This window comes from Telopea speciosissima, chromosome 2 (assembly GCF_018873765.1).
Source record: "Telopea speciosissima isolate NSW1024214 ecotype Mountain lineage chromosome 2, Tspe_v1, whole genome shotgun sequence".
NCBI classification, from domain to species: domain Eukaryota; kingdom Viridiplantae; phylum Streptophyta; class Magnoliopsida; order Proteales; family Proteaceae; genus Telopea; species Telopea speciosissima.
Window position 1 is genome coordinate 7,755,894 of NC_057917.1, and position 72,089 is coordinate 7,827,982.

General features: G+C 37.8%; 4 protein-coding genes and 1 pseudogene across 4 annotated transcripts; 1 reads left to right on the top strand and 4 right to left on the bottom strand.

Moving 5' to 3' along the window:
- The first annotated feature begins 4,693 nt into the window (after positions 1-4,693).
- Positions 4,694-9,091, top strand: LOC122652193. The gene is made up of 5 exons (XM_043845871.1): positions 4,694-4,853; positions 6,591-8,030; positions 8,115-8,183; positions 8,281-8,479; positions 8,743-9,091. Exons 1-5 carry the CDS (start codon positions 4,851-4,853, stop codon positions 8,823-8,825), a joined length of 1,794 nt encoding a protein of 597 aa, XP_043701806.1. The 5' UTR covers positions 4,694-4,850; the 3' UTR covers positions 8,826-9,091.
- Positions 9,092-11,070: 1,979 nt separating this feature from the next.
- On the bottom strand, positions 11,071-13,721 carry LOC122650397 (WAT1-related protein At2g39510-like). Its single transcript, XM_043843815.1, has 7 exons — positions 13,373-13,721; positions 12,675-12,737; positions 12,434-12,550; positions 11,973-12,210; positions 11,658-11,819; positions 11,385-11,536; positions 11,071-11,296 (listed from the first exon to the last, which is right to left on the bottom strand). Exons 1-7 carry the CDS (start codon positions 13,588-13,590, stop codon positions 11,071-11,073), a joined length of 1,176 nt encoding a protein of 391 aa, XP_043699750.1. The 5' UTR covers positions 13,591-13,721.
- A 19,142-nt stretch (positions 13,722-32,863) lies between these two features.
- LOC122650398 lies at positions 32,864-35,363 on the bottom strand (annotated as a pseudogene).
- A 23,857-nt stretch (positions 35,364-59,220) lies between these two features.
- On the bottom strand, positions 59,221-61,817 carry LOC122650399 (WAT1-related protein At2g39510-like). Its single transcript, XM_043843816.1, has 7 exons — positions 61,597-61,817; positions 61,132-61,194; positions 60,842-60,958; positions 60,447-60,690; positions 59,993-60,154; positions 59,699-59,850; positions 59,221-59,473 (listed from the first exon to the last, which is right to left on the bottom strand). Exons 1-7 carry the CDS (start codon positions 61,815-61,817, stop codon positions 59,221-59,223), a joined length of 1,212 nt encoding a protein of 403 aa, XP_043699751.1.
- Positions 61,818-69,270: 7,453 nt separating this feature from the next.
- On the bottom strand, positions 69,271-71,805 carry LOC122650400 (WAT1-related protein At2g37460-like). Its single transcript, XM_043843817.1, has 7 exons — positions 71,588-71,805; positions 70,918-70,980; positions 70,677-70,793; positions 70,220-70,463; positions 69,981-70,142; positions 69,704-69,855; positions 69,271-69,615 (listed from the first exon to the last, which is right to left on the bottom strand). Exons 1-7 carry the CDS (start codon positions 71,803-71,805, stop codon positions 69,390-69,392), a joined length of 1,182 nt encoding a protein of 393 aa, XP_043699752.1. The 3' UTR covers positions 69,271-69,389.
- Between the last annotated feature and the right edge of the window lie 284 nt (positions 71,806-72,089).

Genomic DNA, 72,089 nt, shown 5'->3' on the forward strand with positions numbered 1-72,089 from the left:
AATCACCATAGATGGAGAGATTCTCTCTTCACCCAAGGTGAGGGAAAAAAACTTTCATCAAAAATACATGTTCAACCTTAGCACCCAAAAACAAAAGAGACAAATTGCTGATCTCTTTGTCTCTTTTGGGCCCATTTTGCATTTCCAACCTGTAATTTTATTAGATTCTTTTTGTTTTTCCAATCCCAAACGTATTATCCCAATTTAAGGTTCAATCTAGCGTTGTAGTTATATATAAGAGAAGTCTTTATTCTCAAAGCTCCCTTCAAACCTTGCTTAAGGTAAAAGGACGTAGAATAATTATTGAACAAAGTATTTTTTAGGTAGTCAATGTGTACATATGTAGAGGGTTCCTCACTCTGCTAGTGTGGGGGAAATCTCCCACGCCACACCAATAGTGGTGTGGGGGAATAGTACACCCATATGGGACTTACTTACATGGTTGAGAAGAAAACAATAAAAAAAAAAAAGAAGAAAATTTCATATCTAGAAGTGTGGCTTCTACATCAACAACCTTGCGTCTATCTTTTTCATCGTCACTATAAAATGATCTCTCTCCCCCTAAAAAGAATCCATATGAAAGGGTGTGCAATACATTGCTGCATGAAAAAACTTTTTACCATGTATTATATAGAAACATATGTACGTACATTAAAGTATAACTATATACATAGGGAATGAAAAGCTAGATCAAATTTTTTGAACAAAGGGACTGATATATTTGAAAATTTCATTTTTGTCGAGGTGGGGTCCACCGCCTTTTATTAGAGGCACTAGGGACCAGTACCGGGCAGAGAACCTGAGAGGATAATTTTCCCTTCAACGCATACTTATGAATGCTACTTATGAATGCTTAGTCATGATCAATGGTATTGGGGTGAGAAGATAGGCTATGGGTATGGTTAATTTAGAGGACATGGGTGGATTGAATGGCAATAATATGAAATACCAAATTGCCCCCATCAAGTGGGTGTGCCCATTATACCCTTCCCCTACTATTTGCTAAAAGGATAGAGAATCACCCCCACCTTTAAACCCTAGAGATGGTAAAGAACATAGTATTTGTGATGCAATACTCTAGTTCACACAACGTCAAGTAAGGAAGAGCTTGTATCTTGAGTTGGCACGTCTCCATCTTCTATCGTACCTACAAGAATACAATAGTTAATTTTATGTTTCTTAACTGCATTAATGTTCTACCCAAAAAAAAAAAAAACACTGCATTAATGGGATCAAAAAAGATTGATTGGCGACATCACAAGGGATATGTTAAAAGAAGCCGGAGTACTGTAATATTTCGCAAGGGAAAGTGTTCTTTGAGCCATGAGGAGAGGTTATGCTAGGTTGCTAGCGCCCTCTTTCTCTCTCTCCTCGTAATTTGAATGACCTTGTTGTCCTCCTATCTATGAAACCACTTGTAACTTGAATGACCCCGTTGCTTTCCTATCTACGAAACCATTCCGCTGCACCTCATTGGTTCACTGCTTTATGACGCTTGTTTAGAAAACCCTCTCCCATTATTTAATAAAGAAAAAACTAAATGAATGGGTCAAATGTAGGGTTGCAAGTTTGGTCCCATGAACTTGGACCCATCCTGAGCTCAAAAAGAGCTTGGGTTGGATTTTTCAACCCTGAGGGCAGGTTAGGGTTAGATTTTTCAAGCTCGAGGTTAGGACTGGACTAGGGTTGAGGTTGAACCCGCCCTGAGCCTAAACAGGATCTGGGCTGGATTATTCAACCCTGAGGTCGGGGCTAGGGTTGAATTTTCTAGGCCTAAGGCCAATCTAGGCCGGCCCAGGGTTTGAGGCTTCGGGCTAAACCCGGCCCAGCCTGGCCTTGAATGGCATGATGCAAATGGATTTGTGAATAATTATGTGCTTAAGCATGTTTCAAATATATTTCACATGAGGCAAATGGATTTGTGTATCTTATTCTCTATTAATAGTCGGGTGAATTGACTTGAGATAAAAATAATTCTAATTATAAATTAGGATAATTCTTAAAAGTATTAGGGTCAGCCAAAGTTAAAGCCAATCATAATGGCAAAATAAGGTCAAGGTCAAGGTCAATTAGGACCAACTTGACCCAACCGGGTCCGGTTGCAGCACAAGTCAAGTGGGAATGGGTTTGGATTTGGGGTCTCATGATTGACTTTTAAATGGATCAAGGGTCAGTCAATCCAAGCCTAATCAAAAAGAGCAATGCTAAGAGTATGCTAGGGCAACTATCTAGAAGTTCCCTTAACTACATTACACCACATAGAATCCCTTATTTCATTTTCTCCAAGGAATTTTCATTCCACAAGGCCCAGTCAAATTTAAAAGTCCTCTAGATAGCTGTCTTTAGGGTTGCCCAAAAACGTTTACCTAACCAAAACTACCCAGTTGCCAACCTTAGTTATAGACCCATTGGATGAGCTAAACATTCTTGTGGGTACATTGTAAGGCAGTTGGATTTTGACCATATTGATGCATATTGGGTCGGACTTGGGGCTCATGGGTTATATGTGAGTATTGGGTTGTTTTTAAGGGAAGGGAAGTGAAAATTTGAAACTAAAAAACTTTTGTAATCATTACCCCATGTGAATATATCATTAATTCCAAATTATATTATATTTGGTTATTAAATTTCACTTTACTTTGCATTCATTTTTCTTTGGTTTAAAAAGTAAAATAAAAAATACATGTGAAATGTATGATTACTAAATATAGCAAGAAATTTAAGTAATTTATACAATCACATGGGCTAATGATTACATAAGTTTCTTTTTTTGGTTTGAAAAATTTTCCTTCCCTTTCCTTTAGTATCCCTTCCAACCAAAAGTAGCATGAGAGGGAGATGAAATAAGGGATTGTTTCTAAGGTTGTAAAGTATCTCTTTAAGGCAAAAGTTGAGACTTATGAGAGGGAGATGGGTCTTTCATCTTTGCTTTCTAGGGTTGAGCATGGTTTTAGTGTGCATGGTGTCGGATTGGGTATCAGTATCTGATAACTTACATGCATGTCTAATTAAAATGACCTACTGATATTATCAATCATATCGGATGTTTTTATCCCCAAAGATACCTATATCATATCATATTTTTACAATTTCACTCTTTGTTCATTTCATTGCATTGATATGTTATCAGTCAAGTATCAATATCAGTATCAGCTGATCCAATACCGTTTCCCTAAGTTTGAGAGATGCAAGGAAGAGATGCTAATTTTCTTGTAACTCTCTCAAATAGTGGAAGAAGTGAAAACCTTCCATCTCATCCATGGAAGCTGGCAAGTTTGCTTTGTGTTATATGCATAGTTTCAGGAATCGAAAGTCCGGTCGAATTGGATGATTTCAATCTGATTCGTAAGGTTCAGGTTGATTCCAACCGATTCTTGGTCAATTCTAAACAATTTTGTCTGAATCAGAATTGTAATCCTTAGAGGCCAATTTTGTTGCCGATTCCTCTTACTTGAACCATAATTTTATGTATGAGTTATAGGTATTGATATCAATGACCATTACCGGTCACGTACTCACATTTGATACGGACGTCGAAACGATATGGAACAGGGCGTATCAGCCCGCATCATGTGTACATTAAAAAATGAACCACTTTTTTGCCAATATTTTCTATCGGTATCAGTATCGTATCGCTTTTGGTATCGGTTTCAATATCGGTATTGGTATCCAATAACTTACATGTGAGTCTGATTAAAATGATCTACCGATTCTATTTAGTTATTTGGTGGCCCATTTGAAGGGTCCTCTTCAAGCAAAAGATACGGATAAGAATGGCCCATAAATAGAAAAACAGATACGAAAGAGGCTCCAAGAGTCAACACAATCAATCACCATCCCAGGCCCACGGCCCATCCTTTCTGTTTCTTAGAAGATCCCATGAGTTTTGACGCCGAACACCGCTGGATTGGAATTTTTTCCTGCATGTGCATGTGCCAATGCTGTGAAGCTACAGGTCAAGCCCAAGGTGGGACCTTCTTCGTTAAAGGTCAAGATTCATTCACAAGTGATCAACGTGTACGGCTTATGATAAGACACCACGACTTAAAACCGTGCATCGGTACCATCAGATATCTTTCGCTCCAAACCAAAACCCCAAACCCAATTGCTCATTTAAAACTCTGATTCTTTGTCTCACTTTCTCTCTCTTTCTCTCTCTCTTAAACTTTTATCGTTCCAGAAGAAAGCGGCATTTCATCATTACAGCACGGCCGGAGAGAACTTCTCGATCTCCGCCGGTGAATTCTCCGTTCGATAGTTGACCGTCTGACACTATCGAAGGTATACAATGCTTCGTCGACAACTTCCCTTATTTATCGATTTAGGGTTAGGTCACTACAATTTTTAGATTGCTTTACAGAGATTCCATAATTCGGACCAAAAACTTTCTGTTGTGATTCTGATAAAGCCTTCGAATCGTAGACAGTTCTAAAGTGAAATCCTAAATCAATCCTTCGGTTTGAAGTTAAGCATGGCGGGACTAACATGCTAGGGTTTGGTTTCTGTAGGTGGAGGTTTGGATGAGAGCAGAGAATATCGCATGCATCTCGATCGAGTTCCTGAGTGTGACAATGATCTCGCCGACTACTATCGAGGATCGTGATCTTTGCTTAGTGTTGTAGTCTCTGATTAAAATACTCTTTGACGAAAGGTTGAGGGGCAGACCGTACTTGGGCATAGAAGCATACTAAGGAGACTTGCGACTGTTCAACTTCGAAGGTTCTGTGTTCGATTAACTTAGAGAACGGTATTACTTGCGCGAGAGCTTGGATTCGATCGTCCTTTCCCTTGGACCAGAGGAGGGAATAACTACCTCGGTTTTGCCCTTAAGAGTTTGACTTTGCACTAAAATGGTATGTATTTGTTAAAGCTTCCACCCCTCCCCCAATTCGCTGAAATGTAGTTTTGTAACTTCGGGATATGAATTAAGTGTTGGCTTGAACGAGTGTGCTGCGTACTGGGATGGTTTTTTTTCTTTAGCTTCCAATGATAGTTTTGCATGCAAATCATATAGGAATGATTAATCATAACATCCAATTGATATCTCGGTTTTATTGTATGAGTAGCACATTTGATGGGTTCCAGTTTTTTTGGGTGGATAAGATTGTGTTTTTCATCTGCATGCGTTGTTCAATTGAACTCTACTGTGGCTCGCAACCTTGAGAGCACAGCCATGGTGGAGAATCATTTAAGCTGGAATTTTCTTTTTTTGGGTGTCGTTGGGGGTGGGCTTATCAGTTGGGGGAATTAGCACATTCTTCTTGTTATTCAGTTTAGCGTTGAATAGCACTACGTGAAGTGTGTTGGGAGCTTGTCAACTGAAGAATTTCAGCATCTTGCCCTCTCATTCTTTAGGTTTTTCTTTTGAAATATTGTTGTTTACATGTTCCGGTGCTAGTACGAAAGTGATATGTTGTGTTTTGATAGCCCATGAATAATAGATATTATTTCTGCATTCTCATTTTCCAAATTGTGGCTAAAATTTATTTACACTTGATGGCAGTGCATTCAAGTTTTCATTTTTAACAAATTTTTATGGGTGCTAGTTTGCAACTATGCATTGTGTTGCAAATTGGGTTATAAATTTGATAAAATCCTCAAAGCTTGTGGGATGACATTTCTGTTCAGGTGTACCAGGAATGAATTTATGGAAAGCAAGTAAGCAACCATGTTTTGGACGATGTAGGAACCTGTAAAGGACATGAAGAAGTCGGAGAAAAATAGAAATGTATAGATTAAATAAGACAATAGACTTGTGATAGAGAAGAGAAAAAAAAAAAAAAAAAAACAGGATACAACTTGAATTGGATTAACCGGTCAATTTCCTTATATTTATAACTTTCCCTCCCTTTCCTTGTTGAATCTTGTACTTTTGGCGAATTTAGAGCTGGGTCAAAACCTGGTTTTAACTGAGCTTAAAAATTGGTTGCAGACATTCTGGAGTTCCTCTAAAGTCTCTTAACAACTTTTTTTTTGATGGTTTATGTTCTATTCCTGATGGAATATTTGAATGGTTCATAAGCATGCTGAAAATTGCCTTCATGCATGAGTGTTTATTAGCTGATTAGTTTGGAGTTATTCCTGTGGTTTTTTTCTGAGGAGAGAAGATTTCTTCACTGTAATGTAGTAATCACGGAGGTGTGTATTCTTTTGTTGTTAGCTAAATTTATTCAATGGAAGGGACGTTTTGAATAGAGCTGAGCTTGGATCCATAGTTTTTGGGGGGAGGGGGATTGGGGGATGCAGTTTCGTTATTTTAAATTTGCAGAGATATGTGTCTATCCATGCACACTAGGTTTGTTACTTGAGTATTATGATCAGTTGTGCAACATGCTTGGAGATGATTCTGAATCCATCTTGTGGATTTTATAGTGATGTGGTTAGTTGACTGTATGAGATATAATGATAATTGTACTATTCTTGACTATACAGTTCAATAAACATTTCTCGTTCTGGCCTATAAAAGAATTTCAATATGCTCATTTCTTTTCTTTATTCACTGTGTTTTACCATCAGATAAATTTTCCTATATTGATGGAACCCTTACTTTTTCTTTTGCATATTTGTTTCTCTGTAATTGTTTCTTTCAGTCTTTCCAGAGCAAAGGCTTTTGGATTGCAAAGGGTCCTGGTTGTTTAACAGATGGAGATATGGCTTATGATAACTTGTCCAGAATTGAACCAAAGCGTGCTCATCAATGGTTCATAGATGGTAGTGAACCAGAGTTATTTCCTAATAAGAAACAAGCAATAGAATCTTCAAATAGCAAGTCGATTTCAGGAATCGCAAATGTGGGTGTTTCTCCATGGGAAAATTCTTCAAGTTTCCAGTCAGTTTCAGGCCAGTTCAGTGACCGATTATTTGGATCTGAAACTGTAAGGACTATAAATTTTGGTGGTAGGAACATTTCGTCTGTAAATGCCGGAAATTTGAATATGGTAAGAAAGGGTGTTGAGGAACCTTTTGGAAATGACCCATCTGTTGGTTTATCTATATCTCATACAATGGAAGATCCTGGTTCATGTCTCAGTTATGGTGGCATCAGAAAAATTAAAATCAATCAGGTCAAAGATTCTGACAATGGCATGACTGTATCAATGGGACAATCATACAGTACAGGGGACAATGTTACCATGTCAATGGGTCACTCCTTTAACAAGAGAGATGACAACAGTATATCCATTGGTCACACCTATAATAGGGGGAATGAGAGTAACATATCAATAGGTCACACTTATGTTAGGGGTGAGGCAAGTACCATATCAATGGGCCACACCCATAACAAGGGGAATGATAATACCATATCAATGGGTCAGAGCTATAGTAGGGGGAGTGATAATACAATATCAATGGGTCAGACCTACAGGGGGGATGACAACTCCATATCAATTGGTCACACCTACACTAGGGGGGATGACAATACCATATCAATGGGTTCCCCCTATAATAGGGGGGATGAAAACATGTCAATGGGTCAGGCCTATGGTAAGGGGGATGGGAATACCATATCAATGGGTCACAACTATGATAAGGCTGAAGAACACACCATATCAATGGGTCACAACTTTAATAAAGGGGAAGGAAGTACAGTGTCAATGAGCCTTAGCTATAATAAGGGGGATAGCAACATCATTTCAATGGGTCACATCTACAACAAGGGAGATAATATCATTTCAATGGGTCATACTTTTGACAAGGTGGAGGGCACCACCATATCGTTTGGTGGCTATGATGAAGAACCAGAGATGAACCCATCAGGCATTAGCAGCTACAACTTGTTAATGAGTCAATCTTCTGTTCAGCCCTCAGAAGCGCTTGGTGGGAAGGAGCCAGTTGATTCAAATGCAAATCTTCTTGTAGGTGCTACTCTGCTGGCAGCATGTGGAAGTGAAACAGTTCCTAAGAATAAGATGGAGCTAAAAATGTCGAAAAAGGTAGCTCCCAACAATTTCCCTTCAAATGTCAAAAGCTTGTTATCAACTGGTATGCTTGATGGAGTAACTGTGAAGTATATATCCTGGTCGCGAGAGGTAAATTTTGGATATCCTATGTCCTTTTTCACCTTTTTTTTTTTTTTTTACCAAAGTGACTGTTTTATTTTGTATGCATATCAGAAGGAGCTTCGTGGGGTTATTAAAGGTTCTGGATATTTATGCAGCTGTCAGTCATGTAATTACTCTAAGGTGAGTAAGATTTAGTTTTGACTTCCAAGTGGTTCGACTATTGAAGTGTTATATTCTGAATATCTTGATCATCCTGATCAATCCATTGTTCGTTCAGCCACTAAATGCTTATGAGTTTGAGCGCCATGCTGGTTGCAAAACAAAGCACCCAAATAATCACATTTTCTTTGAGAACGGGAAGACTGTCTATGGGATTGTCCAAGAACTAAGGAGTACCCCTCAGAACTTGTTGTTTGAAGCAATTCAAACTGTGACAGGTTCGCAGATCAATCAGAAGGCCTTCCGTATTTGGAAAGGTAATGACTACTATTCGTTTAAGTTGCTGTCCTAGCCTTATAGGTTTAAGACACTTCTGTTGGATAATCTCAGATCTAGCAGAATTGTACTTAAGCCTCCATTTGTTGAGTTATTACATGTTGTAGGTACCTCACATTCTTTTAAGTGCGCATTGTAACCCTTCCTGTTTCAAACATAGAAACAAGAACTCAGTTATTCTCTTCTTTTTGATTCATTTTCAGCAGATAATGGCATATACATACTCACTTTTTCTCTCTTTCAGAATCGTTTGAAGCAGCCACCCGTGAACTTCAGCGTATATACGGCAAGGATGAAATACAACAACCAAAAAAGGAGCTTCCTTAAGTCTTCCTTCAAAACCTCTCTTTTGTGTAAGTAAGCATATGGCTTTTGGGTATTGATATTATTCTCTCATTGTAGATAAGAACCTGATATCCTTGTGGTTTTGTGACAAGGTCCTTTGGATAGAGCTATTATGGTTGTATTTTGAAACATACTGAATAGAAAAGGCTAGCATTCCTTTCTCTTCCAGCAGACATTTCATGTATATTTATTTACTTTCGGTAGTCCTGGACTTCTTCAGAGGTGAAAGTTGGTTAAACCTGTGATCATAGACCTATCTAATGCTATCTACCTCATGAAAAAATGAAGCATGTGTAAATCATAATTGTCTGAATTATCCAGTAAATTATAAGCAAGATCTTGAGCAAATGGGTTCCCCACCCCTTCCCCCCCCCCCCCCCATCTTGTTTGGTCAACTAATTGCGATGCACTTTGGCTTGAAATTTATTTATTGATTAAAAATATGAAAATGCAATCTTTGTAGAAGCAGAAAAACACTGTGTGTTGCCATAGTTCTGTCCAAGCTATTGATGCTTTTTTAGTCGTAGAACACATTGTGTTGCTATAGTTCGATGACTAGTTCTGAAATCATGAAAATCTTCCAATATGATCTTAAGTTCGATGCAAAATCAGGTAAAGAGTTAAAGGGAGAAGAAGACCCATCTTCTCCACTAAAAAAAATTGTCTAACCTTTCTATAGCAGGAGAAATTGTTGTCGCTTCAGCCCTTTCAGAGGCCATATAAATTTCCTTCTAGAGGCATGAGGCATTCAATTACCAGGAATTAAATTATTCAGTAAGCTGGGAATTGTTTCCACATGGTTATTAAGGCCTCCTTTGATAAGCTTGATTTGGTATGAAATTGAATCTGAACTTGCTATGTAGCTATGAGAAGTGGATAACTACCATCATCTGGAAATTTCATGGCTTCCAATTTCGTCAAATGTTTGGGAGGTAATGTGTAGGTATAGTAATACTTGAAATATGCTTTGTGGCTCCATCTTTTGAACCTTCGTCTCTGATCTTTGGCTTTAAGGGTGTCAATTGGTCGGATTGAATCAGTTTCGGTCTTGTATTAGGCCAGATCGAACCAAACTGTTAAGCTGAAGTATGGTTTTTATCTAGTTCGGTTTGGATTTTTCCTAGTCGGTGGTACGAGTGTGGATTCATACATATAGAGAACGGCAAGGTCATTTCATGCGAGAACAGTAGTAGAAGCATACCCTCTTTTGGCGGTTCTGAAACCTTTTCCCATTTAAAAAACAGTAGTAGAAGCTTTTTTTTTTTGGGGGGGGGGGGTTGGGGTTGGTTGTTCTCAATCGGTCTGGTTTTGGGTTCGATTCGGTTTAATTAGTCACTTGGTCCATGGTTTTAGGTATCAGGGGATCCGTACGGATAAGGGTACAGGGACCTTTATCCCCTGAGGATCGCTGACTGGTATGGTTGTGCGGTTCCTCTCATAGGGGGGCTAAAATGACCATTCCACCCCCTGATCGAACACTCTACTTGGGTGGGGTCCACTCCTTTTTATTAGAGGCACTAGGGAATTGTACCGGGCAGGGGAACCGCAGGTGATAAAAATTCAAGGGGACAGTATCAGTCGGTATCGAACATATCACAGTTTTATCTTCAAAGAGACAGATAACATAGGGTATTTTGACCATTTTACCCCATGTCTGTACCATGCGCTGATCAATATCAATATCGATGTTGATTGATACAGACAATCCAAGGCGGCTGATACTTAAAACCATGATTCGGTTTGGTTTGTTTTTTACTGCTCTCCAAAAACCCTAACACAAAAATGCCCAATAAGGGTTTGGTCCGGTTTTGTTAGGACGGTTCCAGGCTTCCAGCAATCCAATCGGTTCAGATTGGATTTTGACACCCCTACTTGACTTGAATCACTCTTGTTACGGACCTTTCAGTGAGAAAGGAGGGGAATTAGCAGTAGGTCTAAAGAAACCCAACTGAAACCTGCTGAGTGGGCTTAACACCCATGTTTGAGCATGATTGGGCCCAACTCACAATCTCTGGATCACTGGTGGGCTTGACAACCCTACAAAGAACAAATCATCCTCCAAATTTGCTTTATATTTATTCAATTGCAGTTTACATACCGGGAACAAGATTTGTGGTGCAACAACAATAATGTTGAAGGCTCCATGGACTAAATAGAACTTAAAAGATACCTACTTTCTGAGATTTCCAAACAAAATTTTAAACTGGGTACACAATCAAATTGACCTCTAGTGCTCAAAATCTCCTGTTGAAGAGGGTTTTTGGGTTGTTGTTGTCACTCCTGTTTTGGCCAAAACAATGATGGCTAATTCATTGTCATTATTCTTCTTCTCTTCATTACTGGCGATCGCCGTTGGCAGTTCAGTTAGTACTACTGGTGAAGACTTGTGATCTTTGCCCTTACCCCACACCACAAGATACAATCCAATGGCTATGACTATTGCCCCAATTATGCTGCAAATTTGTAATGTGATAAAAAGATCTTTAATTAGCTGGTATTTTAAAAAATGGTTATTCATGGTGAAAGGGTTTTGATTCATACCTTCCTAGACATAGCAGTTCTCCTAAAATGAAAGTACTCAGTACAGCAACAATAACCATGCTTAGGGGACTAAAGGATGTGATGAAAACTGGTCCTCTTTCCTTCATTATCACTCCTTGGATAGAATAAGCTATCCCAGAACACACTATTCCCTGCAAGCATTTGAGTGAATTCTCAACAATCAACATTAAGCTCCATAGGTTAAACCAAAGCAAACCCATAAAGAGAAGAATATTCTTGGCCTATTTTCTATGGCCTGAAGTCATGACTTACACTGTAGAGGACAGCCACAAGTTTCATGTCCCATTGAAGAGACCAGATAGCAGTGTTACTGTGTTCAATTGCTAGCGTAACCAAGGTGCCCTCGATCGTGCCCATCAAACATATCCAAACAGTGAGAGAGAGCTCAGCTGGATATGTCTTTAATGTGATTGCCTAGTACAGCACAAGAAGGAAAAAACTGAAACTTTTTTACCAGATTCTTTATCTTCAGTTCATCACTACTCATCCTAGCTATTAATTAGTTTAATTAAGACTAGTTATTGATGATCTATGTATGGGTGGTGTATTGTGGGAGATATTGCTTACCTGCAGGATGACAAATCCAGCCCAGCAGACGCAACCTGCTGTGATCATAAGAGCTCCTTTAAGAGGTTGTTGATGGACACTGGCTTCTGTTCCATCTTGGCTTCCTGTTCCTTTGGTCCATGGCAAATCTATGGAGGGACCTTTGATTAGGGTCATTAGCATTGCTCCCCCAACTGTCACTATAGTTCCAACCACCTTAGCTATGCTTCTTGGTCTCCTAATATTCACTTTCTCCATCCTTCAAATCACTCACCACCAACTCAAGTTAGCCACTTTCGACACTTCTCTCCACATATTTCACACTCAAAAACTCATTACCATGAACTAACCCATATGTATAAAGCATCAAACAGTGACCGAAAAACTCATGTATAGTATAATTATGCATGGAAGTTAGCCTTCTGAAGAGGTATGAGAAACAAATTAGGTGGAACAATAAAATACTGTAACAGAGGAATTACCTAAGTAGGAAAGCCATTACGAAGGTCAAGGCAGGAAGCATATTGGACATGGCTGTGGTGAATGTGGCTGAGGTATACTGCATTCCAGCATAGTATAAGTTCTGGTCAAGTACTGGTCTGTAGAGAATAAGTTAAGTAGTTTAGTTCCCAGTGTTAGCTAGATTGTTTTCTTTAGCTCACAAGAGAGACTATCTATCCAATAAGATTCCACTTAAGTCTATGTAATGGTTATAGTGATTACTCTAACAATCCGAGAAATGTGATCTTGGCGAAGATGGATACTGTCATCGGCGGCCTCACCTTCCTGATGAAACATGAAACAAAGTTAAGTCATGCTGCATTAATATTTGCCAAAATACTAATACAAATTATAAGTTTTTTGGATACTCAAAACCCAAGTTATTCAAGAGTGGATCAAATAGGCAATCCTATTGGTAATCTGTCTGATCTAGAGCCAATCAGCCTAACACCACAGAGAGGGGGAGAGAGGGAGAGAGGTTATCAATTAGTGGATGCTCTAGTTGACTCACCAAATTTTGAAACAGTTCCTCTGTTTTTCTAACATCTCTAATTTAGGAAGCCTCCAAGATGTTGAAACATAAGAAACTATATTCTTTACATTTAAATCTCAAAAATGCTAACCTCACAGAATCTGTGATCCTCATGAATCTTACAGCCAAATCTCCTGTCCTAAAGATAATTATAATTTCTTATCCCTCCTATTTTACAGGTTCCCTAAACCAGTATGCCATGGGACTTGTTTGGAACAGACAGTAAAAGAATTGTGAGGTTAGCAAACTCTTCAAGTCTGTCTATCTAATATAAGCTTAAAATCTAAGCCAACCAATACAAATTGAGAACAAAGAGAGTTAGTTCTTTACAAACAAAATCAACCACAGCTAAGAAAAACTGTTTCAAATAGTGGACACACACACAAACCTCTCTAAGATAATAGCAAAGGGGAAGATGACAGCAGTTGCAATGGCGTGGCGGTAGACAGCAAGGGTGTAATGGCTCATCCCCTCATCCATAGCAATCTTGACTATGATAGCCAGCCCTGCAATCCCAAACTGCAACAGTAACACAGCCAAGAATAGCTTTGCCTTATGGAACAGACGACACAAGTATTGACTTATCATCAATATTTGCCTTTCCATCTCAAACCAAAACTATATGAACTCAGCTTTTAATTAAAAACTTAAAACTAACAATGTCAAACACTTGTTTATGAAGTAGCCTTTGCTAGAAAAGAGAGAAATGTGAAAGAAATCCACCTGATCTACTGAATCAAATAGGAGAGGTGATGCCTTATTTATATACCAACCAGCCCAGCAGCCTCATGCATGGAAAAACAATCTCAACTAGTCTGGTAGTCAAGTCTAGGGGCTCCACTAAGTTAGGCATTTGGCATTAGAACTCAATGGCACCCTTGTGCATTCCAACATCCTTAATTAACAAAAGCTAAAAGCTGGATTAAACTTTGTAGATAAGAGATCCACTTTATTAGTTGTTGTTTTCTTGAAAAATAAAAAGAGTTAAAGAAAGGAATCCTTTGAGAAGACGCATCAATGCTAAATCAAGATCCACTAACTGGCAAGTATTTTAGACTGTTTTTGCCTTTTTCTTGTTAAGGGTTGCTTACTAGATAGATTGAACCTTGAACTGTATATATATATATGTAGTATATATGGATTGGATGAGTATCATAAGCATCCAATTAGTTTGCCTTAAACAGTTACAAAATGTGCATGTCAGATCATGAACTTTGTTAAGTGTACTATGTCACTAATCCGTGAATAGTTATAAAGATTGTATTATCTTTTCAAAAGATAAGTTTCTATAATCTTGCAAGTAGGTGCTCTTTTGGAAAGAGAAAAGAAATCCCACCTCATATTGAGTCCATGGAGGTAGAAAGAAAATAAATATCGGGAAAAGGTTCTCTTAGTTGGACCACGGAGGGATGGAGGGTACGTTAGCATACTCTCTTTATCGATCTTCTCCTCACATTAAATGAACTCCCTTACCCCCTTAGTTACGAAACCGTTCTATCCATCACGTATTAGTGCCCTCCTCTATGCCACTTGCTCGGAGAGCCCTCTCCCTTATACTGAAATCCCACTTCATATTGAGTCTGTGGAGGTAGAAAGAAAATAAGTACATGGAAAAGGTTCTCTTAGTTGGACCCACGGAGGTTACGTTGGCATCCTCTCTCTATCTCCTCCTCACATGAAATGTATACTCTACCCTTTATTTACAAAACCGTTCTATCGTCACATATTAGTAACCTTACTTTTTCGCTCTTTTAGTATAACATACAAACTTTTTTTCCAATGAAGGTAATATTGTCATTTCACATGTATGTATACTTGAAAAATGTGCATAATAATGACACATTCTGATAATAACATAATGATATACTACTTTCAAATTATTTTTGAAAATCCTTTTGTACTTTAACTTAAAAGAACTTTTAGCTGTCAAGTTTTAAATTTACATCAAAATTAAAATTTTTTCGTACTACCATTTGCATAATGTACATATAATGTATTGTTATACATAAAGAATACACGTAATTGATCAAGTGTAGGGACCAATAGTTGAGCCTAGTTAGGTGAATTTATTCCCCACCATGAGGCAGTTAGTAGCATTTGGCATCACTTCTATGGATTGATTTTGAAGGTTTTGATGCTATAGATGTGATACTAAATGGAACACGTTTAGTACAAATTCTATTCTTTGACATGATTAAAGAATTTTTTTGCACTATTTTATTCTTTGAAATGACAAATTGCAGAGATGATACATAGTATATATTATTCATAATCACTATAGAAATCACTAAGTCAAAATCAAAGAATCCTTTCTCGGAGGAATCACTTTAAACAATTGAAAGGGATATCAAGAAGATTTAGCACTCGAATTTTTCGACACAAATGTTTCCCTCTTATCACTATGTAGGTATCCATCCAAACAAAACAAAATTACCCACATGGAAAAATAAATAAAATTATTGCAACTTTCATTTAATAGAAAGAATTAGGATAATTGTCATAACAATGTAAGGTCTAATACATTCAAGTCATCATAAATTAAAGTTGTATTAGATATGTATTCTAGGTCAATTTCGCATTCTCAGATGATAAAAACAACTATTTTTTATCATTCGAGGGAATGCAAAATCGACTTAGAATGCATTCCAAGAATGCATACCAAATGCTGCCTAAAATTTATCATGAAAGTTGGTATTTGGTTAAATCAATTCACCAACAATCACCCTAGCAATCTTGGCTACATGTATACAAAGGAGGAGGGTTGGTAAGTCATGTCGGCAACCGGTACCGAAAGAAAACCCTAGAGCCAAACCCTTTTTATTTTTTATTTATTTATTATTTTTTTATGTATGATCTATGTAATTATGTGAAATATCACAATTAACATATTTATCTAACATGAGTGTGTGAATGAAATGATAGTTTTACAGCATCGAAATTTTACGACAACAGCCTACCGTAATGAGCAGCTAAGACACTATATCGTATTGTTACGATGTCATAATGCTAGCATTCCTCATATGATACTTTTTTTATTGTACATTTGGCTTAGTAGGCGGTTTTACTTCATCGTGGGCATTAATGGGGGTACGATAACGAGTGTCATAAATGAGAGAGAAGTATTATGAACCTTCAACTAGTAGTAAGAGTAATAATGACGATCAGATCGAGGGTTTCTCTTCTCCCACAGTTGAAGAAAACTTTCTCCTTTGATTTATGAAAATATATTATGCCCTAGTTTTGCTAAACATATTTATTAGTATAGACATGACAGATATGATTAATTAATCTCATTCAACACAAACAGAAAAACCATTTGATAGCAAATACATTAAACCCACCTAACTGAATTCTTAATTTGCAGGTTTAGGACTTTGTCTGCTTGGTGAGATCCAACATAGACATGACGAAGTTCATGCCCTCTTCTGATTGTGCAAGTTGATCTAATTACTTAACCAATAGAAAAGAGAGGAGATATCATATTGAAGCTTAATGAAACCAATTAGTTTCAATTAATAATTATTGTGTGCAATACCTTTAGTGAACCCTTTATTTATTACTCAATTACGTGTTACTTTGAATGTCTTAATCCCACAGCTTTGATTAATTAACCCAACACTGAAAAATGTCTCCCACTCTCCTCCTCTCCCACTCGCACCGCCGCATAATTAATCTTTTATTGAAATCTTGAAGGCAAGAACTTAATTGGTGCAATTTGAAAAGTCTCTAAAAGTGTTTCAAGTATTGTGTGTGTTTAGAAAGAGAGAGAGAGAGAGAGAGAGAGGAGCACTACATAATGCATGAAGGCTAACATCAAGTTTTTTTTTTTTTTTGGTAAACAAGGCTAACATCTTGATGATAGTGAAAGACAATATAAAAGAGAGTCTTATGTTTTCCTTTCTCTTCATATCCATTCCATTTGCTATTGCATAAAGCTCCAATGGCATATCATCCATGACTCATCTCCCACCTTAAGAGTCTTTTAGGATCTCTCTCTCTCTCTATCTCTCCTACCTAGAGCTAGGTGGATAGCAAAGAAGGATAAGAGTATTAATGGGGATCCAAGCAAGGTCCCTACTTAACCCAAAAAAAAAACAGACTTATGAAGCCATTCATTCATAAGGGTCTGTCAGTTCATCAATGTCAGAACAGGAGATCCTAATTTAGAATACTTTGTATATTGGTTCTCATTCTACAACTGTAGAGGAGAAAGCTAGAAAGAATATTTGTACAAGTGTAATGTTTGGTGACCAAAAAATATAGATAAGGAAACAAAGAGATAACAATGTAGCCTAATGAAGAAACCTAATATAACTCAATCTCCATGGAATATCCACATCCAATATGGCTCAATAATCAATACATGCACTGGACTTTTTCTTACCAGCCTTGTCATGTAATATATTTGGGCAGAGGTTTCACTAGACCCCACCAGAGTGGCAACCATATCAACGAGAGGGCAGGGAGATAGATTCGTCCAATAGAGAACCCACATTTTGTCTGAGGTGATATGTTAAAATTCTAATATCAAACTGAAGAGGGCAGAAAGACAGCCTGAGTCGAACGAGGTTGTTCTGTCCTTAAGACAGTATTTGCACCCTTCTACTGCATTGGGTTACAACCTATCTGTCTCCCAAGATAAATCAGACCTGGACTGATTACCGATTTGCAGAGACAGTAATCACTGAAACTATGAGAGTTGTTCTGTTAATTGCCAAAAGACTGAAATTCGTGGGCTATTTAGGCTTGCATATGGTTGTTCTGATGTGTCACAACCATTGGGCTCATATGCCTGTTCGGATATGGGGTACAACCTTTGGGCTCAAAGCTTTTTGGTTCTAATATCAATCCAATGGTTAGAATCAAACCATCGCACCAATCCAACGGTCAGATCCGAACCATCATATTGGTTCATTGACCGTCGATTCAGAAAAGGATAAGGCGCCTCATTGCGACGATGCGTAGTGCAAAGTGCGCCACATTGCTCCTCATGCACGCGCACACGTACGAATGGTTACCGTCCTTGCAAGTGCACCTTAGAAACTCTTTTAGACATTACATGTGATAAATGACCACTAACACATATAAGCCAAACAAACTCCTTCTTCACAGCCGATGTGGGACTTTAGTCCCACATCAATATTTTGAAAATTCCAACAAGATAGAGTGTCAATGTGGACCTCATGGCTTGTTATATGAGAGATTGTGTAAGATAGAATACCACTGTGGGCCTCATCACTTATTATGTGAGAGGCTGTGTGTATGAATCATACTGAATGCAAGTTACATATTAAGCAAAGTGATTATTTTACACTTAAGTCAAATGAACATTCACAAAAAGTTGGTTTATGTTTTTGGTGTATACTTGATACCTTGTCTATTCTCTATGGTGATAGGGTGGTAATAATAGAGAAAACAAGAAGATTAAAATGGTAAGCTCTATTGAGGAAGCTTGGCCTCTACTACTTAAGTAGTTGGATACTTGAATAGGGATAATAATCTGTTTCATTATCATATGGTGATTAAATTTAAGGATTACAAAGGAGTTGTAATTATTCCCACCTCTCTAACTCATACCACTACTTATGTCCAACTCCCCATTACTAATAGGTAACTACTACCAATTACATAAATAAAAAGTTTTCCGATAACTCTCCACTACTATCCTATGTATAAGCCTGTGCATTCCTTCTCAGCACGTAGGACAATCAATTTCCATGCAATAGTGCAAGCATATAACAATTTTTTAATAAAAAATAGAAAATAAAGTTAATTCAAAATTTAACAAAATAAATTTGGAAAATAAAAATGTCAAGGTCACGTATATTGATATATATGACTTTCAATGGACAATCTGTTGTTCAATAAACAATTTTTATTTTCTTAATCCCTCTCTACTTCATTGGTTTTGATGCTGAAAAATATTGTATGGCATATTTAAATTGAAAATCTAATCAACATGGCAAATCATTTTATTAAGTTATATTCATTTTTAGTCAAGGGTTTGGACTATATGAAGAATGATTTATGTAATAATTTTTTTTTATGAAATATAAAATTTTTCTTTGAAATTAGTTTACATTATTTAGAGTTTCAACAAAATGGAAATCGTAATATTTTTCATATTAAAAATGAAAATGCTAACCTCGTAGAAACTATTACATCATGGTCCAGCCATATTTCAAGTTAAATTATAGGAGGGGGGTTGCTGCCAGTTTGTGTGTGACCCTTGCACTAGCTCAATTGGGTGCATCTAATAGTGGTGGGATTTTTCATTTCTTGGGGGGCAAGACAGTCCATTTTGACCTTCCTATCTCTGGGCACAAGCCCCACACAACCCAACAGCCTTCTTTTTTTCCCTTGAATTATATTTATTTCCATCCCCTATTTTGCTAGATTTTCGATGCCCAAATCCCATGACATATTCAAGGAAGCCTAAGTAGCTATGAGATGTGGATAACTACCATCATTTGGAATTTTTTTTTTTTTTTTTTCTAATGAAAAGGAAAATATTATATTACTAAGAAGATGGCAAGTTAGTACATTGTTCATACATACAAGGTAGTTTCTGCCTAATAGCTAGATTAGCCTTGAGTTTTAACCAACTTAATATCCTATCATTTGTTATGTTTCAGAAAGTAATATCTTTAGACTTGTCCGAAATTTGCTAAAAATGTGTCAGGAGCTCATAGAGCCAAGGAGATTGGGATGGAGTTGGAAGAAGTCCAAGCAAAGAGTTGTCAAAATACCAATTTCTTTTAAGTCCATGTAGCTATGAGATGTGGATAACTACCATCATTTGGAATTTTCCTTTTTTATTTTTATTTTTAATGAAAAGAAAAATATTGTATTACTAAGAAGATGGCAAATTAGTATATTGTTCATACATACAAGGTAGTTTCTACCTAATAGCTAGATTGGCCTTGAGTTTTAACCAGCTTAATATCCTATCATTTGTTATATTTTAAAGGGTTTTTTACAATTACCACCCCAAAAACTTTACTATCTACCATTACCCCCCCAAAATCTTTGAAACAACTATTACCCCCCGTGCTGCAGACTAATAACCAACTGAACCCCACCGTTACAGACCTGTAACGGTGGGGGTTAGTCGTGATGGTTTGCCGTTTTCACGATTTTATTAGGACCAAAATACCCTTAGTAGTGAAATAAACCATTGTCACAGATTTGTTAGGACTAAAATGCCCTTACTAGTGGAATAAACCCTATTCTTCACTTTCTCTTCACCTCATCCTCTTCACTTCATCCTCTTCGTTTCAACTGTTGCGGCAAACCGGAGGAAGAAGGAGAAGCTCAGCTCAGTCCTCTTCTCAGGCCACGATTTCTTCCACCCTATAAAAGGATAGAGAGGTGCCGGTGCCACCGTTAAAGCTCTCGGAGCAAGACAGAAGGAAAAACGCAGATTGCTCTCTGAGAAGGGAAGAGAGAAGCGAGCAAGGGCACAAAGGTATATTTTTCGGTTCAAACTCGCTAAGAACTAAGGTTTTCGGCTCAAATTTGTATTCGTTGTGAATGTTTTGAAAAGATTTTCTGTCAATTTGTTGCTACCATAGATCTGTCGTTTATTGAACTATCTGTCTCTATTTTGTGTGAGATCTGTCCATTTTAGTGTGGGATTGTTCCTTTTGTGATTATGATAATGGTATTATTGGATCTGTCTCTGTTTTGTGTGAGATCTGTCCAATTTCTCTTTTTTAATGTTGCATTGAAGTGGGGGTGGTGGTGACGTTTGGGAAGATTATAGACCCCTTATCCAATGGTAAATGGCGTTCATGACATTGGCACACATCAACCCATTTTCCTTATTTCCTCCCATTTGCTTAGGATTCCCTTCTCTATTTCCTGTAAGGATCAGTACAGAAACCTTGTCACAGATAATTGTGCTTGAACATATAACCTGTCTTCTGATCTGGCGTATTTCCCTCATATTCACATTTGTCTTATTTGTCTTAACATTCTATTGTAAGAAATTCTAGTATTTTCCTTTCTTTTACTTGCTCATTTCTTTTGTAGTTTTGTCTTTAAGCTCTGTAGAAGAGCATATATATTACTAGCCTTAAATTGTACACCCTTGAAATCAAGCACAAGATGGTATAAAAGCTCACTGAGGTTCTGTAATGGTGTTGTTTGATTTATTGGCGGGGACTTCTTTGCAGTAAAATTGAACTATTTAGTACATAGCTGATAAACAAATGAGAGTGAATTCATGATATAAGCCAGAAAGTATAATGATGGCAGAGAAGAAGGAGGAAAGAGTTTATGAGAGAGACAAAGAGAGAGTGAAGTGGGGTGAGAGGGGTGGCCAGCTGGCCTGGTAAACCCCCTGTGCATTTCTGTATGGTCCTAATGGGGGCTGCCATTTTAGACATGCTAGGTGAATTGATTTTTAGGGAAGGTGCTCATGGTGAATAGAGAATCCGAGGCTGATCTTTCTAAATTACAAAATTAAATGTAAGTTTCTTCATGGCAAAAACTGTTCATACCATCTTCATAAACATGTTTGGCGTCTGTATCTGGTGTTCTATTTTTGCTTGAAAATAGAGAGATTTTCTATTTTTCTCTTCAAGATGCTACATAAAGAATGCATTCCTTGATCAATCTCTTGCCTGGTTACATGGGATTTAGCTAGTTAAGTAGTCAAATTTGTTGATTTTCTTCTATGTTGATACAAATGATGTTCATTCTATTTCAGTTCATTAACTAAGGAGGCAACTGCCCTCCCTTTAAACATAATCATAGTAAACCAGCAGTCATGGTTATTCTGCAAATGAAAGACCAATACAAAATGCATGGACCATAGCAAACAGACTATTCTCATAGATCCCACCAGAAATATGGACCATATTTCATCCAAGTCAACACTCATTGTCACTTGCATTTTGTTTTAATGTGACCCAACTTTGTTGTAGTTTGACTGTGTAAATTGCATTGCATTTTTCTTGTATGTGACCCAACTTCAATGGGGTGCTGCAAATTTGGTTCTAAAAATAGGCAAAGGTTCAGGCTTTTGCATGAATTTTTTTCCATTTAAAAGCCTTAACTTCTTTCCTTCTTGAAACTGAAATCCTCATTGTAATTGAGAAGTTTATCTAATGGATAATCTTGTATTTGTTTCTTTAGTTGAGAAGTTTATCTAATAATATTGATACTTGGATGTAATTTGTCAAACTTGAATTTTAATGACTGTTCTTGACTAATGTGATGCTTCTCCCACTTTTCTATAAATTCTATATACCATGTAGCCAAACAGTCTCTAATTTTTAAGATGACAACAACTGAAGTACAGTACCACTATCTTCAAGGCACATTTACAAAGATTATTGATGTTGAACGATATGGTTACCTAGATATGATATCTGACATATATAACTCACTTTTGAGTACTATTCCCAAAGGGAGATCTATGGACTTCAATGTCAAATATTTGACAGTTGACAAGATGAAAGATATGGTAGTGAAGACAGATAAAGATGTGATGGAAATGGTAGACATGCTTGGTACTCAGGTTGATTGTATCCACATGTATGTCTACAATGTCCAAGTTGGTAATAACACTGATAATGTTACCATCAATGGACACCATGTCAAGTTTGTGGGTGATACTGCAAGAAATAGACCAGAGATTGGAGCACCATATCCAGTTGTTCCCCTTACTGATATGTCTACAAGTACTAGGCCAAAAGCTAATAGAAGAAGGGGTGGCCTCAGTAATCCTCAAAGGGATGGTGGTAGAAATATTCAAAGGGATGGTGACATGAATGTTCAGAAGGGTGGTGCTATTGTGATGCATAATAGCAGTCAGACTGCTGTTCTTAGATCAAGTAATGCATCTCATAACCGAGTCACATTTGACAATAGGAGTTCTGCAGTTATGCATGATAGTGGGGTTGCTTTTACTGAAGTTGGTATGTCTAGTAGGTGTAGGAGTGCTAGTATTGTGAGATCTACTACAACTACTACTACCACTATAGATTTGGGAAGTAATGATGCAATCATTCCATCACCTGATCCAACCAATCCATCAACTAGCAGGGTACTTGAGGGTGAGGAATAAGAAGTGAACAATGACACATCAGATTCTGATTATGTAGCTAGAGAATCTGATGATTTAAGTGATAGTTCAGAGAGTTGTGATGAAGACTATGAAGAATTTGGAAGTGATGCAGAAGAGGAAGAGAACAGTAAAGAGGGATCAAATGGTGAGGAAGAGGATTATGACACTCAGAAGAACAAACCCACAACAATAATGGGTATGAGTCCTACTAATTATCAATGGGGTGTAAAACGTAATTAACTTGATTTGTTTAAAACAAACATTTAACATTTACTTAAGTATAGTTGGTCACTTGGAATTTGTTTCATGACTTGTAGGTATGGTGAGGTGATCTTGAGCTGAGGAGCCAACTTCAATGAGATGCTGCAACTATGTCTTTAGAAGTTACAAATATGTCTTGGGGTTGGGCTGGTATTAAGGTGCTGGGTCATAGGTTTTTTGTAACAATATTAAGTACAATGGGTCTTTGTAATTTCATTATGACTTTTTTAGAATTGTGGGCTCTTGCAGATTTGTCATTCTTTCAGAAATTTTTTAAAGAATTTTGAGCACCTCTAGATTTAAAACTAAATGTGATATTCTGGGCCATTCTCATTCATTGATTAGGAGCAGTTTTTTTTACCATTGGGGAAATAATGACAATGAGTCTCTCAGCACAGCAGTAAAAAATCTCAGGATTCTGTTAATCATGTACCTCTCTCTCTCTCTATTTGTTTATTTTTCTCCTTTCCTATTCCACACCATAAAATAAAAAACAAAAAGAACTTTGTTGGCACCTACAGTGTGGTCTCTAAAATATCCAACTTGTAAACCACCTTGTTGAGTGTTGACAGATGAGATGCTACTTTACTACAATATTCAACCATAAGTAACATGCATCATTACAACCCAAAACTAATAAACATCCATGATTACAACCCAAGAGTAACAAAAATAGACTTCAACAAAATGACTTTGAAATTCTCAGACTTAAATCACTACATTCCAAATACAGTATAATACAATCAAAGCTATTACTACTTGATTTGTGATCTTCATTATTGCTACAGTCTTCTCTACAGTATTCAATCTAATATTCAGACTACCGATCTCTTCACTTCTCTGCTGCTCTATTTCACCCTCATTGTTTGGTGCATCACTAGCATGCACAGATTGGCTTGTTTCACCAATGGGTACTGCCCATTTGAAGAATCTGCAACCACCATTGTCTCTGTTAAAACAAATATAATATAGCCTATCTGGGTTGTCCATTGACTCTAAAATCCTCAAAGCAGATCTCCTCCGGTAATAACATTCCATGTTTTGGAACCTCACCCACCTTGCACAGCCGGTATTCACACTCTCAGATGATATCTTACCTGCAAACATTCCAGGAGAACAAGCCATAGATTAATTAGCCTTTGTTTCCTTTTTAAACAAAGAAGTATTTGATGTTTTCATGAATTGTCAAACAAATACCCACTTCCATAATTTCTTTAGAAATTACTTGGCTTTTCATTCTCTAGAAACCCATTTGCAGCTGGGTGTTTGTATATGGGGATCTAAATGAGTTGACAAAAAAGATCGCTATCCACTTGTTCCCCAAGTCCTACAACCAAGCAAGAGACGTATTCATACTATTCCACATCCACACAAGTATAGTATCATCTTCACACGTCCACTCATAATCTTTAGAGTTGGCAAAGGGAGGTTTTGAAATCAAGTATTTCAATTTCCCTTTTGCATTGATTTATACATTCACAACCTGTGGCCACAGAAGATAGTTGAATGTTCCATTGTGTTTAGTAGTAGTAATTTGGACATTCATCAAGTCCACAGGGGATTTTGAATCACCCATTGAATTAAAGAATATATAATAGCAGCACCAAATCAGTCACAACAGCAGAACACAGAGCACAAACTAATAAAACAATAGCAAATATCCCCAACAAGCGAGAATCGTAGGGTGTTTGGAATCAGCAGGATAGGAGAAAAGTAATAACTTGAAATCAACATCCAGGATTAGGCCCAAACTGCGGTCGAGTATAGGGCTAGGTTGGGGCTTAAAACCTTCAAATTTTGATAATGATCCAATGGTTGGATAGGCTATTATAATGCTTACCTAGAAATAGTAACTTGAAAATTTCAAAATTTGGCAACTATCAAGATATACCAATTCAATGGTCTGATCAGGACCAAATCTAAATCAATGGTTATGTTTGATCAATAGATATGAACCCTAAAATATTTCAAGGAACAATGGTTAGATCTAGAGAAAAAGACAATATTCAGACAATATTCATGGTGAACGAGACGAAATAGAAGACCACAAATGAAATTTTCCATTGGAGTGTATAGAACACGAATGGGATTAAAAATGTAACTGGTGGAGGAGAAGAAAATAAACAATATCTAATGCAAGAGATCATCTACAACAAATATCAAAAGGGTACAACAACACATTGTGAAATTATGCCCTAATCGAAGAGAGAAAATAAGGAGAAGAAGACAACCTTAACTTCGTCGGAAATTGCAATGTCACCTGAGACGATGGAGATAGTTAAACCAGAAAGGGCTAAAATCGTGGCCTGAGAAGAGGGCTGAGATAAGTTCTTCTTCTTCCTCTGGTTTCACTTCTCTCTTCCCTTCTCAGAGAGCAATCAACTACATTTTTTCCTTTAACGGTGACACCTCTCTATACGGTGGAAGAAATCGTGGCCTGAGAAGAGGGCTGAGCTGAGCTTCTCCTTCTCCCTCCGGTTTGCTGCAACAGTTGAAACGAAGAGGATGAAGTGAAGAGAATGAGGTAAAGAGAAAGTGAAGAATAGGGTTTATTCCACTAGTAAGGGCATTTTAGTCCTAACAAATCTGTGACAATGGTTTATTTCACTACTAAGGGTATTTTGGTCCTAATAAAATCATGAAAACGGCAAACCATCACTACTAACCCCCACCGTTACAGTGTCCGAAGCGGGGTTGATTGGTTATTAGTCGCAGCATGGGGGGTACAGTTGTTTCAAAGATTTTGGGGGGGGGGGGGGGTAATGGTAGATAGTAAAATTTTTGGGGTGGTAATTGTAAAAAACCCTATTTTAAAAAGTAATATCTTTAGACTTGTCCGAAATTTGCTAAAAATGTGTTAGGAGCTCATAGAGCCAAGGAGATTGGGATGGAGTTGGAAGAAGTCCAAGTAAAGAGTCGTCAAAATACCAATCTTCTTTTAGCTTCACACCTCTCTTGGTTCTCAATCAGCTTTGGTTCCAAAACATGATGGTTCTTAGTCAAACCTGCACTGACCAAAATGAATTTGCCATTTAACAAAATGCCAAAGGTTCATCCAGAAGAATTTAGGTCTCTAGAATCAACCCATGCGCATAACAAAACAGAAAATTCTAAAATAGGTAAATCAGGCATGGAAGATATAAGCAAATCCTCCTCATTAGGGTAATTTACAAGAAGAAATGAAATTGGGGTTGGGGAGATATGAAGATCCTGCAACCAAATTGTAATCTTTTTCAAAAACATGAAAGGATTAGATTTAACAGACTTAAAACAACAATTGTTTCTAGTTTCCCAAATAAAGTAACAAGTTATAATAAACACAGAAAAAACCAGTTGAGAGTGGGTTTATCAAGCTTTCAAGTGAAGAAGGTGATTATGCAGAAATGTTCCATAGAAAGGTGGGTAAGAAACTTGGTTCTTAGACCTAGAGGACCAGCTGCCCAGACATGTTTAACCCAATCATAAGAGAAGAAGATATGCCAAAAGGTCTCATTACAAGTGCCACAGAGAGAACAAATGGAATCGACCTGAATCTATTTCGAAACAATATCCTTAACTGGAATCCCTGCATTTAATACACGCCAGAAAAATATTTTAAATTTAGGATGCAAATTAAGTTTCCAAAAAAAAATCCACCAAGTGAAATGAAATTGGGGTTGGGGAGATATGAAGATCCTGCAACCAAATTGTAATCTTTTTCAAAAACATGAAAGGATTAGATTTAACAGACTTAAAACAACAATTGTTTCTAGTTTCCCAAATAAAGTAACAAGTTATAATAAACACAGAAAAAACCAGTTGAGAGTGGGTTTATCAAGCTTTCAAGTGAAGAAGGTGATTATGCAGAAATGTTCCATAGAAAGGTGGGTAAGAAACTTGGTTCTTAGACCTAGAGGACCAGCTGCCCAGACATGTTTAACCCAATCATAAGAGAAGAAGATATGCCAAAAGGTCTCATTACAAGTGCCACAGAGAGAACAAATGGAATCGACCTGAATCTATTTCGAAACAATATCCTTAACTGGAATCCCTGCATTTAATACACGCCAGAAAAATATTTTAAACTTAGGATGCAAATTAAGTTTCCAAAAAAAAATCCACCAAGTGAAAGTAAAGAAATCACGATTAGTGGAATGAGTTGAGAAAGTTAGCCGCACGTTTAGTATTAAACCGGCCATCTTTAGCAAGGGTACACCAGCAAGAATCACATGATTTAGAAATGGGAATGAGGGGAATAACAGAAGCAAAGGCAGTGACAAGCTGTCTTAGCCGATCCAAATCCCAGGTGAGATTATGATTAAAAAACAAATGGACTTTTTCTGGGAAAAGTCTATGGGGAGTGTCAGGTTGGATTGTAAATCATTTGGAATTTTCTTGCCTTTCAAGTTCGTCATATTTCAAATGTTTGGAGGTAATGTGTAGGTATAATAAGAATTTGAGGAAATATCACTCCCCTTAGTGTCAATCGGTTCGGTTTCGGTCATTCGGTTTAGTTTCGATTCGGTTCCATGAAGTGATAGAGTGATCCAAATCCAAACCGAGATCCGCCTCGGTTCTAGAATTAAATCCAAATCCGAACTTGCTCGGTTTGGTTCGATTACGGTTCCAATTTGGTTATAGAATACAGTTCCAATTCGGGTCTTGATACGGTTTTAATTCGATTATATAACCCGGTTCCTATTCGGTTTGCTAAACGGTTCTACTATTTGGCTTTAAATTCCTAACAAATAAGGGTGTTAAACGGTCCGGTTTTAGTTAAACAGTTCGGTTTAGTCTGGTTTTAACTGTTTGAGGGTAGAAACCGTAACCAGACCGTTTAACTAAACGGTCTCATAATCAAAACCGTGACCGTTTGGTAAACGGTTTCGGTTAAATGGTTCTATATGGTTTTACACGGTTTTGGTTAGATGGTTTTATACACATTTTCTACTCTATTTGTTAATATTAGTTATTAGTTTAGTTATTACTAATTACTTACTAAGTTATGAGTTTTTCTTTTGGAAAAAAGAAATCATTAATGAAGAAACATGGCTGCTTACTAGTTATTATTTGCTAGGTTTTGACTTTTTGTTTATAAAGAAAATCTTTTTGTTAAGTTTTTAAGCGGTTGGACGGTTTGGTTATAATCGGTTTTAATTGGATTACACGGTTTGAAACCGTTGGATTAATCGGTCTAAATCGAATCAAACTGATTAAATAAACGGTGTCATTTCTAAAACCAGAACCGAACCATTTAACTAAACAGTCTACCGGTTTCAGTTTAAATGGTTCAGTTCGATTTCGATAAACGGTTTCGGTTTAGTTTTGACACCCTTACCAGCAACATCTGCTACTAAAAGTCACAAATGCCCATCTTGTATTTTTGGGTCTTACATTTTTAAATGCACAATTTAAAAATCCATTTAGTTCAAAAATTATAAAAGGTTGGAACTTGGAACTTTGGAAGGTAAAAAGTCTCCTGTGACAAATGAATGAAGGAATAAAGCATTTAAAGCCTAAAGGTCAACTGTCAAACATAAAATTGTAAAACTAAAAAAACTAGGGATTTAGGTTCGGTCATTCGGTTCAGTTTCAGTTAGAATCGATGGTTCTTACATCGATATCCGAATCTGAACCAAATTAATTTGGTTCAGTTCAATTAATTCGGCTCGATTTTGGATTCGGTATTTAGTTCGATTACATTTTGACACCCTTAATCAGAACACACCCTCAAGTTTTTGATAATACCCTCCCTTACTTTTGAATGGTTCTAGAGCAAATTACATGCACCCCTGCTATTTGAAACAATAACAAAACACCCCTTAGTTTCATTTTTTACGTGTAACACCTTGGATGATTGGGAGGCTTACAAATAAGCCTCTACCGTTAAGTTTGAACCGTTAAGTGTAGTTAAACATTTAAAAAATGACTATATTACCCTTCAATTTTTGCAATGGATAATTTTTCTCTTATAAAGACCATAGCCCAAACCCTATCCCTTTCTTCTCCGGCGAGTGCTGCTGCCATTAACGAGCAACCCCATCCCTGAACTACTACATCAGCTTAAAATAAACCTATAAGTAACTGAAAATCCATATTAAATTGGTTCAAACTAACCAAGAAATCATCTCTAATCCGTGGAAGATGGGGGATTGGGAACATCAGAACATTCCATATATGTAGAAAAAATAGGTTGCAGGACACCCAAACAGGTTCATCATCAGCAAGTTATGATTTCAAGTTTGTTTATCACCAACAATTTCAAAATCCCCAAACCCAGGATTCCCTTTCCCCTTTCTTTTCCAAGATCTATTTTCATCTCAGCCCAAAACAGCCGTGGAAATCTGCCTATACTTTGATCGAGTGCTCCCCTGCCCCATTGGAGAACTCGATCCAAGTTATAGCTGGTTCTGACCAGCCAAACCCTAGAAACCCCAATTTTCCCTCTTAAACCCTAACCCTAATCTAATATGTTTCTCTCCATTACTTGCTGCCGATTCTATTTAGACCTCACTGGTTTGCAGACTTCAGTTTAATATTATGACATGAAACAATGACAGCCATTGACATTAAAAAAATATATAAATTGGGCAGCCACAGGCCACCATGATCGGCAGCCTTGGCTGCCGTTTGAAGCACCATAGCAGGTATATATTAAGGCCCACAAATGCTATGCAGCCATGACCGAACGTAGCCGCAAGGGCTGTGCAGTCATGGCCGCCCAGCCAGCAAGGGGCAGTGTGCTCTCTGCTTAAGGGTACTTGAATCGGCCATTAAAAGAAGGGTTTTATTAGGAGTTTCAATCAGATTAAGGGTTTCCTATGGGCATTAGAACGACGATCGGACAGACATCAAGTCGTCGGAGTCACGTCGTCATTCGCCAGAATTATGGAGGCAGAATACTATTGGGATGAGTCGGAGTCGGAGTCGGCGGCTGAAAATCACAAAACCCCTTGCGTTTTCTGATTTTTTTTGTTTTAAGCGAAGGTTGAAGACGGAGATATCTCCGTCATTGCTGAATTTGTTTTTGGACCTCCCGTTTTACCCTTTAGAGGAGAACAATGGTAATAAGAGTCAAATGGTACTTAACATAAGTCACCAAACTAAAAGGATAAAATGGTCTTTTTATTTTAAAAACTAACAGTTCACTAATACCATGAGCCATTAGGAAGTCCTGCATTAAAATCGAAACTAAGGGGACGTGGGTGTTTCCAATTTTTCTAAAACCCCAGATTACCTTTAATATAATTTTATTTCAATTTTACCCACTTGAACCCCAAAAGGCCAAACCCCTTTTTCATCTTCTGCCCCCGAAAACCCCTTTTTCGTTTCTTCATCTTCTTCTTCTTCCTCGCACGCCCCACCCCTAGTGAGAGACTCAATCCTGTTATCATATCTTGTACTTTCTTCTATTTTCTATTTTTTTTTTTCAATTCCAATCAATTACGTGACTGTGATCTGCTGCAAATACCAACTCTGATCTATTGTTAATTTCTGCTACTACAACGTATTCAATTGTTATAAGGCCGTTGAGAAAGTATTGCTTGGATTGCTGATCGGAGGACCTGCAGAATAGTGCATGGGATCTGGTTCTAGGGGTTTTATTGCTGAAATCCTAGTTCAGTCGATATCCCCATCTGAGCATCAACTGCTGCTGATATTTTGGAGATCAAACTAGAAGGGCTACTCGATAGTAGTTGGAGGCTGGTCTGAGATTAGGTTTGGTCTTTGCTGATAAATCTCTACATCTTTTCCCTATATTAAGAATTGACATATCTTAGAATATATTGATCTGTTTAACTTGAAATTTTTAGAATTTATCCCTTGATATATTATCTCCACTCGGTGGGATTGTTAAGCTCTTCCAAGTCTCTTTGAGTGTGTTAAAGTAAATCTCTTGAATCTTGAGTTCAAATCCTAGTTCTGTCAAATTTAAATACTGATAGTACCAGCGGATGCTCTGTTTTTCTATCTATTTCAGCCTGGTTTGATTTGTTAATTAAACCTGATTTTGTAACCTGTTTAGCCCCAACTTTTGGGACATCAAAGAGCATCTCCTAGGTAACTTTCGACCTTAGTTTGGTGGGCATCAGATCAATATCTTGGTTTCTATCTGAAATCACCTTAAACCTGCAAATTTTGGAATCCAGAATTTTGGGTATCGTTTTTTGGGGTTTTGAAAAGGGAGTGGGTCACGGTGATGATAAATTTGGTTAATGAAAGGAAAAGAGAGATGGGTTTTGAAGTTCAGAGGAGAGATGGGTTCGGTTAGGGTGTTTGGAGAAGAAGAAGAAGAAGAAGGCGGCGGGAAGAAGATTGGAGATGGAGATGAGGGCTTGGGTTTCAGTTTCGTATGGAGAAAGAGATGGGTAATATCCAGTCCCAGAAGCTCCATTGCATCATGCTCCGCTGAATGATAAACGACTCAACACCGTTGCACCGATCCTCGTCCGTTCCCAAACAAAAACTCTACAGAAGAAGAAGAAGAAGAAGATGAAGAAGAAGAAAGAAGGGATAACACCGTTAGCCACTTAGGGTGCAGTTGATAGAATCTTTCAAAATTAGGGGAGGGCATGATCATTATTCAAAACTTGGGGTAGGGTTATTATGGATACTTAGAGGGGAGGGGGATGATATTTCCCCTAAGAATTTTGATACCACAAGGAAGAGACATCAATATGGGAAAGTAATGGACTAATACGCTTTGCTGGCTTCATCTTATGAACCTTCATCTCTGATCTTTGGCTTTAAGGGTGTCAAGTGGTCGGGTTGGATCAGTTTCGGGTTTGTATTGGGCCAAATTGAACCAAACTGTTAAGCTAAAGTATGGTTTTGATCTGGTTCGGTTTGGATCTGTGCTTGTGCTTCATTGCCCTTTATTGACCTGTTATATTTGTGCTCTCTGGCTTAAATCCATCCCAACCCATAACACCCCCTCCCCTCAAAATAATTGTTGTAGGGAGAGATCTACATGTTGTCTCTCTATTGTCATCATAGACGTCAAGCCAATAGAGTGAAGTAAAATAGTATATTTAATTAGGAGAGAGCATGTGAGAAAGAAGTACACATTAACAGTGTGTACTTCCTTTTCCTTTTCCCATAATTTTAATGAGTTTGACGATATCAACTATCCATTGTATAGGATGCAAGTGGGCTAGGATTGGGTTCGAAAATTGATAGTTAATTTTTGTCCAAATTGAGGTCAAGCCTAGCCTAGCCCAGCTCATTTTAGATCACAGGGTTTTAAGTATTAGTATTGGATCAGCTGTATCAGATAATTCGTATTGATATCGGCCATAACCGATATATCGGTATAGATATTAGTATCACTGGTAACCGATACCGAGAACTACACCCATGTTTGAGCGTGATTGGGCCCAACTTACAACCTCTGGATCACTGGTGCACACTACAAAGAGAGCAAGGGAGCATTTGTTGTAACAAGATTTGTGGTGCTTAACAAGAGTAATGTTGAAGGCTCCATGGACTAAATAGAACTTAAAATATACCTACTTTCTGAGATTTCCCAACAAAATTTTAAACTGGGTACAATCAAATTGACCTCTAGTGCTTAAAATCTCCTGTTGAAGAGGGTTCCTGGGTTGTTGTTGTCATTCCTGTTTTGGCCAAAACAATGATGGCAAATTCATTGTCATTATTCTTCTTCTCTCCGTTACTGGCGATCGCCGTTGGCGGTTCGGCTAGGACTACTGGTGGAGACTTGTGATCTTTGCCCGTACCCCACACCACAAGATACAATCCAATGGCTATGACTATTGCCCCAACTATGCTGCAAAATTGTAATGTGATAAAAAGATCTTGAATTAGCTGTTATTTTAAAAATGATTATTCATGGTGAAAGGGTTTTGATTCGTACCTTCCTACACATAGCAGTTCTCCTAAAATGAAAGTACTCAGTACAGCAACAATAACCATTCTTAGGGGACTGAAAGATGTGATGAAAACTGGTCCTCTTTCCATCATTATCATTCCGTGGATAGAATAAGCTATCCCAGAACACACTATTCCCTGCAAGCATTTGAGTGAATTCTCAACAATTTACAATAAGCTCCATAGGTTAAAACCAAATTAAAGAGAAGAATATTCTTGGCCTATTTTCTATGGACTGAAGTCATGACTTACACTGTAGAGGACAGCCACAAGTTTCATGTCCCAATGAAGAGACCAGATAGCAGTGTTACCGTGTTCAATTGCTAGAGTAACCAAGGTGCCCTCGATCGTGCCCATCAAACATATCCAAACAGTGAGAGAGAGCTCAGCTGGATATGTCTGTAATGTGATTGCCTAGTACAGCACAAGAAATTAAGACTAGTTATTGATTATCTATGCATGGATGGTGAATTGTGGGAGAGATTGCTTACCTGCAGAATGACAAATCCAGCCCAGCAGACGCAACCTGCTGTGATCATAAGAGCTCCTTTAAGAGGTTGTTGATGGTCACTGGCCTCTGTTCTATCTAACTGGCTTCCTGTTCTTCCTTTGGTCCATGGCAAATCTATGGAGGGACCTTTGATTAGGGTCATTAGCATTGCTCCCCCAATTGTCACTATAGTTCCAACCACCTTAGCTATGCTTCTTGATCTCCTAATATTCACTTTCTCCATCCTTTAAATCACTCACCACCAACTCAAGTTAGCCACTTTTGACACATATTTCACACTCAAAAGTCATTACCATGAACTAACCCATATGTATAAAGCATCAAACAGTGACTGAAAAACTCATGTATAGTATAATTATGCAGGGAAGTTAGCTTTCTGAAGAGGTATGAGAAACAAATTAAGTGGCAAAATAAAATACCATTAACAGAGGAATTACTAAGTAGGAAAGCCATTACAAAGATCAAGGCAGGAAGCATATTGGACATGGCTGTGGTGAATGTGACTGAGGTATACTGCATTCCAGCAAAGTATAAGTTCTGGTCAAGTACTGGTCTGTAGAGAATAAGTTAAATAGTTTAGTTCGCAGTGTTAGCTAGATTGTTTTCTTTAGCTCACAAGAGAGACTATCTATCCAATAAGATTCCACTCAAGTATATGTAATGGTTATAGTGATTACTCTAACAATCCGAGAAATGTGATCTTGGCGAAGATGGATACTGTCATCAGCAGCCTCACCTTCCTGATGAAACATGAAACAGAGTTCAAGTCATGCTGCTGCATTAATATTTGCCAAAATACTAATACAAGTTATAAGTTTTATGGATACTCAAAAGTCAAAACCCAATTTATTCAGGATTGGATCAAATAGGCAATCCTATTGCTAATCTGACTGGTCTAGAGCCAATCAGCCTAACACCAGAGAGAGAGAGAGAGAGAGAGAGGTTAAACAGTTCCTCTGTTTTGCTTACATCTCTAATTTAGGGAGCCTCCAAGATGTTGAAAACTGAAGAGAATAAATTCTTTACATTTAAATCTCAAAAATGCGAACTTCACAGAATCTGTGATCCTCATGAATCTTACAGCCAAATCTCCTGTCCAAAAGATAATTATAATTTCTTATATTCCTCCTATTTTACAGGTTCCCTAAACCAGTATGCCATGGGACTTGTTTGGAAAGGACAGTAAGAGAATTGTGAGGTTAGCAAAACTCTTTAAATCTATCTAATATAAGCTTAAAATCTAAGCCAACCAGTACAAATTGAGAACAAAGAGAATTATTAGTTCTTTACAAACAGAACCACAGCTAAGAAAACTGTTTCAAATAATGGACACACACACACACACACACACAAACCTCTCTAAGATGATAGCAAAGGGGAAGATGACAGCAGTTGCAATGGCGTGACGGTTGACAATGGCTCATCCCCTTATCCATAGCAATCTTGACAATGATAGCAAGCCCTGCAATTCCAAACTGCAACACTAACACAGCCAACAATAGCTTTGCCTTATGGAACAAACGACACAAGTATTGACTTATCATCAATATTTGCCTTTCCATCTCAAACCAAAACTATATGAAAGCTTTTAATTAAAAACTTAAAACTAACAATGTCAATCACTTGTTTATGAAGTAGCCTTTGCTAGAAAAGAGAGAAATGTAAAAGAAATCCACCTGATCTATTGAATCAAATAGGAGAGGTGATGCCTCATTTATATACCAACCAGCCCAGCAGCCTCGTGCATGGAAAAACAATCTCAACTAGTCTGGTAGTCAAGTCTAAGGGCTCCACTAAGTTAGGCCTTTGGCATTAGAACTCAATGGCACCCTTGTGCATTCCAACATCCTTAATTTTTTTTATTTATTTTTTATTTTTATATTTTTTTTGGTACTATCCTACTTAAGGGCCCATAGGCCAACTACAAGCTAAAGGGAAGGCTAAGACAAGCCCACAATCTACAACTAGGGGGGGAGGGGGGAGGGGGGAGGGGGAGAAAGGTGCCTTTTTTTTGGCACAATATGCAATCCAGGAGAATCTATCCCTTGACCTCTTGTGGGGCATGCACCAACTTGCAATGCAACCAACCAACATCCTTAATTAACAAAAGCTAAAAGCTGGACTAAACTTTGTAGATAAGAGATCCACTTTATTACTTCTTGTTTTCTTGAAAAATAAAAAGAGTTAAACATAGAATCCTTTGAGAAGACGGATCAATGCTTATTCAATATCCACTAATTTGGCAAAGTATGTTAGACTGTTTTGCCTTTTTCTTGTTAAGGTTGCAAAATGTTTATGTTAGCTCATGAACTTTGTTAAGTGTGATAGAGATCACCCTCCTTGATGTTATATGTAACTGATTGTCACGTGTCTCTACAAAGTGTACTATGTCAGTAATCCCTGAATAGTTATAAAGATGGTGTTATCTTTTAAATTACTATAATCTTGCAAGGAGGTGCACTTTTGGAAAGAAAAAAGAAATCCCACCTCATATTGAGTCCATGGAGGTAGAAAGAAAATAAATATAAGGAAAAGGTTCTTTTAGCTGGACCATGGACGTACGGAGGGTATGTTAGCATCCTTTCTTTATCGATCTCTTCCTCACATGCAATGAACTCTCTATCCCCTTATTTACGAAACCGTTCTATCATCACATATTAGTGCCCTCCTCTATGCCACTTGCTCAAAGAACCCTCTTCCTGATATTGAAATCCCACCTTATATTGAATCTATGGAGGTAAAAAGAAAATAAATATAAGGAAAAGGTTCTCTTAGCTGAACCAATGAGGGACGGACGATATGTTGGCGTCCTCTCTGTATCTCTTCCTCACATGAAATGAACTCTTTATCCCTTTATTTATGAAACCATTCTATCATCATGTATTAGTAACCTTACTTTTTTGCTCTTTTAGTATAACATACAATTTTTTTTTCTAATGAGGGTAAATATTGTCATTTCACGTGTATACTTGAAAAATGTGAATGATAATGACATCTTTTGATAATAACATAATGATATATCATTTTTAAATTATTTTTGAAAATCCTTTTGTACCTTAACTTAAAATAACTTTTAGGAATAAGACAAGGTCGATTAAAAGAAGGTGTCAAGTTTTAAATACATCAAAATTAAAAAATTTCCTTACCATTTTCATAAAGTACATATAATGTATTGTTACACATAAAGAATTGATCAAGTGTAGGGACCAATAGGTGAGCCTACTTAGGTGAATTTATTCCCCACCATGAGGCAGCTAGTAGCATTTGGTATCACTTCTATGGAGTGATTTTGAAGGTTTTGATGCTCAATGGAACACGTTTAGTACAAATTCTATTGTTTGACATGATTAAAGAACTTTTTGTACAATTTTATGCTTTAAAGTGACAAATTGCAGACATGATACACAGTGTATATTATTCATTCTCTGCAAAAATCACTAGTCAAAATCAAAGAATCCTTTCTCGGAGGAATCCCTTTAAACAAATGAAAGGGATACCAAAAAGATTTAGCACTCGAACTTATTGATACAAATGTTTCCCTCTATCACTTTGTAGGTTTCCATCCAAACAAAACAAAATGACCCACATGGCAAAATAAAGAAAAACTGATAAACCCAAAAGAAATTATTATATCCTCTATTCAAAGAGGAGAGCTGAGTCTGAACGTAATGCTGATTTAGAGGCATCTAACTTTTACAGAATTGATAAAAAGGGGGATGTTTATTATCGAACCGATTCGTCTGTCTATAAAATGGGATGGGAAATTTTTTATTTATCAAACCATAAGTATTTCATTAGTCTATAAAAGTAAACAACAAACTAATCAAAGATACCGAGAAAAAAGATATATTGATAAGAATGATTTTGATGGATAGATCGCAAGATATGAAAAAATGGTTGGGGGTGGGAGTGAAAATTACTATGATTTGCTTGTTCCTAAAACTATTTTATCGCCTAAACGTCAAATAATCTCTCATGGATTTATTGGTGTTGCACTGTTTTTCTTGGCAGGAATGAGTTACGATAGAATACGTCTTATTTATCTTGACGAAATGGGAGGAATAGCTGATTAGTTGATAATATTAGTTGAAATTTTTGTGAAAGATTCATGTGAAAGGTTTCATTAACGCCTAATCCATGTCGAGTAGACCTTGTTGTTGTGAGAGTTCTTAATTTATAAATTTAGGGAGTTATTAAATTTTTCGAACAAATCCCGAAATTCAAAGCTACCTATTATCCAATAAAGACCTAAGATTCCTAATAATAAACCAAAATCTATTATTTCAACTTTTATTTAAAAGAAAGAAGGGTAAGGGATCTCTACTTGGCCGCATGGTCTCTACACCATACGTCATCTCACAGTGCCTTGTGAGAGGGCGTAGGAAACACCACCAAGTAGAGATATTTTTTCCTAAAAAGAATGAGGATAGTTGCCATAACAATGTAAGTCAAATACATAGTAAGTCATCATAAATTAAATTTGATCATGAAAACTGGCATTTGGCTAATCCAAAGGATCATCAATCTTTCTAATCACTTAAATGGGTTAAATCAATTCATCAACAACCACCCTACCAATCTTGGCTACATGTATAAAAAAAAGGACAGTTGGTGCGTCAGGTTGGCAGTTGTCACTTAAAAAAACCCTAGTGCTGGACCCTTTTTTTTTATATGTGTGTTCTATATAGTTATTTGAAATGTCACAAATAATATATTTATTTAACATGAATGTGTGAATGAAATGATAGTTTTACGGCTTCAAAATTTTACGACAATAGCCTCCATATTGAGCAGCTAAGACATTATCGTATTGTTACGATGTCATAATGCTAGCATTACTCATATAATATTTTTTGTTGTACATTTGGCTTAGTAGGCGGTTTTACTTCATCGTGAGCATCAATGGGGGTTGTAAAAATGAGTGACATATATGAGAGAGAGGTATTATGAACCTTCAACTAGTATAAGAGTAATAATGACGATCAGATCGCGGGGTCCTCAAAAAATTTCTCCTTTGACTTATGAAAACATATTATGCCCTAGTTTTTTTCTGTATGACTAGTTGCTAAATATAATTATTAGTGATAGACATGACAGATATGATTAATCTCATTCAACACCAACAGAAAAAACCATTTGATAGCAAGTACATTTAACCCACCTACCTGGAATTCTTAATTTGCAGGGTTAGGACTTTGGCTGCTTGGTGAGATCTGAGATCAACATAGACATGATGAAGTTCATGCCCTCTTCTGATTGTGCAAGTTGATCTAATTACTTAACCAATAGAGATAGAGGAGATATCATATTGAAGCTTAATGAAACCAATTTATAAACATGAATAATATATATTTATTGTATGCAATACAAAAGGTATTTAAACCCTTTATTTATTACTTAATTACGTGTTACTTTGAATGTCTTAATCCCACAGGTTTGATTAATTTACCCAACACTAAAAGTGTCTCCCACTCTCTCCAACTCGCACTGCTGCATAATTAATCTTATTGAAATCTTGAAAAGATAATATAACTGAGTCTTATGTTTTCCTTTCTCTTCATTTTCATTCCATTTGCCACTGCACAAAGCTCCAATGGCATATCATCCCTGACTCATCTCCCACCTTAGAGTCTTTAGGATCTCTCTCTCTCTCTCTCTCCCCCTACCTAGAGCCAGGTGGATAGCAAGAGAAGGATAAGAGTATTAATGGGGATCCAATCAAGGCCTCTACTCAACCAAAGAAAAAAGACTTGGGAAGCCATTCATTCACAAGGGTCTGTCAATTCATCAATATCAGAACAGGAGATCCTAATTTAGAATACTTTGTATATTGACTCTCATTCAACAACTGTAGAGGAGCAAGAAAGAATATTTATACAAGTGTAATGCTTGGTGACCAAGAAATATAGATAAGGAAACAAAGAGATAACAACGTAGTCTAATGAAGAAACCTAATATACCACATTTTGTCTGAGGAGATAAAGTGTCAATGTGGGCCTCATGGCTTATTATGTGAGTGGTTGAGTGAGATAAAGTGTCAAGGTGGGCCTCATGACTTGTTATGTGAGAGGTTGTGTGTATGAATCACATTGAATGCAATTTACATATTAAGGAGGGTGATTATTTTACACCAAGTCAAATGAACATTCACAAAAAGTTGCTTTATGTTTTTGGTGTATACTTGATACCTCGTCTATTTCCTATGGTTATAGAGTTGTACGAATAGTGAAAAACAAGGAGATTAAAGTGGCAGGCTCTATTGAGAAAGCCTGGCCTCTGCTACCTAAGTAGTTGGATAGGGATAATAATCTGTTTCATTATCATATGGTGAGACTATATTTAAGGATTACGAAGGAGTTGTAACTACTCCCACCTCTCTAACTCATACCTCCACTTACATCCAAGTCCCTACTACTAATAGGTAACTACTACCAATTACATAAATAAAAAACTTTCCAATAACTCTTCACTACTATCCTACGTATAAGCCCGTGCATTCCTTCTCAGCACGTAGGACATTCCCATGCAATAGTGCAAGCATATAACACTTTTTTTAATAAGAAAATAAAAAATAAAGTACGGCATATTGTACGGCATATTTGTATTGAAAATGTAATCATCATGGAAAATCATTTTAGTAAGTTATATGTTCATTTTAAGTCATGGGTTTCGGCTATATGAAGAATGATTTATGTAACATTTTCTTTTCTGAAATATAATTTTTTTCTTTGAAATTAATTTATATTATTTAGAGTTTCAACAAAATGAAAATCGTAATATTTTTCATTTTAAAAATGAAAATGCTAACCTCGTAGAAACTATTACATCACGGTCCAGCCATATTTCAAGTTAAATTATAGGAGGGGGGGGGTTTCTGCCAGTTTGTGTGACCCTTGCACCAACTCAATTAAGGGCATCTAATAGTGGTGGGATTTTTCATTTCATGGAGGCAGGACAGTCCATTTTGCCCTTTCTATGTCTAAGCGCAAGTCCCACACAGCCCAACAACCTTCTTTTTTCGTTAAATTATATTTATTTCCGTCCCCTATATTGCTAGATTTCCGATGACATATTCAAAGAAGCCTATGTAACTATGAGAAGTGGATAACTACCATCATTTGGAATTTTCTTGGCTTCCAAGTTTGTCATATTTCAAATGTTTGGGAGGTAATGTGTAGGTATAATAAGAATTTGGGAAAATTTCATGGATATCGTATATCATCGACACCCAAACATATCACAAAATATCACAGACACCCCTTACTTTATGAGTTTATTTCGACTTAGTCAACTCAGTTAGGTCTATATGCAGTTAAGTCGCTATGATCTTCCGGGGACAGGGCTTCAATTCAAGAGCGATTCTTCTCAGAGCTATTGCTGGTGCTAGAGAACAAAATCTCTCCTGTAGCTCTAGACGCAGTCGACAAGTAAGACTTGTGCGATGGCTGCCACCTGCTATGCATTATGTGAAGTTCAATGTCGCCGGTTCAAGTCAAGGGAATCCGGGCAATGCAGGCATTGGGGGTATCTGTAGATCAAGCGACTCGTCATTCATTTGTTGCTTCTGTTATGAGATTGGTTAGAACTATGCATTGGTTGCAAAAGCATTGGCTGTTAAAAAGGCTCTTGAGACTACTATTTACCTTCAAATTTCCAAATTGATTTTAGAAAGCGACAATCTCCTAATTATAAATATCTTAAGGGGTGCTTCTCAAACCATTCCATGGAGAATCTCTTCCATCATCTCAGACTGCCTTAATCTTGCTTCGGCCTTTGAAGACATTAGTTTTTCTCATACCCTGAGGGAAGCCAATGCTGTCACTGATTGCCTTGCAAGTCTTGGTGCTCGTTCTCAAGTTCCCCTATTTTGGCTGTTCTCTCCTCCTAATTGTATTTTGCTTCCCCTGTATGCTGACTTTTGCAGGACTTTGTTCTCACATTAATAAAGTCTTATTATAAAAAAAAAAAAAGTGAAATCGTTGTTAATTCTTTTATAATAGCGAAATTACTCTTACCACAGGATGAACTTCCCATTATACCGTTGAGGGTTAACATCCCAAATTACAAAGCATTCTCTTCATCATCTTCATTGTTCCGGAGGCGGAAGAAGCAAGAACAGGGCTAGTTCTACTACTGATAGTGCTACTTTGGAAATTTCCGAAGTATCCAAGGTTACGTTTCAGAAAAGTTTCACGTTAAAACGAACTCAAAATCATATCGTTTTTTCTTATTATTTTGGTTGTTCTGGAAGACGAGGGACCTGCAATTTTGTTAATTGGCATTGGTAGGTGGAAGGTGGAAGGTGGAAGGTGGAAGGTGGAAGGGAAAGTTTCTATGGTTAATTGGCTTACGGTAGGATGCAATCTTCTAGGTTGATTATGGTGGTGGCCCTTCTATCTGATGCTTCTCTCCAATGGATCTGATCTCTGCCATCTCCTCATCGTCCATGGCTTGATGCAAAAGGTCTCCTGTCATCATTGGAGGTTCATCGGCTGATGATGATATGGCGGATGATGGTGGAACTTCCTCCATGGCAGTGGGAGGAGAATAAGATGATGATGATGATGATGAAGAGGAAGATGAGTAGATTGATGGGTTGTTTCTGTTGTTGTTGAAATCATGGAGATTGATATTTAGGCCTAGGGTTTGATTGGGTAGGGAAAAATTGTAGTTCTCAGTACTGATTGGTGAGGTTGCAATAGGGGAAGAAGAAGCCCATGAGATTTAGACCTAGGGTTCTCTGTGCGCCAGGCACATGGGGGTGACCAGTGGCCACCCTGCCCCCTGCACAGGCTGCCCGGCACAGAGAACATTCTCTAATTTCTTCCTATAGATATATAGATACTAATATAGTTAATATTATTCTTCTTCACCCAATCAGCCTAACCCCAAAAAAATTAAAAAATGACTAAATCCCTTTACCCTTTTCAGTTTTCATCCTAATTGCTAATGGAGTAAGCGCTGCTGGAGAGTTGGGGCTGAAGGCGTGAAGCGCTGAAGCAGTGAAGGCGTGGAACAAGCTCTGATTCTGAAGGCTAAAGCTATCGACTGCTCGGTCATTCTCTCCTTCCTCGGTCTAGCTGAGTAAGTTCTTGCTTCTTCCATCTTCCTGGCTTTGCTGTGAGAGTGAATCCATTCGTTTCCCATTCATTGGGTTTTCCATCGCAGTTTTTGTTTCTTTGGAGGGAAAAAAAGGTGGAAAACAGGAGGGATCCGCTGCATAATTGTTTTCTTTTCTGCTTTTGCATTTTTTTTTTGGTAAAACAAAAATTATTTTCCCCCTCCTCTCTTATCTCATCTAAAATCTAGGGTTCTTTCTCTTTCTCTCTCCATCCCTGTCTCTATTGAAGATGGGTCTCGAACAATCCTTCTCTGGAATGCGATTTCAATCTTGAAGTTCAAGGGCGATTCCTCGAGTCCCAATCTGGAGCACTTTCGATGGAGGTAAGTACTGATATACCTTCCGTCGATGTATTTGTTGGATTCGAGATCTATCCACCCCTTCAGTTTCTTTTGGTCAATTTTAATTTTATTTTTACACATTATATTCTTCCATCTCTGGGTTTTGGTCGGTTCATTTTGTAGGTTTCGGCAATGGAGGAGTAGATTAAGAACACTAAAAAACATCCGACCTTGCTTTTGTGGAAGGGGGAATTCAGAAAGCCTGTGACGATGCTTGCAGCATCTGCCTTGAAGCCTTCTGTGACAGACAGTGATCCTTCAACGGTACACCTTTTAATTGGTCACTCGTTTTTAGTTATACACACTTCATTTTCTACTTCCCTGTCTGTTAATTGAAATTTTGTCTTATCTTCATGAGCTCTGTTTGTAGCGAATTGTCTTTCTTAGAAACAAACTTCTTACTGGGCAGGTAACTACTTGCAAGCATGAGTTTCATCTTTAGTGCATTCTTGAATTGTATAATCCCTTTATTTAATTCTGGATTATATTTGTGCTTCTCCCCTGGAAGGTTTGTGATAGGGCTGCAACAGGGTCAAGTTGGGCTGGGCTTTATAGAACCCTAGCCCAACTCTAAGTCCCTTAGGTGGGCTCAGGCTTGACCCGACCCTGACTCAGGGTCTGAAAAATCCAATCCTGACCCATCCTCAGGGTTGGGCTGGGCTGACCCTGATTGGCCCTGATCATAGGGAGGGGGGAAGGAAATGCATGGGATGGAATGGATCGATGAGAAAATTATCAATTTTACGTAATAAAATGTATTATGACACTTATTATCTTTATATATAATATATTATATAACAAAATGTGGGTAACATTTAAAGTTTATAATATATATTTTATAGTATAACTTAAAACTTGGTCGGGTCGGCCTGGGCCTGGCTTAGCGCGAGGCCTCAATCCTAGCCCGACCCTACCCTGACTCGGGGCCAGAAATTTCCAGCCCTGACCTGCCCTCAGGGCCAAATATCTCAGCCCAGACCCTGTTCAGGCCGACAGGGCCAAACTTGCACCCCTAGTTTGTGATGTATGGTGTAGTGTTACAATAGTCAGACTTGTTCAATTGCATTTGGGCAGTGGATCTGTTAAGTTGCCTTCTTTGTTCATTATCCTATGTTCGTAAGTGGTACTTAGGTTGCTTGATTCCCATCAGGGTCGGTTAGAGCCAAGACAGGGTCAATCCGGGCCAACCCAGCCCTACCCGACCCAATCAGGGTCAGGTCGGGTCGGGCTAGGGAAAACCTTGGCAGGGTCGGACTGGGTTGAGGGTATCTTAGGCCCTGGCAGAGTTGGGTTGGTTTTGGGTTTAGGTTGAGGCCCCTAGGGTTGGGCTAGGGTTTAGGGTAGGCCCGGCCCAGCCAGGCCCATTGACACCCCTAGCCTCAGTGTGAATGGATTCTGCTATCGAAGAGGGTGTTCTACTCAGTTTTAAATCAAACACCACTACCAAACAGTAGCCTCATTTCTTCTAATCCTTCCCTTCAAGCAAGGAAGAACACAATAAATCCATTATTCCCTCAATAGAACAATAAGAATACAAACCTTCCTCATCATCAGAATATTATCTTCCTGTACCACGTGATCTAATAACCAAATTCAAATCTTCCATGAATCGTACATCGGAGTTACCATCGATTTCGAAGTCGTGGAGCCATGGGGATGTTGTTTCAGGGGGTACTACCAGCAGCTTTGACATGGATATGGAGTTGATGGATTCTGTTTGTCTCAATGATGTATTCTATGATGAAGAGTTGTTTTCATTAGCTTCCAACCTCTCTCTTCTCTCATTTTCTTTTTATCCATCTGTCTGAATTTCAATTGAACACTTATGGAATTTGTATACCACAGTGGGTTTTCAGTTCCCATATCTTCGTAGGAATCAAGAACACCATCCAAAGTTGTGGAGCTTGATTTCTATTGAGATCTTATACAAGATGGACTAGTATTCATTACTAAGTTAATGCCAAAACTATCCAATTTTGGGTCATTCAGACTTTTAAGATCCAAGCCATAGAAGGGTAATTCCCCTTAATATAAATTCAAATAAACCTTCAATGTTGTATGATAATAACCTTAATTTCCCTTCATATAAAGTCAAAAATTCTCAAAATTATTTGTTCTTTTTTAACTTTAAATAAGCTTCACTGATGCAAAAACAACAGCATCTGTTAACCTATTAATGGTGTAGTGTCTCTTTTTTCATGCTTGCACCAATGAAGTATGAGAAGATTGGCAATCACTTTACGTGGGAAAAATTAACAGCCCAATTAATTTCTTGATTCTTATATTTTTAAATTTTGATTATATGAGAAAAATTATTTGCACCTCTCCCACCATTTTTGAGTGGCTTGGAGTGATGATCAGTTCATTAGAACACCACCACGACTCAACTTAGGCCCAACCCAAGAGGTGGTGGAGACGAACCACCTTCACTTCCATCGTAGATCAAAGGTTTCTCTGTTTTGGACTTTAAATGCCTCACTCTTTGAAATCCATCTCGAGCCCAGGTCGTGCAGACAAATTTCCGCCTCCATTAACAAGGTTTCTGAGAAGCAATGTGTGGAGTAGAAGCAGGGGACGGTCTCGTTCAAGCCCTATGTTTGTGCGTCGGAGATGGAGTTGCCACAGGTGATGGTCATCGGAGATGGAGTTGAAGCAGTTGATTGTCGTCGGAGCTGGAGTTGGCATAGGTGATGGTCGCCCAAGAATGGTTTTGCAGTAGTTCTCCAAAGGTATGAACAGGGACGAAGATTCAACGGTAAGAATAGGGAAGAAGAGGTAGGAAGATGGAATGATAGGTTATTATTTAAATAACTAATGGGGTTAAATTGGACATTTCAACTTTGGGTGCTTACTGTGCTTAACGTCAGGGGGAACGTTGATCTTTTGTGATATGTTTGGGTGTCAGTGATATACGATATACTCACAGGGGTGTCCGTAAAATTTTCCCTAAGAATTTTGATACCACAAGGAAGAGACATCATTATGGGAAAGTAATGGAGTAATACGCTTTGCTGGCTTCATCTTATGAACCTTCATCTCTGATCCTTGGCTTTAAGGGTGTCAAGTGGTCGGGTTGGATCAGTTTTGGTTTTGTATTGGGCTAGATTGAACCAAACTGTTAAGCTGAAGTATGGTTTTGATCTGGTTCGGTTTGGATTTGTGCCAGTGCTTCATTGCCCTTTATCGACCTGTTTTGTTTGTGCTCCATGCCACCATGTTACGTATGTAATGGACGGGCTATTCTCGATTTAGGAGGGAATAGTTAGTTAAGATTTTATATGTTTTAATTACTATTATTATTGTGTTTAATTATTGTAGTACGTGGTAAAATTGTAATTATCACCTCCAATTCGTGGGCACCTCCAATTCCTCCAATTCCTCTAATAGGGGGGAGTGGACTCCACCTTAGGCAGTGTTTTCGGACAGGGGATAGGGTGGTCATTTCTGCCCCCATGTGAGGAATTGGAGAGGACAGCAAATTGGAGGGGATAACGATTGGTTACAAGTAGTGGAGAGAAGTGTGGTAGTTAGAGTTAAATTAGGGAAGGGGCAAGTAGTTATGGATAACTACTATTGTAATTTGAGTTTATAAATAGTAGAATAATGAGTAAAGAAGGGACTTTTGAAATCCTAAATTACCGATTAAGAGCTATCTTGAGAAGAAGATTGGCCGCCACCCAATTGGGCCAGGACATCCAGTGGCTTCGTCTGTGAAGCCCCAAAACCCTTGTCCCTCTCTCTTATCTTCCCCTATTATCTTTCTCTCTCTCTCATATCTTCCTCTCCCTATTATTTCTCTTCTTTTTGTTATTTTATTTTGTAGATTATCTCGCACGTAACAAATGGCATTAGACCCAGACACAGCGAAGGAAATTGACCGTCTCGGGTCTATACGGGAATATCCACGAGATTGACCGTCTCAGGTCTGTACGAGATTTTCATCAGGTTCTTCAAGTATTGTTGGACCAACGAGTTTGTAGGCCTAACATTGGCAATCAGCGGAAGCAACTTGGGAATTACGCCAACAAGATTTGGGATCCGGGTGAAATTATTTAAAATTTGTATTTATAATTTAGTGGTCTTGAGGACAAGAACAAATTTTAGGGGGATCGATTGTTACGTATGTAATGGACAGGTTATTCTCGATTTAGGAGGGAATAGTTAGTTAAGATTTTATATGTTTTAATTATTAGGGCAAATTTCACGAACACCCCCTATAACTATTTGAAAAGGCAAGTACACCCTAAATTTTGCAAAAATATCACAGATTACCCTTATTTTATATTTTTATTTCAACTTAATCCACTCCGTTAGGTCTGTGTAGTTAAGTGGCTGTTAACTCTTTTATAATGGCGAAATTACCCTTACCATAGGGTGAACTTCCTATTATACCCTTAAGGTTAAATCCCAATATCCCAAATACAAACCAGAGAGCGTCACCGGCGGTGAGCAGTAGCACCGCCCCCTAACCTCACCCGCCCTCTCTAACCCTAACAATCCTATACCAAAAGCTTTTGAATTCAAGAACTACAGAAGATCGATTCGTTCTCAAATCTTTATCGCTTCTTTATCTTCTTCTCAATACCAAAGAACTACAAGGAATCGATTCAACAGGAACAGAAAGGGGAACCATAACAGCAGTGAGTAAAGCGAGTTCTATAGTAGGTTGCAGAGAGTTTCCACGGCTTCTGGCAGTGATTCTTGAGCCAATTTCATCATCATTAAAGGTATTGGTTCTCGACTTTTTTGCGAGATTTCAACTTTGATCTGGTTTCAACCTTCTCAGTTTGCAGAGGAGAGAGAGAGAGAGAGAGAGGCAGATTGGTCTTTGATTAAATGTGTATTGATTCACAAAACTTTCTGTTTTCTCTTCAATTGGATGTTCATGATGCCTGAAGGAGGTTATTATAGTTCTAAGAAGACGGATGATATATGTGAAGATGTTTGTGGCGAGGTATTTCCTCTCTCCTTTCCTAGAAAGGTTTTTTTTTTTTTTTTTTGGCGTTTATGATGAACTCTCCTTTCCTCTTTCCTCTTCTTTTTTCTCCATCGATTTTTGGTTAGTCATTTAAAATTATTCTGTGCTTTTGGTTCGTTTTACAGTCAAATGGAAAACGACTTCCTCTTTTATTCAATCTATGTCCCTGGATGTGTACACTTTCCTGGTCGTCGTCATCATAATAGGAACCCTAACTCCGTTCACATAAGGGTTTAATTATCCGTTGTTTTGTTATCTATTAAAAACTGGGTGTAGATGTTTGAAGAGAGTGCATATTTGAAAAAATAGTTGCAGAGAACGAAACAAAGGAAAAAGGTGGAGGAGACTGGAGAGGGTGGTGGCGGGGTTGCAGGGAAGCAAGAGAAGGAGGGCCGGAGGGGGTGGCGGTGGTGGTGGTGGTGGTGGCGGCGGTGGAAGAAACAGCAGAAGGAGAAGAAGGGGAAATGGGTTTCACAGTTCCATTTGGGAAGATGATGGAATCTTAGTAATTTAAATAAAAATTACTAAGAGGGTAAAATCGACATTTTAATTTTGGGGGGTGACCTTGCTTAACGTCAGGGGGAAGGTTGACATTTTGACAGAATTTAGGGTGTACTTACCTTTTCGAATAGTTATAGGGGGTGTTCGTGAAATTTGCTCTAATTATTATTATTATTATTGTGTTTAATTATTGTAGTTATTGTAGTATATGGCTAAATAGGTATAAGTATTGGAGAGAAGTGTTGTAGTTAGAGTTAAATTAGAGAAGGAATAAGTAGTTATGGATAACTCCATAACTACTATTGTAATTTGAGTTTTATAAATAGTAGGGTAACGAGTAAAGAAGAGACTTCTGAAATCCTATATTATCTCTTAAGAGCTATCTTGAGAAGAGGATTGGTAGCCTCCTAATTGCGTCAGGAGGTCCGATGGCTTTGTCCGTAAAACCCCAAAACCCTTATCCCTCTCTCTCTCTCTCATATCTTCTTCTCCCTATTATTTCTCTTCATTTTGTAATTTTATTTTGTAGATTATCTCGCACGTAACACACCATGGGTGCCTCTTAGACTTAAATCCACCCCAACCCATAACACCTCCTTTTCTCAAAATAATTATTTTAGGGAGAGATCTACACGTTGTCTTTCTATTGTCATCATAGACGTCAAGCCAATAACGTGAAGTAACATAATATATTTAATTAGGAGAGAAAATGTGAGAAAGAAGTACACATTAACAACGTGCACTTTCTTCTCCTTTTCCCATAATTTGAATGAGTTTCAAACGATATCAACTATCCATTGTATAGGATGCAAGTGCGCCAGGATTGGATTCGAAAATTGATAGTTAATTTTTGTCCAAATTGAAGTTAAGCCTGGGCTAGCCCAGCTCATTTTGGATCACAGTTGGGCTCAAGGTTATAGGTATTTGTATTGGATCAGTTGTATCAAAAGATTCGTATTGATATCGGCCATAACCAATATATCATTGGTGACCGATACCGTGAACACTACACCCATGTTTGAGCCTTTTAACTTATTTCATACTAGGTTGGTCCAATCATGGTTCTAAGCATCGGACGATACATACCGATTTTGCATGTAGCCGATCTCGATACTGTGCCGATACCGTATCAATGACACGATACAAACAAGAGGTAAAATGGTCAGAAAACTCATTTTTTTAAAGAGATTCAAGGGTAATTTTATCCAATACAACTGATCCATTCCGATATCGTATCAGTTTTGCAAGTTACCGATACCATGGCCAATCTAGTGTTCATACAATAGATATAACTCCATTAAGCACATAACTGAAATCTTCACGTACGAACGTAGGTGAATTGGTGAAATGATTAAATTACTTCAAAATACATTGTTTAAATGCAATGTGTCAGGTGATGTGGATCTTATTATTAATTTGTTAATTTTAAATTATGCTTTTTAACACATGTCATGTAAAGAGCGTATGTGAAGAGAAAAATCACTCCACGACATGTAAACCAAACCTCTAGCAAACCCTCGTCTTTTCTCCAAACCCTCGTCTCTTCTCCAAACCTCTAGCAAACCTCTAGTAAACCGTTAAGCCAATTCCTGATACTAACTGTTAGATTAAAAAAAACCTAAAATCTACCAAACCCTTGTCTCTTCTCCAGCGGAAAATCAAACCTCTAGCGGCTGGTTACCCTTCTCCATTCCTCTCTGTCTCTTCTTCTTCTTCTTGCGTTCTGTCGGCGATTACAGCGGTGGTTCTTGCGTTCGTCAAGCCGATGATTGCAGCGGTGCACTTGAAACGACAATTCTTAGGGTATTTTTCAGAAACCTTTTCCCCTCTATTCTATGGAGGAGAATCGCAGAGAGAACTTAGAAATTGCAGCCCAACAACAACACAAGGCAAATCGTTTGGTTTTTTTCAAGAAACCCAACCAAACAAAACATATACAATCTGTGAGAACTCAAATCTTTTCTTAGCCAAAAACTCCATCACTGTAGATTCAGAACCATCCATTCTTTCTGTTTTTGACAGTCAAAGAGACAAACTTTGGGGTTATTGAAGTCCAAAACCCATAAAGCATGAAATAAACTTAGATTTAGTTAATATTTAATAACAAAACTCAATTCAGCAGCAGAACCGAAACCTAAAAGTAGAAATTGAAAATAGAATTTGAAATTAGAGAAGAAATTAGAAAGAAAAATATAAGAAGGGGGAGAGAGAGTCCTGCGGGAGAGACGTTTATCTTATTCTAGAGACGGCAAAATTTTATGAATGAAGAGAAGTCATGTTATCTTACTTCTTGTTTGGTACATAAAAGCTAAAAAGACTCTTTATAAGCAATATTCATTTCAATCATCCCTTTTGATTGACCATTTTAATTCATATAATAAAGAATATAATGAATCTAGGCTTGTTAACCAATCAAACTATATATTTAGGCACATCAATAAATGCTATTATTGTGTTTATTAGGTGCACATGTCTATTGCATAGTGAATATATGCCCGTATTTTTGTTCTCGAATTTTTACATAGCAAGTGTATTATACACGTACCGTATTATTAACGTGCCATATTATTACGCCGAATTTTTTGAAAAATATTATTGCCGGATAATCCGATTGACTATCGTACGTATCCGTTCCCATATTATTACCGTTCCCGAACTTACTAACTATGAACCCTACTAGTAGATCTTCCAAGGAAACAATAGAAAAGGGTCTCGATGCTGTTGAACTGGCTAAAATATTCAAAAAAACAGGTTCATTATTATTAAGATCTACGAAATGGGGAGCCCGATGTTTCACATCAATCTGTTATGTGAGTTGGGGGAGAAAGTGGGGGAAACCTAGGGGTGTCAACGGGCCGGTTTTGGTTCGGGCTTTTCGGTTTCGGTGTGACTTTTATAGAAATCGAAACCAAACCATTAAGAAATATTCGGTTTTGGTACGGTTTGGTTTCGTGTCGATTTCGGTTTATGATAACGGGTTGATATTGGTTTGGATTCGGTTTGGTACCGGTTTTATATAACTAGTAAGGTCCGGTTAGTGTTAATTTTTCTTCTCTTTCTCTTTTAAGTACATAAAATATTTCAAATACAATGCATCTTTGTATCCTATGTCCTATGGCCTATGGATACAATTGGTTGGGTAATCACTAACAAAGGATATGAGATAAAGTGAGAAACTATCACAACACATTTAGGGGGCAATGGGGCATTAGGCATTTAGTGATTTACTCATTTATCGGGTTAGGTCGGTTCGGTTTGGGTTCGGGCCTAACGGTTCGGGTTACCGGTGCACCGTCGGGCTAGCCCAAACCAAACCAAACCGTTTGCCTTTATGGATCCACAAACCGAACCAAACCATTAAGAGTTCGGTCCGGTGTGGTCCGGGCTCGTTCGGGCTGGTTCGGGTCAGTTTCACCGGTTCGGATTGGGTATTGACACCCCTAGGGAAACCCATCAATGATTGATAGGAATAAAACAAGCCACATGAATAAAGCAAGCCAAAGAAAGAAAATGATGAATAAAGATAAGTATATGTGAAAGGAATATTTTAATATCTTGATGAATAAAGATAAGTAGATGTGAAAGGAATATTTTAATATCTTTATCTAGTATCTTTCAAATTACAGTGCTCTCGATTCTGACCTCTAACCATGACTGATGTGATACAAAATTGCTTTGTCAACAATGTTTGTCACGGGTCTTTTTGTTTATAATTTTGAAAGTGAATGGGGGTGGATTAGTGTTCTTCAAAATTTTTCAAAAGTAATCTTTAAATTCCAACAGTATGTTGGCGTCGATGGAGAAAATTTTAAGTAAATTTGATTGATTAGAGTAATCCCGTAATTATCAATCCCACAATACATGTGCGTCTACCTCACAACCACTGTGTGACCAAATCTATCAGATAGTGCACCCCACTTTGTAGATCAAACACACTCCAATATTTACAACAGAAAGTAAAACAGACGAGACACCAAATTTACATGGTTCAATTAAACTGTTTACGTCTACGGAGCAACACCCTACTCAGGGTTTCATATATTGCTCAATATGCTACTCAAATTTTGACTGCAATATAACCCAAAAACTACAATCCCTACTTCGTTTGTTGAAACAACACAAAAGAGGGCAACAACCCCTTCTCCAATGAAGTCCCAACTTGAATGGAGTTTCAATCCATCAATTGAGAGTACAAAGAATACAAAATCCCCCAATACAAGACCCAACATTAGGGTTTTTACACAGTCTAGGATTTCAACAAAGCAAACAACCTAAAACATAAAAAATAGGGTTTTACAAAATTAGATTACCTCTCACAAAGTAATCCCAGCAATCATGAAGCTTCTGATGGTTAGAAATCGTGTATGTGTACGCTTCACTGTTCAAATCATCTTCAATACGGAGTCATTGAGCAAAAAATAGTGATATCATCGACTTTCTGTGCTCAGATGACGTTGTAGCTACTTCCAATGGTTTCCTCTCAAAAAAATACCCAATTTAAAAATAAAATTTCATCCCATTTGGACTCCGGATGGCCAAGATACGGCCTTCCAAAGTTGGATGCTCCAAAATTGATAACCAGTGGCAGAATCATAAATAACTAGATTCTTCGTGACAAAATCACATGTAACGAGAACACGTGTTAGAGAATTTCACAAGGTCATCTACGCTAGAAATAATAGATGTCACGATGATGTCACACTCCACTACTGAATCATTTATTTCCTTTCTTTCTTCCTTCTTTTTGGAAAAGAATCTTGCATCAATCTGCGACGTCTAAGAGGGATCTAAGCACTTGAAGCTGATCCGACGCTCGTGCAGATTTTGGAACTTTATCAACTTAAAGGGAAACGTCTATCTGCAGAATGGTCGTTAAATTTAAGCCAAAAAAATTGGCTAAGTATAAGAGAAAACGTCCTTCTCCAGATTCGCTCCATTTTCACGCAACGACACAAAAAACTCCAGAACTTCCTCGTTTAACATTGAAAAGAGGTGAAACAAATTGCGTTGTAACCAAGATTCGAAGAGCTACATTTATTATCAGGAGTGTTTCACCTATTTCTACCATTATCACTTCCAAAAATAGCTTCAAAGAGGACCCCACTGTGTGATCCTATGAAATCGTAGCTTTTGATGTATGAAATCTTCACCTGCTGCTTTGGGCCATTTGCCAAACCATACTTCTTAGGGACCCAATAAATATACTGCCAATAGTCATCCTCCATGCTCGGATGCCGCTGTAACTCTGTCAAATGACCAAATTGCCCTTGATACTGTGTAGAATCCCGTTTGATATGCCGACTAAGATTACAAAGCAAGCCAAGAAATCCAATGTTAGATTGATAGTGACACAAGCTTGTTATGTGGACAAGGTGAAGGAGTTAGCACAAGAGAATGATATTAAGATTGTGTGTATTGACTCGGCCCCAGATGGGTGTATTCATTTCTCCGAGTTGACTCAGTCGGATGAGAACGAGATGCCAAGTGTCGAGATCTCATGAGATGATGTCGTGGCTCTTCCTTCCTTTCTCATCAGGGACCACCTGGTTACCTAAGGGTGTGATGTTGAATCACAAGGGATTGGTAACGAGAGTGGCTCAACTGGTTGATGGAGAGAACCCTAATTTGTATCTAACGAGTGAGGATGTATTGCTATGTGTGTTACCACTGTTTCATATTTAGTTTCTCAACATTGTGCTATTGTGTGCGTTACTTACGAGTAGGAGCAGCGATTCTGATCATGCAGAAGTTTGAGATTGTGTCCTTGATGGAATTGGTGCAAAAGTATAAGGTAACATTTGCAGTGGGGCTCAGCCTGGAGCCTTCTGGGTCTCCAGACCTTGAGACTCACATGTTAGCATATTAGAGGGAAGGAGTTTAGCCTTTTTGGAAGTTGCAGGTCTATGAATTTTTCTCCTCTCTTGTTACAGCACGGTGCTGTAACACATCATGTAGCGACTGCAGAGGCCATGTGCACCATGTGGGGCCCGTTGTGCCACATGGCCTCTGCAGTGCCGCACGATGCGTTACAACACCGTGCTGTAACAGAAGAGGATAACGATTCCAGGTCTATAGGGTTTATTACATCAAACAAGAAGGAAAATCACTAAAGTTGTGTTAAAGCTTCTGAGACTTCACCCACTGTCTTCTCAATTGTAATTTGCGTTTTAGAAAAATCATGACAGTAGCAACTAATAAGCAATCAAGCAATTGCTTTGCTTATATTATTAAAAATCCAGAAAGGAAAGGAAAAAAGAAGGGATTTTTCCTTTTGGGTAATGAATCTAAAAGTCTTTTCCTTTTTCCTCTTTCTTCTGTCTTCTTTCTTCCACCCAATGGAAAAGGAAATGGAGTGGGAGAATCTTTGATCCTTAGAATTATTGGAAATCTTTTCCTCTTTCTTCTTTCTTCCACCCAATGGAAAATGAAATGGAGTGGGAGAATCTTTGATCCTTAGAATTATTGGAAATTTTTTTCCTCTTTCTTCTACTCAATGGATTACTATGATCCAAACAATCATATAATTAATTTGGTCAACAATTTTGTTAAAATCATCACAATAGAAGAAGTAACCAAAAATCTTGACCTTTTTCTTTCCTAATGTCCACTCCAAAGAAGTTAGGTGTTCGGATAACTCTCTGACTAGACTTCTTTCAACTCCATCCCAATCTACTTGGGCCTACACGGTTTTAATGTTTTTTTTTTTTTTTTTTTTTTTTTTTTTTTTTTTTTCAGATTTCGGACATGACAAAGGATATCCAATTCCGAAATATTACTAATGATAGGATTTTAACCTTGCTAAAATCAAAAGCTAATGCAGTTGCTCGACATTTTCTTCCTTGTATGTATGAACAATATACTAATTTACCATCTTTTTAGTAATACAATTTTCTTGGTTCACCAAAAAAAAAAAAAAAAAGTTGGATAGGGATAATAATCTGTTTCATTATCATATGGTGAGACTATATTTAAGGATTACAAAGGAGTTGTAACTACTTCCACCTCTCTAACTCATACCTCCACTTACATCCAACTCACCACTACTAATAGGTAACTACTATCAATTACATAAATAAAAACCTTTCCAATAACTCTCCATTACTATCCTACGTATAAGCCCGTGCATTTCTTCTCAGCACGTAGGACATTCACTACTATCCTACATTTTTTTTAATTATTGTAGTTAAAAATTGTAGTACGTGACTAACTAGTTATAAGTAGTGGAGAGAAGTGTGGTAATTAGGATTAAATTAGAGAAGAGGTAAGTAGTTATGGATAACTACTATTGTAATTTGAGTTTTATAAATAATATAATAACGAGTGAAGAAGGGACTTTTGAAATCCTAAATTATCTCTTAAGAGCTATCTTGAGAAGAGGATCAGCCGCCTCCCAATTGGGCCAGGACGTCCGATAGCTTTGTCCATAAAGCCCCAAAACCCCTATCCCTCTCTCTTATCTTCCCCTATTATCTCTCTCTCATATTTTTTCACTCCCTATTATTTCTCTTCGTTTTGTTATTTTATTTTTAGATTATCTCACAAGTAACACAACATGGGTGCCTCTTTGGCTTAAATCCACCCCAACCCATAACACCTCCTCCTCTCAAAATAATTATTTTAGGGAAAGATCTACACGTTGTCTCTCTATTGTCATAAGAGACGTCAAGCCAATAGCGTGAAGGAACATAGTATAGTTAATTAGGAGAGAGAATGTGAGAAAGTACACATTAACAGCGTGCACTTTCTTTTCCTTTTCCCATAATTTTAACAAGTTCCAAATGATATCAACGATCCATTGTATATGATGCAAGTGGGTCAGGATTGGGTTTGAAAATTGATAGTTAATTTTTATCTAAATTGAGGTTAAGCCTGGCCTAGCCCAACTCATTTTGGATCATAGTTGAGCGCAAGATTTTAGGTATTAGTATTGGATCAGCCGTATCAGAAGATTCATACTAATATCGACCATAACTGATATATCGGTGTAGATATTAGTATCACTGGTAACCAATACTGTGAACACTACACCCATGTTTGAGCCTTTTAACCTATTCCATACTGGGTTTGTCCAATCATAGTTCTAAGTATTGGACGATACATACCAGTTTTATATATAAACGTCCCAATATTGTGCCTATACCGTATCAATGACACGATACAGACAAGAGGTAAGATGGTCAAAAAATTTATTTTTATAAAGAGATTCAGGGGTAATTTTATCCAATAAAACTGATTTATTCCGATATCATATCGGTTCTACAAGTGACAGATACCATGGCCAATCTAGCGTCCATACACTCCATTAAGCACAATAGAAATCTTCACGTACAAACTTAGGTGAATTGGTGACATGATTATATCACTTCAAAAGTACATTGTTTAAATGACATGTGTCAGGTGATGTGGATCTTAAGATCTGCGAAATGGGGCCGATGTTTCACATGAATCTGTATGTGAGTTGGGGAGAGAGTGGGGGAAACCCATCAATTATTATTATGAATAAAACAAGCCAAAGAAAAGACACTACTTAGTATAGTATCTCTATATGTGAAAGGAATATTTTAATATCTTTATATGTGGGGTCTTTTTTTTATTTTTTTTGATGAAAGCGTAATCACACAAACCACACACCAATCCCAAAAGGTTAATTGACTTTTAGAACCGTGAAATGTGATGTAGAATGAGGGGTGAAGCTTGATATCGTCCAAGCTAAATGAAGAAGAAATGCAGAGCTGGTTCTATAATGACCAAAGTAGAGAGGAATTCTTTAGTCAGTTCTACCTTTTTGGTTACATTAATGCCATATTTAATAGATGCTAGTGCAACTAATAATGGCAAGGAATCAATTATGATTCAATCATGGCTGGATTATCTTAATGGATCCATTCATGAATCAATAATGACTAGGATACCATAATGGAGATGAGGAGAATAGGAAGGGAATCCCGTGGATGGGTAATGGATATGGACGCCACCTAAGGAATGGATACATCTTTGCATGGCTGGACTTGGGTAGCACCGAGTGTGTTTTGCATCAAAATGGCAGATATACACAACACACATCACACTCACACACCCGATGTGGGACTATTAAACCCACACATCTTTTTCTTTTTTTGATGAAAATGTAATCACACACAAACCACATACCAATCCTGAAAGGTTATATGTGTGGGGCCTTTTTGTTTCTATAATTGTGTAAAATGTAATAATCATTCTCCATATGGTAGACTTTCTTTTTGATGGTTTCCCACTCCATGATTTCGTACTTTGTTTTAGGGAGTTTGCGTACACCTCCTCTGGCCTTACATGCCTCGTCCTCGATGGCTTCTCATATTTGTTTTAGTGAGAAGATATTTTGAGCCAGTGGACTATAGTACATCTCCCTCTAGCTTTTCATGCCTCTTTTTTGACGGGTTGGCATAGTGTTGTATTTGTTTTAGAGGGGAAGGCCGGGTGGGATTATTGGGAAGTTTGGGACCCACATATTGGTAGGATTTTTTTGAGATAGAAATGTTAAGGTAAAGTTATTTTTTTCATGAATAGTAACCAAAGATTCATCAATTTGGTGGGACTTTAGATAACAAAAGGGTGTGATTTTGAAGTGTCACATCATCAAACAAAGCAATCCCCTGAACTTTTGACTTTACGGGTGTGAAGTAGTTGGGTTGGATCAGTTTTGGTTTTGTATTGGGCTAGTTTGTACCAAACTGTTAAGTTGAAGTATGGTTTTGATCGGGTTCGGTTTGGATTTGTGCTTGTGCTTCATTGCCCTTTACCGATCTGTTTTGTTTGTGCTCCATGCCACCATAGGTGCCTCTTTGGCTTAAATCCACCCCAACCCATAACACCCTTTCCTCGACCTCAAAATAATTATTTTTGAGAGAGATCTACATGTTATCTTTCGATAGTCATCATAGACGTCAAGCTAATAGCGTGAAGTAACAAAATATATTTAATTAGGAGAGAGAATGTGAGAAAGAAGTACACATTAACAACATGCACTTCTTTTTCCTTTTCCCATAATTTTAATGAGTTCCATACGATATCAACTATCCATTGTATAGGATGCAAGTGGGCCAAGATTGAGTTCGAAAATTGATAATTAATTTTTGTCCAAATTGTGGTCAAGTCTGGCCTAGCCCAGCTCATTTTGGATCATAGTTGAGCGCAAGGTTTTAGGTATTAGTATTGGATCAGCCGTATCAGAAGGTTCGTATTGATATTGGCCATAACCGATATATCGGTATAGATATTAGTATCACTGGATCAGTACTGGTACACACTACAAAGAGCCAATCGTCCATTAAATTTGCTTTATATTATTCAATTGCAGGTTACAATTACATACAAGGAACAATATTTGTGATGCTTAACAACAATAATGTTGAAGCTTGGCTCCATGGACTAAATAGAACTTAAATAAAGAAACCTTCTTTCTGAGATTTCCAAACAAAATTTTAAACTTTGCCCGGGTACTACAATCAAAGTGACCTCTAGAGCTTAAAATCAATCTCCTCCTGTTGAAGAGGGTTCCTGGGTTGTTGTCACTCCTGTTTTGGACAAAACAATGGTGGCTTATTCATTGTCATTATTCTTCTTCCCTCCGTTATCTGTTGAAGAGGGTTCCTGGGTTGTTGTTGTTGTGGTCACTTCTGTTTTGGCCAAAACAATGGTGGCTAATTCATTGTCATTATTCTTCTTGTCTCCGTTACTCGCAATCGCGGTGGTTGGCAGTTCAGCTTGTACTACTGATGAAGAATACTGATCTTTGTACTTACCCCACACCACAAGATACAATCCAATGGCTATGACTATTGCCCCAACTATGCTGCAAAATTGTAAATCTTTAATTAGCTGGTATGTTATTTTAAAGAAGAGAGAATGTTCTTTATGCCAGGGCAGGCTGTGCCCAGACACATGGGCCTGCCATTCAGGGGGCAGGGTGGTCATTGCATCCACCCCCATGTGCCTGGGCGAGGCAGCACAGAGAACAGCACCCCCAAAAATAAAAAAATGGTTATTCGATCATGGTGAAAGGGGTTTTGATTCATACCGTCCTACAGTTAGCACTTCTCCTAAAATGAAAGTACTGAGTACAGCAACAATAACCATGCTTAGGGGATTAAAAGATGTGATAAAAACTGGTCCTTTTGCCCTCATTATCATTCCTTGAAGAGAATAAGCTATCCCAGAAGACACTATTCCCTGCAAAGCATTTGAGTGAATTCTCAATCATCAACATTAAGCTCCAGATCCTCCATACATAGGTTAAAGTTAAACCAAAACAAACAAACCCTTAATTAATAATTAATTAATTAAAGAGAAAGAATAGTCATGATCGATTTACACTGTAGAGGACAGCCACAAGTTTCATGTCCCTTTGAAGAGACCAGATAGAAGGGTTGCCGTGTTCAAATGCAAGCGCAACCAAGGCGCCCTGGATCGTGCCCATCAAACATATCCAAACAGTGAGAGAGAGCTCAGCTGGATATGACTTTAATGTGATTGCCTGGTACAGAGCACAAGAAAATTTTTATTAAAAAAAACAAAAAAAAAAAAGAACTGAAACTTTTTTTAATTACAAGATTCTTTATCGATCTTCAGTTCATCACTTCTCATCTCGATCCTAGCTATTAATTAATTTAATGGGCTGATGTTCTCTGTGCCGCAGCGTAGCCTGCACCCAGACACATGGGCCTGCCATTCAGGGGGGGGGGGGGCAGGGTGATCATTTCGCCCACCCCCATGTGTCTAGGTGCCGGCACAAAAAACATTTGGCCTTGATTTAATTAAGAGCTTACCTGGAGAATGATAAATCCAGCAGCACAGATGCAGCCTGCTGTGATCATAAGAGCTCCTTTAAGAGGTTGTTGTTGGATACTGGCTTCTGCTATAGCTAATTGGGTTCCTGCTCCTCCTTTGGTCCATGGCAATTCTATGGAGGGACCTTTAATAAAGGTCATTAGCATTGCTCCCCCAAGTGTGACTATAGTTCCAGCCACTTTAGCTATGCTTCTTGATTTTCTAAGATTCACTTTCTCCATCCTTCAAATCACTCACCACCAACACAACTCAAGTTAGCCACTTTTGAAAATCATGGAAGTGAAGCTTTGTGAAGAGGTAGGAGAGAAGCAAGGAAATTAAAAAGTGACAAAAAAATAAAATAATGTTGTTGTTAAAGAGATGGAGGAATTACTTAAGTAGGAAAGCCATAACAAAGGTCAAGGCAGGAATCATATTTGTCATGGCTGTGGTGAATGTGACTGTGGTATACTGCATTCCAGCAAAGTATATGTTCTGGTCAAGTACTGGTCTGCACAGAGAGATCAAGTTAAAAAATAGTTTAGTTCCCTGTGTGTGTGTGTGTGTTAGATATATTGTTTTCTTTTTAGCTCATAAGCTAGAGAGACTGACTATGTATCCAATAATATAAGATTCCAGTCAAGTCAATGTAATAGGATTAAAAAGAAATAGTGGATTAATTACTCTAACAATCCGAGAAATATGATCTTGATGAAGATGGATAGTGTCATCCGCGGCCTCACCTTCCTGATGAAACATGAAACAAAGAAGTTTTAAGTCATTCTGCTGCTGCATTATTACTAATACAAGTTATAAGTTTTATGCATACTCAAAACTCAATAAAACCCATTTAATCAGGAGCTAATCTGAGTGATCTTGAGCCAATCAGCCTAACACCATAGAGACAGAGAGAGGTTATTAAACAGTTCCTCTGTTTTACTTACATCTTTAAATTAGAGAATTGTGAGGTTAGCAAACTCTTCAAATCTATCTATCTATCTATCTAATATAAGTTTAAATTCTAAGCCAACCAATAGAAATTAATTAAGACTTCCAGAAAGAATTAGTTCTTTAGAAACAGAACCAACCAAAGCTAAGAAAAACTGTTTCAAATAGTGGACACAAACACACACACACACACACACAAACCTCTCTAAGATGATAGCAAAGGGGAAGATGAGAGCAGCTGCAATGGCATGACGGTAGACAACAAGGGAGTAATGGCTCATCCCCTGATCCATAGCAATCTTCACAATGGTATCCAGCCCTGCAATCCCAAACTGCAACAGTACCACACCCAAATATGGCTTTGCTTTATGGAACAGACCATTCAAGTATTCACAATTCATCATCAATCTTTGCTTTTCCATCTCAAACCAAAAACTATAGATAGATGAACTCAGCTAGCTACCTAGCTTTTAATTAAGAACTTAAAAACTTCAAACTAACAATGTCCCTCCCCCCCCAACACTGCTTTGTTTATCTGAAGTAGCCAACCACCTTTGCTAGAAAAGAGAGAAAGAAATCCCACCTGAGCTGTTGAATCAAATATGAGAGGTGATGCCTTATTTATATACCAACCAACCCTCCCACCCCAGCCGCCTCGTGGGGCTGGACTGCTGTGCTGGTTCGTAAAAAATGTGGGCAAAATCGTCCATCTGATTCGGCTCCATCCGAGGGGATACTGATCCTGATACTTAAAGGCTTTCTCACAGTTTTATTTTTTTTTTGGGTACTTTATACTTTCTCTGTATTTGTTTGTAAAAGTCTCTCAAACAGTGACCCCGGCCCACAGTATTCAAATCATAATCTATCTCTCCCTAGACTAGAGCAGTGAGAGCACCCTCAATCAAAAGATCAATAACCAACCGGGGAACGGTCTTCTTAATTCCTTTTGTATTCCAAAAAAAGGACTTTCATTGGACAGACCCGGCCAGGCCATGACGTCCACCTCACGTTGCTTGAACTGAGCCTTTTCACCTTCTTTGTCTCTGGAAAGTCGTTGGGTTGGGTCAATGGACGACTCCACCACTTGAATTTCACTCAGAGGAAGCAACACCTCAAGAATCCCACCCATCCCCAATTAGTCATCATCCGACCATGACCCAAAGTCGTTCCACCTCCTTGACCTGTCCCATTCCCCGAGGCCCGGGTCATGTGTTTGGGACAAAACCCGCTCCCACATTTTGAAAAAGAGGCTTCAGCACCCACATTTCCACCGGAAAGGAAAACTTCATTCTTCAATAAAAACACAAAGTGGTAAAATTAGGATGGCACTCGAATCTTATTTGGGTTTAGGAGGAGAGAGATAGTCAGATAGACATAGGGAGGTGCTAGTATAGGCTACACAGCGTGACAGCGTTCTTTTTCTTAATATTTTTATATCCATTTTACATGTACTATCAAGTCCTTTCCATTAATAATTGAACATAATTGCACTTATAATTTTTTTTATTTTTATTTTCTTTTTATGAGAACAGAAAAGGAATATACTTAATAGAATACATATTGTGTTTATCTTGCGCATAGGTAGCAAGATTAAGGCCTATTGCTAGACATTAAATTAATTATTAACTGATTACCCAAAAGGGAATAGGGTACACATTAAATTTGAAGTAGAAAAAAATGTGTCCCACGGTACTTGCATTCTAAAACTATTCTAAATTGCATTAAATTCAAATCTAATTGAGCCACATTTTGTCTTTTAGACTAATCTTGAACCACCCTGAGTCAGTGATCACTTGCATTCCTACTTGTGGGTGACTCACCATTCAATTTGAAATTTCAATGGACTTATCATAGATCAGTTATATATCACCAAAGATTGTGACTCTTAATCTCATATATGACTTCTGATTCGACCCATTAACTACCTAATTATCAACTTATCCATAATTCACTAGAATCTAATCACCGGCGACATGTACTAGTTTGATTGGCTCATGGCCATTGATCAATAACTTAATCACCATCACTAATACCATTTAACTCTTAATTAAGCTCAATAAACCAATAATGACCTTTCAAACAATGCTAATGAGCCCAAGTTGCTGACATATGTGGGGGCATAACAGTGCCTGTTGGCTCCATCTCTAAGATAAGGGATCATGTGGTTATGCTTGCACAGCCAGCCCTTGAAAAAGGACTTTCCTCCTGCAGTAAGTGCAGTCAAAAGCTTTGCTCCTTTCAATTAAAAAATTGCCCATGAAAGGAAGCTTAATAAGCAAGTTGCTTACTGAAATTATTCCTCTGCTTTTCTTTATTTTTATGGGTAGAAAGGTTTCCCACGACGCCAGAGTGGGAAAGCGCACTAATGAAAGGACGGAGAGATGAATCATTCAGAATGAGATCCATATTTTGTCTAAGGAAAAAAGAGAATTAGTATGAATCCCACGGCTCATTATGTGAGAAGGCGTCAAAAGGAGTCCCCAGTATGGCGTCGTGGAAATCTTTTTCCCTTAATTTATTGTTTATGAATGAGACCAGGGTCAAAGAGAATGTTTTATTTAAGTGCTTGGTGTAGTCCTTTTTGTTTTTTAATCTACCCAAAGAATGGATTGGAATCTAGGAGCTAAGTCTTAGCATGACACCTCATGACCCTTATCTCCAACCGTGTAATCCTCCTTGTAATTATCTTTCTATTCTTATATTTATCTCTTAGGATTTATTTCCATGTATATAGGAATAGTTTTAGGAACAGATTACTCTCTTTACATGTATATATCATACTACATGGATTAGTGAAACTGAAATGTACAACTGAGAATGCAATTGCATCTCTTAATGGATTCTTATCTTAACACTAAGGTACCAGAATACTTCGAATTCCTAGGTATCCTTATAGTCAAAAGTGCCTCATCATGCTTTCATATTGTAGAAACTTAGTGCTGGTCTAGAGATACCCCTTTCCACTTTTCAAAAATTTGCAAATTTGAAATTTGATATTCTTAATGGGCTTAATCTTTCTTTTCAATCTTTGTTTGAAGTCTATCCCTTATTTCTTGATTCTTATCAAACTATACTATCCACACCATTTCTTTTTCTTACTGTCCTATCAGTAAAGGGCAAGATTCTATGCCAAATTAGTAGCATTGCCCTTGATTTTGTAATGTTAGTATTGTTGAGCTCATCACCTCCAAAATGTAGGTAATGAAACCTTTGTGAATCATTCTTACTGGTGAATTTGTTGATCTTTGTTTTTACTTGCCTGAGCCTTGTCAATTTAACCTTCCCTGATCTTTTCACCTATTGGTACAAATTGTATATATTCATTTCAATTTTGCAGTAAATGCTTTAAAATCTAGGGCTGTATTTGGTATGCATTCTCGGAACACGTAATGGGTCTAGAATGCATTCTGAAATCCAATTTTTCTCTTTTTTTCTCGCTTCAGAATTTGTTTCGACCCAAAATCTATTCCGATAATGCATTAAATAGCCTAAATGTATAGATTTACTTATATTTGATGTGGTGTACTGCAGTGCCAATGAACTTGTTTGGACATTATGTAAAAGACCTGTATGTCTTTGCCTATCAAGTGTGATATCAGAGGAACAACCTTTGACGTCGCTGGTATACTTTAGTATAACGAATAACCATCAAATTTTTCCCTAAATGCCAGCTTCCACAACTCTTTTTCCTTTCTTCAAATGTTCAGTAAATATGTTTTCAGGTTGAGAACTTGTCCCCTCTTAACATGGTTTCTTGAGTATATCCTATCGAGCAACTAGTTGTAATGAGGTTCTCCATCCCACTGTCGAGTTCTGCTCTGGCCTAACTTTCTTTATATTTGACTTCTAGTTCACCATTGTATCTGAGAGAAACTTTCTTTATATTTGACTTCTAGTTTCACCATTGTATCTGAGAGTCATGAAATCAGCAACCCATACTCAATGATGCACCCTGAGTAAGCTGTCCCTCCATTAAATGTTAAATCACAAGCACAGACAACACCCTATAAGACCAATATCAATCAGCTCAAGTAACATTACACCCAGCAGTAGACTTAAAAGCTACTCTTCCTTCAGTGGAAGGTTTTAATATTTGTGTTATCAACCAAACACCACCAATAAGACAAAGGGATAAAAGCATAACAAGTTTCCTGACACTTAAAATTTCAAAAATTACAGTGCATGCCAATAAGTGAAACTGCCATTTATGAGTACAAGTCCATTATGGCACCACAAATATAGTTTTGTTCTGAATGAATCCCTCCCTGCTGGAATAGAAAGATCCCAAGGAAAAAAAATGAATGGCGACCCTCCGCAATTTCAAGAAGTGTTTGGGGGCACTGTGCCAAGATGCTGGTGATCGTAGTTGATATCGGTTGGAGGACCAATATAGCCAACCTTGGCTTGATTTGCACGGACTGTCTTTCGGATTCTACCATTCACCATAGCAGCTTCAACCCTTGGCTGGATTTTTGTCAATAAAACACAAGGTTAGAGGAACAAATCCATGTTATAGTAACTAGGAACATGAGTGAAAATATCAACAAATGCAATCATGAGCATCCTGTTGGGCCACATACCAGGCGCCTTTGATACTGGACAATGAACCATGAATACATTATGACAATATGTCAGTTTCTCTCAACACTATTCAGAGAACATGAATGGTTATGGAGAAATCATCAGTATCTATTTATTTTCATGTTGGCACCTAAAACAGATTTTGATTAAACCTTAAAAAGAAACAGAAAATACCGGCCTACATCAATAAAATTCCATTATACAGTCCTATCCCGAAAGCTTTCTGGATGGTCATGGTCTGCCCTTTTTGAGCTGCATAGAGGGTTCCTTTAGTCGAGCAACCATTGGATGGGAAAGCCACTCCTTGGATTTGCCATCTGTCACAGTTAGGACCTATCTCCACCATGGAAAGAAAACTCAGTCAAAACCTGAGATATCTCGGTTTCGCAGGTTTCCGAGAAGAGGTGGAGGGTATTTTAAAATCTACATGGTTTCGACTCGGTATCGACAGTTTTGACAGTCTCGACCATGTTTCGGTCTAAACACGGTTGAACCACCTTGAACTAGGCCTATATAATACCTCATCTCAACCGAGAAAGGCATTTCTCGACTTTGACAGAAACCCCTCCAACCAAAGTTGTACAGTGTTCTCGTATTTGCATAAATGAAAAGCATATATGGAGCAAGTGGAGGTAAACCATAGTTCAAAAACTCGTTGAAATTTTGCTGATTTCGACAAGGCTGAGATGAAAACAGTGGCTACATATGGTACTGCTTCTAAATAGTTTGTTGAAGCAGTGAGTGCTATTGTGTTAAGAGCTGTTATGGCTTTAAATAGCCAACCCCAGTTACTTGGGACAAGGTTTAGTTGAGTAGAGTTAGCTTGAGTTCTTCTATCCATTATGTGAAGATGACAAGGAAAATCTTATGGATTAAGAGTGCAGCTCAATTAGATCAAGTTATGCCATATGCTGTAAATCTAGGCTATTCACTGCGGACAACATTCAAGGAAATCCCGAAGTTCTATAAAACCTCCCCTGTCAGGCTTGACTGAATTAAATGTAAATATAAAATGATAGACAAAAAAATCTCTATTCTCCTATCTATCTAGTAATGCCACATACAAGTAATTTGAAAAAACATGACATTGTGGATACATCTGAGTAGAAAAAACAATATTTCAAGATAATCTTATGGATGTATGTATGTATGTATAAAAACCTCTACTGGATGACCAAATTAAGAATTCCAAACAATACTTGGGTGCCAACCACAAGGAAAACATCAGCCTTCTAAAGGCCAGTGATACTAGTGTTTAGAAGAAATCCTGATCGCAGATCAGCTTGTGGATGCATACCATTTCCTTCACATAAAATGTTGTTTGATCCCATTTTGGTCAAGAGATCCTTCACAACGTATTCAATTGTTAGAAAGCCGTTGAGAAAGTATTGCTCGGATTGCTGATCGGAGGACCTGCAGAATAGTGCATGCGATCTCGTTCTAGGGGTTTTATTGCTGAAATCGTAGTCCAGTCAATATCCCCATCTGAGCATCAACTGCTGCTGATATTTTGGAGATCAAACTAGAAGGGCTACTCGACAGTAGTTGGAGGCTGGTCTGAGATTAGGTTTGGTCTTTGCTGATAAATCTCTACATCTTATCCCTATATTAAGAATTGACATATCTTAGAATATATTGATCTGTTAAACTTGAAATTTTTAGAATTTATCCCTTGATATATTATCTCCACTCGATGGGATTGTTAAGCTCATCCAAGTCTCTTTGAGTGTATTAAAGTAAATCTCTTGAATCCTGAGTTCAAATCCTAGTTCTGTCAAAGTTACATACTGATAGTACCAACGGATGCTCTATTTTTCTATCTATTTCAGCCTGGTTTGATTTGTTAATTAAATCTGATTTTGTAACCTGTTTAGTCCCAACTTTTGGGACATCAAAGAGCATCTCCTAGGTAACCTTCAACCTTAGTTTGGTGGGCATCAGATCAATATCTTGGCTTCTATCTGGAATCACCCAAAATCTGCAAATTTTGGATTCCAGAATTTTGGGTGTCGTTTTTTGGGGTTTTGGAAAGGGAGTGGGTCACGGTGATGATAAATTTGGTTAATGAAAGGAAAAGAGAGATGGATTTTGAAGTTCAGAGGAGAGATGGGTTCGGTTAGGGTGTTTGGAGAAGAAGAAGAAGAAGAAGGCGAGAAGAAGATTGGAGATGGAGATGAGGGCTTGGGTTTCAGTTTCGTATGGAGAAAGAGATGGGTAATATCCAGTCCCAGAAGCTCCATTGCATCATGCTCCGCCGAATGATAGACGACTCAACACTGTTGCATTGATCCTCATCCGTTCCCAAACCAAAACTCTACAGAAGAAGAAGAAGAAGAAGAAAAAATAAGAAGGGATAACACCGCTAGCCACTTAGGGTACGGTGGATAGAATCTTTCAAAAGTATGGGGGGCATCATCATTATTCAAAACTTGGGGTAGTGTTTGATATTATGGATACTTAGAGCGGAGGGAGGTGATATTTCCCCTAAGAATTCTGATACCACAAGGAAGAGACATCAATATGGGAAGGTAATGGACTACTACGCTTCGCTGGCTTCATCTTATGAACCTTCATCTCTGATCTTTGGCTAAGGGTGTCAAGTGGTCGGGTTGGATCAGTTTCGGGTTTGTATTGGGCCAGATTGAACCAAACTGTTAAGCTAAAGTATGGTTTTGATCTGGTTCGGTTTGGATCTGTGCTTGTGGTTCATTGCCCTTTACCGACCTGTTATATTTGTGTTCTCTGGCTTAAATCCATCCCAACCCATAACACCCCCTCCCCTCAAAATAATTATTTTAGGGAGAGATCTACATGTTGTCTCTCTATTGTCATAGACGTCAAGCCAATAGAGTGAAGTAAAATAATATATTTAATTAGGACAGAGCATGTGAGAAAGAAGTACACATTAAGAGCATGCACTTCCTTTTCCTTTTCCTATAATTTTAATGAGTTTGACGATATCAACTATCCATTGTATAGGATGCAAGTGGGCCAGGATTGGGTTCGAAAAATTGATAGTTAATTTTTGTCCAAAATTGAGGTTAAGCCTGGCCTAGCCCAGCTCATTTTGGATCACAGTTGAGCACAGGGTTTTAGGTATTAGTATTGGATCAGCCGTATCAGATAATTCGTATTGATATCGGCCATAACCAATATATCGATATAGATATTAGTATCACTGGTGACCGATACCATGAACTACACGCATGTTTGATCATGATTGGGCCCAACTTACAACCTCTGGATCACTGGTGCACACTACAAAGAGAGCAGGGGAGCATTTGTTGTAACAAGATTTGTGGTGCTTAACAACAATAATGTTGAAGGCTCCATGGACTAAATAGAACTTAAAAAATACCTACTTTCTGAGATTTCCAAATAAAATTTTAAACTGGGTACAATCAAATTGACCTCTAGAGCTTAAAATCTCCTGTTGAAGAGGGTTCCTGGGTTGTTGTTGTCACTCCTGTTTTGGCCAAAACAATGATGGCTAATTCATTGTCATTATTCTTCTTCTCTCCGTTACTGGCGATCGCCGTTGGCCGTTCAGCTAGTACTACTGGTGGAGACTTGTGATCTTTGCCCTTACCCCACAACACAAGATACAATCCAATGGCTATGACTATTGCCCCAACTATGCTGCAAAATTGTAATGTGATAAAAAGATCTTCAATTAGCTTTTGTTTTAAAAAATGATTATTCATGGTGAAAGGGTTTTGATTCATACCTTCCTACACATAGCAGTTCTCCTAAAATGAAAGTACTCAGTACAGCAACAATAACCATTCTTAGGGGACTGAAAGATGTGATGAAAACTGGTCCTCTTTCCTTCATTACCATTCCTTGGATAGAATAAGCTATCCCAGAACACACTATTCCCTGCAAGCATTTGAGTGAATTCTCAAAAATTAACAATAAGCTCCATAGGTTAAACCAAAACAAACCCATAATTAAAGAGAAGAATATTCTTGGCCTATTTTCTATGGACTGAAGTCATGACTTACACTGTAGAGGACAGCCACAAGTTTCATGTCCCAATGAAGAGACCAGATAGCAGTGTTACCGTGTTCAATTGCTAGCGTAACCAAGGTGCCCTCGATCGTGCCCATCAAACATATCCAAACAGTGAGAGAGAGCTCAGCTGGATATGTCTGTAATGTGATTGCCTAGTACAGCACAAGAAATTAAGACTAGTTTTTGATTATCTATGCATGGATGATGTATTGTGGGAGAGATTGCTTACCTGCAGAATGACAAATCCAGCCCAGCAGACGCAACCTGCTGTGATCATAAGAGCTCCTTTAAGAGGTTGTTGATGGTCACTGCCTTCTGTTCTATCTAATTGGCTTCCTGTTCTTCCTTTGGTCCATGGCAAATCTATGGAGGGACCTTTGATTAGGGTCATTAGCATTGCTCCCCCAACTGTCACTATAGTTCCAACCACCTTAGCTATGCTTCTTGGTCTCCTAATATTTACTTTCTCCATCCTTTAAATCACTCACCACCAACTCAAGTTAGCCACTTTTGACACATATTACACACTCAAAAGTCATTACTATGAACTAACCCATATGTATAAAGCATCAAACAGTGACTGAAAAACTAATGTATAGTATAATTATGCATGGAAGTTAGCCTTCTGAAGAGGTATGAGAAACAAATTAAGTGGCAAAATAAAATATCGTTAACAGAGGAATTACTTTAGTAGGAAAGCCATTACAAAGATCAAGGCAGGAAGCATATTGGACATGGCTGTGGTGAATGTGACTGAGGTATACTGCATTCCAGCAAAGTAGAAGTTCTGGTCAAGTACTGGTCTGTAGAGAATAAGTTAAATAGTTTAGTTCGCAGTGTTAGCTAGATTGTTTTCTTTAGCTCACAAGAGAGACTATCTATCCATTAAGATTCCACTCAAGTCTATGTAATGGTTATAGTGATTACTCTAACAATCCGAGAAATGTGATCTGGGCGAAGATGGATACTGTCATCGGCGGCCTCACCTTCCTGATGAAACATGAAACAAAGTTTAAGTCATGCTGCTGCATTAATATTTACCAAAATACTAATACAAATTATAAGTTTTATGGATACTCAAAAGTCAAAACCCAATTTATTCAGAATTGGATCAAATAGGCAATCCTATTGCTAATCTGACTGGTCTAGAGCCAATCAGCCTAACACCAGAGAGAGAGAGAGAGAGAGGGGTTAAACAGTATCTCTGTTTTGCTTACATCTCTAATTTAGGGAGCCTCCAAGATGTTGAAAACTGAAGAGAATATATTCTTTACATTTAAATCCCAAAAATGCGAACTTCACAGAATCTGTGATCCTCATGAATCTTACAGCCAAATCTCCTGTCCAAAAGATAATTATAATTTCTTATATCCTTCCTATTTTACAGGTTCCCTAAACCAGTATGCCATGGGTCTTGTTTGGAAAGGACAGTAAGGGAATTGTGAGGTTAGCAAAACTCTTCAAATCTATCTAATATAAGCTTAAAATCTAAGCCAACCAGTACAAATTGAGAACAAAGAGAATTATTAGTTCTTTACAAACAGAACCACAGCTAAGAAAACAGTTTCAAATAGTGGACACACACACACACACAAACCTCTCTAAGATGATAGCAAAGGGGAAGATGACAGCAGTTGCAATGGCGTGACGGTAGACAACAAGGGTGTAATGGCTCATCCCCTTATCCATAGCAATCTTGACAATGATAGCAAGCCCCGCAATCCCAAACTGCAACAGTAACACAGCCAACAACAGCTTTGCTTTATGGAACAAACGACACAAGTATTGACCTATCATCAATATTTGCCTTTCCATCTCAAACCAAAACTATATGAACAGCAATGTCAAACACTTGTTTTTGAAGTAGCCTTTGCTAGAAAAGAGAGAAATGTAAAAGAAATCCACCTGATCTATTGAATCAAGTAGGAGAGGTGATGCCTTATTTATATATCAACCAGCCCAGCAGTCTCATGCATGGAAAAACAATCTCAACTAGTCTGGTAGTAAAGTCTAGGGGCTCCACTAAGTTAGGCATTTGGCATTAGAACTCAATGGCACCCTTGTGCATTCCAACATCCTTAATTAACAAAAGCTAAAAG

Bases quoted from the DNA above. Each gene is read 5' to 3' on its own strand.
- LOC122652193 (XM_043845871.1), top strand. The intron at 8,031-8,114 runs GTAAATTTTGGA...TATGCATATCAG, and splicing joins ATATATCCTGGTCGCGAGAG to AAGGAGCTTCGTGGGGTTAT. The intron at 8,480-8,742 runs GTAATGACTACT...TCTCTCTTTCAG, and splicing joins GGCCTTCCGTATTTGGAAAG to AATCGTTTGAAGCAGCCACC.
- LOC122650397 (XM_043843815.1), bottom strand. From the start codon at position 13,590: ATGGAAAGGCAAATATTGATGATAAGTCAATACTTGTGTCGTCTGTTC. The intron at 11,820-11,972 runs GTAAGCAATATC...GTGCTGTACTAG, and splicing joins CTGGATTTGTCATCCTGCAG to GCAATCACATTAAAGACATA. The intron at 11,297-11,384 runs GTATGAATCAAA...ACAAATTTGCAG, and splicing joins GAACTGCTATGTCTAGGAAG to CATAATTGGGGCAATAGTCA.
- LOC122650399 (XM_043843816.1), bottom strand. From the start codon at position 61,817: ATGGAAAAGCAAAGATTGATGATGAATTGTGAATACTTGAATGGTCTG. The intron at 60,959-61,131 runs GTAATTAATCCA...CTCTCTGTGCAG, and splicing joins ATATTTCTCGGATTGTTAGA to ACCAGTACTTGACCAGAACA. The intron at 59,474-59,698 runs GTATGAATCAAA...ACAATTTTGCAG, and splicing joins GAAGTGCTAACTGTAGGACG to CATAGTTGGGGCAATAGTCA.
- LOC122650400 (XM_043843817.1), bottom strand. From the start codon at position 71,805: ATGGAAAGGCAAATATTGATGATAGGTCAATACTTGTGTCGTTTGTTC. The intron at 70,981-71,587 runs GTTTGTGTGTGT...ATGTTTCATCAG, and splicing joins TTTGCTATCATCTTAGAGAG to GAAGGTGAGGCCGCCGATGA. The intron at 70,464-70,676 runs GTAATTCCTCTG...AGTGATTTAAAG, and splicing joins GTAATGGCTTTCCTACTAAA to GATGGAGAAAGTAAATATTA.